This window comes from Bombina bombina, chromosome 12 (assembly GCF_027579735.1).
Source record: "Bombina bombina isolate aBomBom1 chromosome 12, aBomBom1.pri, whole genome shotgun sequence".
Taxonomy (NCBI): Eukaryota; Metazoa; Chordata; class Amphibia; order Anura; family Bombinatoridae; genus Bombina; species Bombina bombina.
The window spans coordinates 124459752-124531840 of NC_069510.1; the positions used below are offsets into that span (position 1 = coordinate 124459752).

The 72089-nt window shown below is 37.7% G+C and overlaps 1 protein-coding gene across 1 annotated transcript; it reads right to left on the bottom strand.

Annotated features, from left to right (window-relative positions):
- Nucleotides 1–5755: 5755 nt before the first annotated feature.
- MIGA2 (mitoguardin 2) lies at nucleotides 5756–42845 on the bottom strand. Its single transcript, XM_053695979.1, has 16 exons — nucleotides 42710–42845; nucleotides 41696–41920; nucleotides 34326–34536; nucleotides 29060–29169; nucleotides 27988–28105; nucleotides 27040–27173; nucleotides 21177–21288; nucleotides 20737–20837; nucleotides 20249–20364; nucleotides 20076–20148; nucleotides 19031–19117; nucleotides 10709–10807; nucleotides 10316–10450; nucleotides 10162–10215; nucleotides 8683–8799; nucleotides 5756–8147 (listed from the first exon to the last, which is right to left on the bottom strand). Exons 2-16 carry the CDS (start codon nucleotides 41789–41791, stop codon nucleotides 7968–7970), a joined length of 1743 nt encoding a protein of 580 aa, XP_053551954.1. The 5' UTR covers nucleotides 41792–41920; nucleotides 42710–42845; the 3' UTR covers nucleotides 5756–7967.
- Nucleotides 42846–72089: the final 29244 nt, after the last annotated feature.

A 72089-nucleotide genomic window follows, 5' to 3' on the forward strand; every position in this document is an offset into this window, starting at 1 on the left:
ATTTATGCCATATCTTATGGTAAATCTTTCTAGTAACAGGATTACGTGCCTGAATCAAGGTATCAATGGCCGAATCAGAGAACCCTCGCTTAGATAAAATCAAGCATTTAATCTCCAAGCAGTCAGCTGCAGAGAAACTAGATTTGGATGATGGAAGGGTCCCTGAATGAGAAGGTCCTGCCTCAATGGAAGCTTCCACGGTGGTAGAGAGGACATGTCCACCAGATCGGCATACCAAGTCCTGCAAGGCCACGCAGGAGCAATGAGAATCACCGAAGCCCTCTCCTGTTTGATCCGAGCAATCAACCGGGGAAGAAGAGCAAACGGTGGAAACACATAAGCTAGGTTGAACTGCCAAGGCATCTATCAGTTCGGCCTGAGGATCCCTGGACCTGGATCCGTATCTCGGGAGCTTGGCATTCTGACGAGATGCCATAAGATCCAGCTCCGGTCTGCCCCATCTGAGAATCAGGGTTGCAAAGACCTCCGGATGGAGTTCCCATTCCCCCTGATGAAACGTCTGTCTGCTCAAAAAATCTGCTTCCCAGTTGTCCACTCCTGGGATGTAGATTGCTGACAGATAACAAGAGTGAGCCTCCGCCCACCGAATTATCTTGGATACTTCTGTCATTGCTAAGGAACTCCTTGTTCCTCCCTGATGATTGATGTAAGCCACAGTCGTGATGTCCGACTGAAACCGGATGAATTTGGCCGAAGCCAACTGAGGCCAAGCCTGAAGCGCATTAAATATTGCTCTCAATTCCAGAATATTGATTGGAAGTAGAGACTCCGACCGAGTCCACACACCCTGAGCCTTCAGGGAATCCCAGACTGCCCCCCAACCTAGTAGACTGGCGTCTGTTGTCACTATCACCCATGAGGGTTTCCGGAAGCAGGTCCCTTGGGACAGATGATCCGGCGACAACCACCAAAGAAGAGAGTCTCTTGTCTCCTGATCCAGATCTATCTGAGGAGACAAATTTGCATAATCTCCATTCCACTGCCTGAGCATGCTCAGTTGTAGAGGCCTGAGATGAAAACGAGCAAACGGAATGATGTCCATTGCCGCCACCATCAATCCAATTACCTCCATGCACTGAGCCACTGACGGCCTAGGATTGGACTGAAGGGTTCGGCTTGTATTCAGAATCTTTAACTTTCTGACGTCCGTCAAAAAGATTTTCATGGATACCGAGTCTATTAGAGTTCCCAGGAAAGGAACCCTTGTCTGTGGAATTAGTGAACTCTTTTCTAGATTCACCTTCCATCCGTGAGTCCTTAGAAAGGATAGAACAATGTCGGTATGAGACTTTGTCAGCTGATAAGACGACGCCTGGATCAGAATATCGTCCAGATAAGGCGCCACTGCAATACCCTGCGGCCTGAGAACTGCCCAGCAGAGACCCTAGAACCTTCGTGAAGATCCTGGGTGCCGTGGCCAACCCAAAGGGAAGGGCCACAAACTGAAAATGTTTGTCCAGAAAGGCAAACCTCAGGAACTGGTGATGATCTCTGTGGATAGGAATATGAAGATATGCATCCTTTAAGTCCACGGTAGTCATATATTGACCCTCCTGGATCAATGGAAGGATTGTCCAGATAGTCTCCATCTTGAAAGATGGAACTCTGAGAAACTTGTTTAGACTCTTGAGATCTAAAATGGGTCGGAAGGTTCCCTCTTTTTTGGGAACCAGGAAAAGATTTGAGTAAAACCCCTGCCCCTGTTCCTGTATGGGGACGGGACAAATTACTCCCATAGTGGAGAGGTCTTTTACACAACATAAGAACGCCTCTTTTTTTATCTGGTCTACAGACAATCGTGAAAGAAGAAACCTTCCCCTTGGGAAGGAATTTTTGAACTCCAGCTGATATCCCTGAGACACGATTTCCAGTGTCCAGGGATCCTGAACGTCTCTTATCCAAGCCTGGATGAAGAGAGAATGTCTGCCCCCTACTAGATCCGGTCCCGGTTTGGGGGCCGCCCCTTCATGCTGTCTTGGGAGCAGCAGCAGGCTTTTTGGGTTGTTTACCCTTGTTCCAAGCCTGGTTAGGTTTCCAGATGGCTTTGGCTTAAAAAAAGTTCCCTTCCTGTTTAGCGACAGCGGAAGGGGGGACTCCTTTGAAATTACGAAAGGAACGAAAATTACTTTGTCGTCCCCTTTGCTTAGATGTTTTGTCTTGAGGGAGTAGATGACCCTTACCTCCCGTAATGTCAGAAATTATTTTTTTCAAATCAGGACCGAAGAGGGTCTTTCCCTTAAAGGGAATAGTCAAAAGCTTGGATTTAGAGGACACATCCACAGACCAAGCCTTTAACCATAAGGCTCTACGCGCTAAAATGGAAAATCCGGCATTCTTAGCCGCCAATTTGGCGATTTGAAATGCGGCATCTATGACAAAAGAATTAGCCAGCTTAAGGGCCTTAATTCTGTCCATTATATCCTCTAAAGAAGTCTCAATCTTAAAAGAATCATCTAAGTGGTCAAACCAAAAGGCGGCCGCAGTTGTGACTGGTACAATGCAGGCCGTCGGTTGTAATAAATATCCCTGGTTAACAAAAAGCTTCTTTAGAAGACCCTCCAACTTTTTATCCATAGGGTCTTTGAATGCACAACTGGCCTCAATAGGGATAGTCGTACGTTTAGCCAGGGTAGAATTAGCTCCCTCCACCTTAGGGATTGTTTGCCAAGAGTCCCGAACGGTGTCAGCTATAGGGTACATCTTCTTAAAAATAGGGGAAGGTGAGAACGGGATACCCGGTCTTTCCCATTTCCGTGTAACAATTTCCGTCATTCTCTTAAGAACCGGAAAAACATCAGAGTAAGAAGGAATTTCTAAGTATTTATCCATCTTACACAATTTCTCTGGAGGTACCACAATAGAATCACAGTCATCCAGAGTCATCAAAACCTCCCGCAGCAACAGGCGGAGATGTTCAAGCTTAAATCTGAAGGACATGACGTCCGAATCTGTCTGGGGTAATGCACTCGCTGAGTCAGACAGTTCCCCCCTCAGAAAGGGTCTCCCTACCCCCCAATTCAGATCCCTGGGAGGGTACATCGGAGATAGCCATCAAAGCATCAGAAGTCGCAGGAACCATATGGGTTTCTGTCCTGCTACGTTTGCCTTGTAACACTGGCAACTTAGATAACACTTCTGTGAGAGTAGATGACATAACTGCAGCGATATCCTGCAAAGTGAAAGAAGCAGACGCTGATAAATAACATGGCGTCGCTTGAGCGGGCGTTAAAGGCTGTGACGCTTGGGGAGAAAGTTGCGGCATACCCTGAATCTCATCAGTCTGAGCACCTTCTTTAGACATATCTTTATTAAAAAAAAAAAAATTTCTTTACATTGTAAGGCTCTCTCAACACAAGTGTCACAGGGGGTTCCACAATGGCATCTAAACACATGGGACATGTACTTGGCTCAATGTCCTCCATTGTAGCAGATGCAAACGTGGTCAATCTCTGATAAACAATCAGAACAGAAAGTGCAGCAAAAATAGTGTACTGTGTCTTTAAATTTGCCAACGCTTATTATGCTCAAAATTAAATCAAGTAATTGAAATATTTTAGCATTCAGGTGCGGTCAATGTATACCTCGCACCACTCACATGGGGCTCTTTTTAGAAGCACACCGTTACTCACAGTCACCCCGCCACAGCTCCGCTGCGGCTCCTACCTGCCTCCGTGTGACCACCGCTATTCTCCTACCAGCGTGCCTAAGACCGCTTGTAAATATCGTGACAAGCGGACTTAGGGGCTGTACGCATACACTTGCTTCCAAGCATTTGTTCACCGGGACTCGACAGCTGTGTAACTGCGCGGCAAACTCAAGTCCCGCCCTTCGTGGGCGGGAAGGATTGCACAGAGCCCGGGAAAAATAAAAGGCATTGTAACGCCAAGTACTGAAAAACGTAAGTATTAAAAAACCTGTCTATTCCCTAGCGTCAGCCTCACAAAAATAAACAAAGTTATGCCCGCTCCAGCAGTCTCACATCTGAGTACTATAGAAACCTCTCAGCGCTCCTGGCTAAATTATTGAAATGCCAGACTGTCTGGAGGAAATAATAATGTGTTTGTTGTCATCTTTATTAATGCAGCACATGACATCCACATATTTGCACAAGGATACCCTTACCAAGGCCCATAAACCGCAATAATAGAGTACAGTCAGTTCTGAGAATCTGCTTCCAAGAGCCAGAAATAAAAAGACTGCACTTACCTCCATGCTGAGAAACAGCATGAAAATACCCACAGTGTCAAAAGGTCCACTCTTCCTCCTGAGGTCCTGTGAATAATGAAGGGTCTTAGGCAAATTCACTAAGTCCACATCCAGGCAGCACCAATAAGGGAGGTGCAGTGAGACTAAAATCCCACAAGTTCCCAAGTATAATTGGATCTTCCAGAAGCTGCCCGGTAATAAAATAGCACACTTTGGCACTATTTGAAAAATAAAAAACTCTTGATTGAAGAATCTAAACTAACACCTCACTTTACCTCTTCCTATCACTAACACAGGCAAAGAGAATGACTGGGGTGGGAGGAGCTATATATACAGCTCTGCTGTGGAGCTCTTTGCCTCCTCCTGCTGACCAGGAGACGATATCCCATAAGTAAGGATGAAATCCGTGGACTCGTCATATCTTGTAAAAGAAATTATTGGACGAATGGTAACAGAGAAAGTAGCAATACTTAGGTACACAAGAAATTTAAATCAGAGTATAGTAGTGTCCACAACAATCTTTTTTTTAATATATATCCATTGCACTATTTATTATTGTCAAAGTTAAGAGGTTTAACAGAACTGTCTTACTATGTGTGAAGTCATTTTAGCTATATATTCCATAGTTGTGTATGGTAGGAAATACAGTGAAGTTATTTCAGCTATATATTCCATAGTTGTATATGGTAGAAAATACAGTGAAGTCATTTCAGCTATATATTCCATAGTTGCTAATTTGCTGTATGTTTAGATATTCTGTGTCCTTAGCTGACTCACACTGCTAGTTATATGTTTAACTATTCAGTTGCCAATGCCATATTCCCCTATTATATTTACCATAGAGGCCTAATAGTATGCCCTTTTGTTGTTGTTGTTTGGCTGATAGGTAGGGGTAGCTACTACGTATATTATTCATATAAGCCAGTTTTTAACTGATACATGATGTATTGCACTTATATATTTTATTGTAGCTCTGGAATGTATAGGAGCAACAAGGTTGTAGCTCAATTTCACATGATATCTGATCTGTCATGGTTTTTAGGGCCTACTGTACAAAAATACATTCCCTTTAAACTTCTCTGAAGCAAATATTCCATTCTATTTAAAACGTCTAATTGCATATTAATATTATATAATATTTAAGTTCTGTCAGGTTGTGTTATATATTTTTTGTTCAGAGCAGTAGCAGGTTTGCACAGCTGTAAAAAAAAGAAGAAGAAAAAAAGAGGGAACATTGGTGTGTGTATATTATATATATATATATATATATATATATATATATATATATATATATATATATATATATATGTGTGTATATTATATATATATATATATATATATATATATATATATATATATATATATATATATATATACATATATATATATACATATATATATATATATACACACACACACACACACACAAATATACTTTTTTATTTGATAGCACAAATCTAGCAGTTGCTGGGAGTTTGTAAGGAATGACAAGCTGGAAACCATTTAAATACAAAAAGAACAAAACACGTTTTCACAATTACTATAAATATTGATCAGTTTAATGAAGACAAACCATCAGCTTTAGATTTCAGTTCTAGATCTAGCAGTATTTCCTTGTATTGTACAAGTAGTCTGTATAAACCTCTTTATTAGCAAATTAGTGTCAATAATCAGATTTATTCAACCAAGGAACACAGGGTGAAAACTCAGTGATTGACAGGAATAAAACACAGCTTCTTGCAACTGAACGAGACTAAACATTAGCAGACGAAAAAGCAAATTATGTGTGTGATACATTAGCAATTCTGCCAACTAAATACATAGATTTGTATTCATCAAACACACCAGGAAAATGACTGTTAGGGCATAGCAGATGGTATTGACTACTGCAGTATTAGCAGGCTTTGTTTCATAAGAACCAGCTATACCCCACACACAGATAGAACCCTCCACTGTATCTGAGCAGGTAATAGTTCATTAGGGTAAAGACTTTTAAGATTGCAAATTGTGCACGTGCCATCAGTTTGGCATCTCAAATTTATACAGAAGTTACTTCATACATTTAATAATGAGTGCAGTGTCCCTTTAAGCTCTGTGTCTGCGTGATGCTGCTGTAGAAGTATAAACAAGACCTGCTTGTTTCATGGCGCACGGAGCATCGCACCACCCAGCACACTCCTATGTGTGCTCATTCATATAAAGTTACAGTAAAGACCCCCGACTTGTACTGGAGGGGGAAAAAACCTCTACACTGCTGTATGTTTTAAGTTTTTGTTAAAATGATTGTATTCTGCTTTTATTCTGCCATTGTACTGTTATATGAAGATGATCATTTGTATTTCTTCTTTCCGTTACATTCTCATAGCTGTAGCACCAGCAGGTGACCTGGAAGAATCTCACCCACCGTGGGTATACAGAAAGATTTGTAAATGTCAGAAACACATTCAGCTAAGTCTAAAAAAGTATCACACAGTATTTCTTCTAGATCAGGGTTCTTCAAACTATGGATTGGGACCTATTACTGGGTCGCAACTTGTGGGTGTTGTATGAGAGAGTGGGTGGTGTGGGTGTGTTGTATGAGAGTGTGTGTGGTGTGGGTGTTGTATGAGAGTGTGTGTGGTGTGGGAGTGTTGTATGAGAGAATGTGTGGTGTAGGTGTGTTGTATGAGAGAATGTGTGGTCTGGGTGTGTTATATGAGAGAGTGTGTGGGTGTGTATATTGAGAGTGCATGTGGGGTGTGTTGTATGAGAGAGTGTGTGGGTGTTTATATTGAGAGTGCATGTGGGGTGTGTTGTATGAGAGAGTGTGTGGTGTGGGTGTGTTGTATGAGAGAGTGTGTGGAGAGAGTGTGTGGTGTGGGTGTGTTGTATGAGAGAGTGTGTGGTGTGGGTGTGTATATTGAGAGTGCATGTGGGGTGTGTTGTATGGTTGTGTATGTTTAATATGAGTGTGTGTATTGAGAGTGTGTATGTGTGTTGCATGTACTGTATACGAGAGTGTGTGTTACCTTTTACAACACTAAGTTTGACTGCAATCAGGAATAAAGTATGCACACATTTTACTTACTTTGCCAGCATTTTTCAGCTATCTTGTTGTATATTACTTCAGAAATCTTCAGACCAAGCCTAAAAAAGGGTTGCAAAGGTATGTGGTATCATTGTACTGGGTCTTGGGGTAAAAAGTTTTAAGAACCCTGTTCTAGACAGCCCATGCTTAGGGTAGAGTATCCGATATGGTTTATTAGTAATATCTCAATATATGTTATAGACACAGATTTGATCTGCTATGTATTTGTTTTACCTTGATAAATTGAATTTCTTCATGTAACATATATAAAGTCTATTCACATTTTATGTAATCAGATAATAAAAACATCTATATATACATTTAGTTTGTGGAACTGTGATTGAATAGAAAAAAAAAATTCAAAGTTAAAACACATTCTGTTAGTAAAACGGTTTGGACTGAAATAAAGTTTAAAAAAAAAAAAAAAAGTGTTCAAAGCACAAAGTATTTGCAAAGGCGTGAACTCTTCTTGTTGGCATCCAGTAAAGAATGTGCACTTTTTGTATTGCGCTGTTCCCTTAACAATTAATAAGGCTTTTATGCTGTAATCTTATTTTAGCTTCCAAGAAACCTTTTTTTTTCTCTCTTCAAAGACATTAGTGGACTAAGGCGTGGCTAACGCTATCCCAGGTTTGTGCTGTGTGAGTTTTAGGTGGTCAGAAATTAACCTCCGTCAGAGTTCAGCCGACACATCGCCATTCATTTCTCTTACAGAATCCACACCCAAGTAACCGAGGAGAATCTCGCTCCGTCTACGGGAAAGGTGTAGAATGTCTTCTGCTAAAGACTGGGTTGAGGTGTATCTGACTTTATCCAAGTCAAACATGTCCTTCAAATATTGCACAATCTGGTGCTGTTGATAAGAGAAAAAAAAATCAATCACGAATAACAGATTATATTCATCTGTGATGGGTAAATACATTTGCTAGCTGTTAAAGAGACACAAACCTAAAAAATTTTTCTTTCATGATTCAGATAGAGCAGCAATTTTAAAAACTTTCTACTTTACTTCTATTATAAATTGTTCTTCGTTCTCTTGCTATCTTTATTTTAAATGTAGCCACCAATCAGTAAGTGCTACTCAGGTGCTGAACCAAAAATGGGCCGGCTCCTAGAAAGTTGCTTAATATTTCTGCTGTATCTGAATCATGAAAGGAAAAAAAATGGGTTTTGTGTCCGTTTAAAGTGTTACAGACAGACTGAAAAGATTAGTAACACCAACCTACAGCACACAAATCAAAACGTTTATAAATACATATTAACTAAATGTAACCTGTTAGTTTGTGTCTCTACAGATACTATATACGGTGCAGTGAAACTGATAGGTTGAATCAATGGTGTTAATTAAAAACACAAGTAACTTGTAGACCAATTAGCAGAAGTCTTACTTTAAAGAAAGTACAGATTTCAGTCAAATTTTCTTTAGGTCCCAAAAACCCAAATGCCAGTATAGGACTAACATGCTCCGATACGGAGTAGAAATGGGAGATAAAGCCATCTGGAACCTGTAATAAAAGATACATTCAATTAAAGGAAATTAACACCTAAATCATACAAAGGATTAGATTTATCAATTTGCGGATGGACAGGGTTCACATGTTGTAAACCTGTCTGCATTTCATCTCAAATTGTGGGGCACATTCCCCATATTTACCGTTGCAAAAGCAAATGCTTGTGCAACACCAACCCCCCCCCTACCCTAGTGCAACCAACTGCGTCGGAGCAGGGTTTGTTAATCACCCAAGTCAAATGAGTCTGGGGTAATTTTTATACGCCAACTCTTAAGTTAGCAGAGGGGGAACTAGGAAGCAGAGGTTTAAACCACTACTTTAAAAAATATCAGCTGCAGGCTCAAACGATCAGGAATTTGGCATCGTGATAAATCTAGCCCAGAATCTGACACGACTTTTGTACATACTGAGGAAGAGTGCACCTCTGGCTTCAGATGATTTGCAAGAGATGGTCACAAATCACACAACCCTTCCTTTGCTGTGCTAACCCAACTGCCTACTAATGAGAGGAACAACACACAGAATGTAAAGCAGCGGCCTCTGCGAGGCGCACACAAACATCCAAGGAGAGTGTCCGTAATGGTACCTCAATACGGGTTTAAAATAAACTCAGACCTGAGAGAGAAAAGATGAAAAGGAGAGACAACAGAAAGGAAAAGATAAAAAGAGAAGAAAAAAACGTCCGTAGGCTACTTTATCTGCCAGAGGCAGTACTGAGCGGTTCTTTTGCTCAGAGCTTAAAAGGACAGGAAACCCCAACATTTTCTTTTGTGATTCAGATAGAACATATAATTTCAAACACTCTAATTAGCCAATCACAAGAGAAAAATGTGTGCAGGCGCCAATCAGCAGCTAGATCCCGCTAGTGCAGAATATGTACGTATTATTTTTCAACAAACGATGCCAAGAAAACGAAGCGCATTTCAAAGAGTCTTAAAATCACCTGCTCTACCTGAATGAATGCTGACCACAGAGGCTCTTGATATGCTTTATTCTCTAGGAAGTGCATTGTATTCTGTTTGCAGGTTTCACGATTACTACATTTCTACCTTGAGCTGTAGACTGTCACAAGCATTATATAGTTGTATCACATCAGACTGCACTCCTGCTCGTTCCTCTAAAGCGATGCTATCATATAGTAAGAGGCTGAACTACAATTAGCGCACTAAAACCTACCATTGCTTTACAAATGATGTATATTTTCATGAGATTTTATACTGTTTCCCATTCTGGTTATTTTACTCATTTCTCGCACACCCATAAGCGCTATTTGTCTGTAAATGATGTATTTCCCACAGACTGAGAGAGGCTGGATAGGTACATAAAATAAGTCATGTTACTGCTACAGGTACTTACCATTAGAAGTCTCCTTTTGGCTTTTAAGACTGACCAGCAAGCTGTCACCAGTGCCTACAACAGTTACATAATACCAATTAGAATAAAGTACAAAAACGCTAACAAAACGATTACGGTGTGATATTCAGTAATTTATATCATGCTCTCTGCTCACAGTCTCTTTGAAGCTATCAGAAAGCCAGCGGTTCCGCAGCACAGCGATAACAGAAATCGGTGGGTTTTCTAGATCTTCAAAGGCGTCCATGAGTATAAAGTCCATGGCTATGTCAAAGAAATTCATACACACCACCTGAGAGGGGAACGACAGGTTTATTGTTTGCAGGATTTCATTCAAATAAAGGCAATCTGAGAATCCTTATAGTAATGGATTCTGCTTGCAGAAAGAACCTGCACAGTAAATAAAGTTACAAGTACAAAGTGTAGACTTGTGTATAGCACTGCAGGTATGTACATTACACACAATAAATGCAGTTACAAGTACAAAGTGTAGAGTTAAATACAAATAGTTTTAGTGCCAGTGAGACCACAGGTGAAGGGAGGCCCTTACCCCACGTCCTTCAAGCTCCTTCTGAGTGGTTGGCCATGTGTCCTCGCGTAAAGTGTATTGCATCATTGCCTCGTAGTTTTCCAGAAATCCCTTTGGGTTCTATAAATGACAGATAAGTCAGTAAGTAGATGTTGTGTAAATACTAATATATTATACAGTTATTGTGCTGTGTCAGTCTCTATATATGACAGACAAGTCAGTATGTACGTGTTGTGTAAATACTAATATATTATACAGTTATTGTGCTGTGTCGATCTCTATATATGACAGACAAATCAGTAAGTGCATGTTGTGTAAATACTAATATATTATACAGTTATTGTGCTGTGTCAGTCTCTATATATGACAGACAAGTCAGTATGTACGTGTTGTGTAAATACTAATATATTATACAGTTATTGTGCTGTGTCAGTCTCTATATATGACAGACAAGTCAGTATGTACGTGTTGTGTAAATACTAATATATTATACAGTTATTGTGCTGTGTCGATCTCTATATATGACAGACAAATCAGTAAGTGCATGTTGTGTAAATACTAATATATTATACAGTTATTGTGCTGTGTCAGTCTCTATATATGACAGACAAGTCAGTAAGTACATGTTGTGTAAATACTAATATATTATACAGTTATTGTGCTGTGTCTGTCTCTATATATGACAGACAAGTCAGTAAGTACATGTTGTGTAAATACTAATATATTATACAGTTATTGTGCTGTGTCAGTCTCTATATATGACAGACAAGTCAGTAAGTACATGTTGTGTAAATACTAATATATTATACAGTTATTGTGCTGTGTCTGTCTCTATATATGACAGACAAGTCAGTAAGTACATGTTGTGTAAATACTAATATATTATACAGTTATTGTGCTGTGTCAGTCTCTATATATGACAGACAAGTCAGTAAGTACATGTTGTGTAAATACTAATATATTATACAGTTATTGTGCTGTGTCGGTCTCTATATATGACAGACAAGTCAGTAAGTACATGTTGTGTAAATACTAATATATTATACAGTTATTGTGCTGTGTCAGTCTCTATATATGACAGACAAGTCAGTAAGTATGTGTTGTGTAAATACTAATATATTATACAGTTATTGTGCTGTGTCAGTCTCTATATATGACAGACAAGTCAGTAAGTACATGTTGTGTAAATACTAATATATTATACAGTTATTGTGCTGTGTCTGTCTCTCTCTATATATATATATATATATATATATATGACAGACAAGTCAGTAAGTGCATGTTGTGTAAATACTAATATATTATACAGTTATTGTGCTGTGTCAGTCTCTATATATGACAGACAAGTCAGTATGTACGTGTTGTGTAAATACTAATATTATACAGTTATTGTGCTGTGTCGATCTCTATATATGACAGACAAGTCAGTAAGTGCATGTTGTGTAAATACTAATATATTATACAGTTATTGTGCTGTGTCTGTCTCTATATATGACAGACAAGTCAGTAAGTATGTGTTGTGTAAATACTAATATATTATACAGTTATTGTGCTGTGTCAGTCTCTATATATGACAGACAAGTCAGTAAGTGCGTGTTGTGTAAATACTAATATATTATACAGTTATTGTGCTGTGTCAGTCTCTATATATGACAGACAAGTCAGTAAGTACGTGTTGTGTAAATACTAATATATTATACAGTTATTGTGCTGTGTCAGTCTCTATATATGACAGACAAGTCAGTAAGTGCATGTTGTGTAAATACTAATATATTATACAGTTATTGTGCTGTGTGAGTCTCTATATATAACAGACAAGTCAGTAAGTGCATGTTGTGTAAATACTAATATATTATAAAGTTATTGTGCTGTGTCTGTCTCTATATCTGACAGACAAGTCAGTAAGTACGTGTTGTGTAAATACTAATATATTATACAGTTATTGTGCTGTGTCAGTCTCTATATATGACAGACAAGTCAGTAAGTAGATGTTGTGTAAATACTAATATATTATACAGTTATTGTGCTGTGTCAGTCTCTATATATGACAGACAAGTCAGTAAGTGCATGTTGTGTAAATACTAATATATTATACAGTTATTGTGCTGTGTCAGTCTCTATATATGACAGACAAGTCAGTAAGTGCATGTTGTGTAAATACTAATATATTATACAGTTATTGTGCTGTGTCAGTCTCTATATATGACAGACAAGTCAGTAAGTGCATGTTGTGTAAATACTAATATATTATACAGTTATTGTGCTGTGTCAGTCTCTATATATGACAGACAAGTCAGTAAGTGCATGTTGTGTAAATACTAATATATTATACAGTTATTGTGCTGTGTCAGTCTCTATATATGACAGACAAGTCAGTAAGTACGTGTTGTGTAAATACTAATATATTATACAGTTATTGTGCTGTGTCAGTCTCTATATATGACAGACAAGTCAGTAAGTACGTGTTGTGTAAATACTAATATATTATACAGTTATTGTGCTGTGTCGGTCTCTATATATGACAGACAAGTCAGTATGTACGTGTTGTGTAAATACTAATGTATTATACAGTTTTTGTGCTGTGTCAGTCTCTATATATGACAGACAAGTCAGTAAGTGCATGTTGTGTAAATACTAATATATTATACAGTTATTGTGCTGTGTCTGTCTCTATATATGACAGACAAGTCAGTAAGTATGTGTTGTGTAAATACTAATATATTATACAGTTATTGTGCTGTGTCAGTCTCTATATATGACAGACAAGTCAGTAAGTGCATGTTGTGTAAATACTAATATATTATACAGTTATTGTGCTGTGTCAGTTTCTATATATGACAGACAAGTCAGTATGTACGTGTTGTGTAAATACTAATATATTATACAGTTATTGTGCTGTGTCTGTCTCTCTCTCTATATATATATATATATATATATATATGACAGACAAGTCAGTAAGTGCATCTTGTGTAAATACTAATATATTATACAGTTATTGTGCTGTGTCAGTCTCTATATATGACAGACAAGTCAGTAAGTACGTGTTGTGTAAATACTATTATACAGTTTTTGTGCTGTGTCAGTCTCTATATATGACAGACAAGTCAGTAAGTGCATGTTGTGTAAATACTAATATATTATACAGTTATTGTTCTGTGTCGATCTCTATATATGACAGACAAGTCAGTAAGTGCATGTTGTGTAAATACTAATATATTATACAGTTATTGTGCCGTGTCAGTCTCTATATATGACAGACAAGTCAGTAAGTGCATGTTGTGTAAATACTAATATATTATACAGTTATTGTGCTGTGTCAGTCTCTATATATGACAGACAAGTCAGTATGTACGTGTTGTGTAAATACTAATATATTATACAGTTATTGTGCTGTGTCAGTCTCTATATATGACAGACAAGTCAGTAAGTACGTGTTGTGTAAATACTAATATATTATACAGTTATTGTGCTGTGTCAGTCTCTATATATGACAGACAAGTCAGTATGTACGTGTTGTGTAAATACTAATATATTATACAGTTATTGTGCTGTGTCAGTCTCTATATATGACAGACAAGTCAGTAAGTACGTGTTGTGTAAATACTAATATATTATACAGTTATTGTGCTGTGTCAGTCTCTATATATGACAGACAAGTCAGTAAGTGCATGTTGTGTAAATACTAATATATTATACAGTTTTTGTGCTGTGTCAGTCTCTATATATGACAGACAAGTCAGTAAGTGCATGTTGTGTAAATACTAATATATTATACAGTTATTGTGCTGTGTCAGTCTCTATATATGAGACAAGTCAGTAAGTACGTGTTGTGTAAATACTAATATATTATACAGTTATTGTGCTGTGTCAGTCTCTATATATGACAGACAAGTCAGTAAGTACATGTTGTGTAAATACTAATATATTATACAGTTATTGTGCTGTGTCAGTCTCTATATATGACAGACAAGTCAGTATGTACGTGTTGTGTAAATACTAATATATTATACAGTTATTGTGCTGTGTCAGTCTCTATATATGACAGACAAGTCAGTATGTACGTGTTGTGTAAATACTAATATATTATACAGTTATTGTGCTGTGTCAGTCTCTATATATGAGACAAGTCAGTAAGTACATGTTGTGTAAATACTAATATATTATACAGTTATTGTGCTGTGTCAGTCTCTATATACGACAGACAAGTCAGTAAGTGCATGTTGTGTAAATACTAATATATTATACAGTTATTGTGCTGTGTCAGTCTCTATATATGACAGACAAGTCAGTAAGTACATGTTGTGTAAATACTAATATATTATACAGTTATTGTGCTGTGTCGGTCTCTATATATGACAGACAAATCAGTAAGTGCATGTTGTGTAAATACTAATATATTATACAGTTATTGTGCTGTGTCAGTCTCTATATATGACAGACAAGTCAGTAAGTAGATGTTGTGTAAATACTAATATATTATACAGTTATTGTGCTGTGTCAGTCTCTATATATGACAGACAAGTCAGTAAGTACGTGTTGTGTAAATACTAATATATTATACAGTTATTGTGCTGTGTCAGTCTCTATATATGACAGACAAGTCAGTAAGTACGTGTTGTGTAAATACTAATATATTATACAGTTATTGTGCTGTGTCGGTCTCTATATATGACAGACAAGTCAGTATGTACGTGTTGTGTAAATACTAATGTATTATACAGTTTTTGTGCTGTGTCAGTCTCTATATATGACAGACAAGTCAGTAAGTGCATGTTGTGTAAATACTAATATATTATACAGTTATTGTGCTGTGTCTGTCTCTATATATGACAGACAAGTCAGTAAGTATGTGTTGTGTAAATACTAATATATTATACAGTTATTGTGCTGTGTCAGTCTCTATATATGACAGACAAGTCAGTAAGTGCATGTTGTGTAAATACTAATATATTATACCGTTATTGTGCTGTGTCAGTCTCTATATATGACAGACAAGTCAGTATGTACGTGTTGTGTAAATACTAATATATTATACAGTTATTGTGCTGTGTCAGTCTCTATATATGACAGACAAGTCAGTAAGTACGTGTTGTGTAAATACTATTATACAGTTTTTGTGCTGTGTCAGTCTCTATATATGACAGACAAGTCAGTATGTACGTGTTGTGTAAATACTAATATATTATACCGTTATTGTGCTGTGTCAGTCTCTATATATGACAGACAAGTCAGTATGTACGTGTTGTGTAAATACTAATATATTATACAGTTATTGTTCTGTGTCGATCTCTATATATGACAGACAAGTCAGTAAGTATGTGTTGTGTAAATACTAATATATTATACAGTTATTGTGCTGTGTCAGTCTCTATATATGACAGACAAGTCAGTAAGTGCATGTTGTGTAAATACTAATATATTATACAGTTATTGTGCTGTGTCAGTCTCTATATATGACAGACAAGTCAGTAAATGCATGTTGTGTAAATACTAATATATTATACAGTTATTGTGCTGTGTCAGTCTCTATATATGACAGACAAGTCAGTAAGTGCATGTTGTGTAAATACTAATATATTATACAGTTATTGTGCTGTGTCAGTCTCTATATATGAGACAAGTCAGTAAGTACGTGTTGTGTAAATACTAATATATTATACAGTTATTGTGCTGTGTCAGTCTCTATATATGACAGACAAGTCAGTAAGTACGTGTTGTGTAAATACTAATATATTATACAGTTATTGTGCTGTGTCAGTCTCTATATATGACAGACAAGTCAGTATGTACGTGTTGTGTAAATTCTAATATATTATACAGTTATTGTGCTGTGTCAGTCTCTATATATGACAGACAAGTCAGTAAGTACGTGTTGTGTAAATACTAATATATTATACAGTTATTGTGCTGTGTCAGTCTCTATATATGACAGACAAGTCAGTATGTACGTGTTGTGTAAATACTAATATATTATACAGTTATTGTGCTGTGTCAGTCTCTATATATGACAGACAAGTCAGTAAGTACGTGTTGTGTAAATACTAATATATTATACAGTTATTGTGCTGTGTCAGTCTCTATATATGACAGACAAGTCAGTAAGTGCATGTTGTGTAAATACTAATATATTATACAGTTTTTGTGCTGTGTCAGTCTCTATATATGACAGACAAGTCAGTAAGTGCATGTTGTGTAAATACTAATATATTATACAGTTATTGTGCTGTGTCAGTCTCTATATATGACAGACAAGTCAGTAAGTGCATGTTGTGTAAATACTAATATATTATACAGTTATTGTGCTGTGTCAGTCTCTATATATGACAGACAAGTCAGTAAGTGCATGTTGTGTAAATACTAATATATTATACAGTTATTGTGCTGTGTCAGTCTCTATATATGAGACAAGTCAGTAAGTACGTGTTGTGTAGATACTAATATATTATACAGTTATTGTGCTGTGTCAGTCTCTATATATGACAGACAAGTTAGTAAGTACATGTTGTGTAAATACTAATATATTATACAGTTATTGTGCTGTGTCAGTCTCTATATATGACAGACAAGTCAGTATGTACGTGTTGTGTAAATACTAATATATTATACAGTTATTGTGCTGTGTCAGTCTCTATATATGACAGACAAGTCAGTATGTACGTGTTGTGTAAATACTAATATATAATACAGTTATTGTGCTGTGTCAGTCTCTATATATGAGACAAGTCAGTAAGTACATGTTGTGTAAATACTAATATATTATACAGTTATTGTGCTGTGTCAGTCTCTATATATGACAGACAAGTCAGTAAGTGCATGTTGTGTAAATACTAATATATTATACAGTTATTGTGCTGTGTCAGTCTCTATATATGACAGACAAGTCAGTAAGTACATGTTGTGTAAATACTAATATATTATACAGTTATTGTGCTGTGTCAGTCTCTATATATGACAGACAAGTCAGTAAGTACGTGTTGTGTAAATACTAATATATTATACAGTTATTGTGCTGTGTCAGTCTCTATATATGAGACAAGTCAGTAAGTACATGTTGTGTAAATACTAATATATTATACAGTTATTGTGCTGTGTCAGTCTCTATATATGACAGACAAGTCAGTAAGTACATGTTGTGTAAATACTAATATATTATACAGTTATTGTGCTGTGTCAGTCTCTATATATGACAGACAAGTCAGTAAGTATGTGTTGTGTAAATACTAATATATTATACAGTTATTGTGCTGTGTCTGTCTCTATATATGACAGACAAGTCAGTAAGTATGTGTTGTGTAAATACTAATATATTATACAGTTATTGTGCTGTGTCTGTCTCTATATATGACAGACAAGTCAGTAAGTACGTGTTGTGTAAATACTAATATATTATACAGTTATTGTGCTGTGTCAGTCTCTATATATGACAGACAAGTCAGTATGTCCGTGTTGTGTAAATACTAATATATTATACAGTTATTGTGCTGTGTCGGTCTCTATATATGACAGACAAGTCAGTAAGTACATGTTGTGTAAATACTAATATATTATACAGTTATTGTGCTGTGTCAGTCTCTATATATGACAGACAAGTCAGTAAGTACATGTTGTGTAAATACTAATATATTATACAGTTATTGTGCTGTGTCAGTCTCTATATATGACAGACAAGTCAGTAAGTACGTGTTGTGTAAATACTAATATATTATACAGTTATTGTGCTGTGTCAGTCTCTATATATGACAGACAAGTCAGTAAGTACATGTTGTGTAAATACTAATATATTATACAGTTATTGTGCTGTGTCAGTCTCTATATATGACAGACAAGTCAGTAAGTACATGTTGTGTAAATACTAATATATTATACAGTTATTGTGCTGTGTCGGTCTCTATATATGAGACAAGTCAGTAAGTACGTGTTGTGTAAATACTAATATATTATACAGTTATTGTGCTGTGTCAGTCTCTATATATGACAGACAAGTCAGTAAGTACATGTTGTGTAAATACTAATATATTATACAGTTATTGTGCTGTGTCAGTCTCTATATATGAGACAAATCAGTAAGTGCATGTTGTGTAAATACTAATATATTATACAGTTATTGTGCTGTGTCAGTCTCTATATATGACAGACAAGTCAGTAAGTGCATGTTGTGTAAATACTAATATATTATACAGTTATTGTGCTGTGTCGGTCTCTATATATGAGACAAGTCAGTAAGTACGTGTTGTGTAAATACTAATATATTATACCGTTATTGTTCTGTGTCGATCTCTATATAAACTAAAACGGTAAAGACCCTTACGCACAAGCTGCAATGCCCTATTGTCTGTGTTTTACCTTCTCAGCTTTTAGCATGAGCCCAGACACCATCTGTTTCCCAACTTCTCCAAAGAACATTTGGTTGCCTGAATCCTGAAGTAAAACCTTAAAAGGGATATTAAACAGTAAAGAAATTCTAGATATGATGTATTCAAAGCAAATATTATAGATATTTTCAATTATTTTAGTTGTTTAAATATTGAATATCTAAGTGTTAGATTTTTGGCTCTATAAGCTAATGGGTGACGCCATGTTGAAACCTAAGTTTTCCTCTTATCTATCCCTTCTACTGAGGACAATTAGAGCTGGATATAAATCAGGTAATAAAACGGTGCCTTGTTTATTGCCTGATTTATATATGTCCCTAATTGTCCTCAGCAGAAGAGCAAGATAAAGGGAAAACCTAAATTACAACATGATGATACCCATTAACTTAAAATCTCAAACTATTTAATGTCCCATTAACATACAATAAAAATAAAAACAGTGTGAATATAATTTAAAAAATATTATCATGACCCCAGACACCCTGTTTATATAGACCTATAGTTATTGTACAACCTCTCTCCTGCTCTTTTTAATCTACCGCCAGGGGTCGACAAATCTGTTTAAAATTTAGGAGCCAGAAAGAATATGTAGGAGCCAGACATACTTTTAGGAGTCAGACAGTGGTATTTTTATATAGATTTATGGTAAAATTCTAGGAGCCAGTGGCTCCCAGGCTCCTTGGTTTGTCGAGCCCTGATCTACCCAATGGGAGGATTCACTAACAACTACTTCCAATCTCTCCAGTTCCTAAATTATTTTGTGGTCTCCATTACTCTCAGCAACATAGCAGTTTATTTAGTGAACGGACTCATTGGACTAACAGAAGCGAGAGGATGTTAGTAAGTTTATCCCACTGTATACAGATGTGTTCATGGTTTGTATGAAAGCAGAGAACAGCTGTGTGTTTGGTGCAGTTGTTAAACTGATTTACTTGATATGGAGATGTCTCACACTCACTTAATAAGAATATCAATCATACCATTCCATAAATAATAAGAAGGTGCTCACTGATTACCTGGAAAGCCTGACGTACACAGTGCAGTTTTGCTAGGAAATCCTGATTGCTATAGCAGCCCAACAGTTCAGCCCTGCAAATAAAGGGGACATTGTGCCATCTGTAAAATTAACGGACCAGTAGAAAACAGATTTGTTAGAGTGCACTTTCTACACTGCCATGAACCGTCCTACCTAACTGTCCTGCAGGAAACCTGCCCTTCTTGCACCAGCTTCAGAGCTTCTTCATACGCAGCCGCTGACTTGCTTGGCAGAAACGGAATATCGCTCAGTTGCAGAGAGTCAAAAAGCTGAAACATATATGGAGAGCTCAAGCCTAGGGAGACTGATCACTAACTAATAAGGAATATATATATATATATATATATATACACACACACACACACATACACACACACTAATAAATTGTAAAATGACAGACAAATGAGCAGAAGTAAAAAATGAAGGATAGTCTAAGGACTGCCCATATCTGGCGTATAGGAAACGACTCGAACAATCTGTACCAGGTCTGTGTATCTGGAATGTTGAAGAGTTAGTAATATCTTTACATTTTTTACAAAACCAAATACATTTTATAAATGACGACCTTGTCTAATCTTCCCAACCACTCTACTTTAGGTTGTACTGTTCGTACCATAAAAGCCACACAAGTAATATTTCACCTCGGCTGCTGAGAAGAAGGAATCATCAGAAATTGTACTCATGTCATCATCCATTCGCAGTGTTCTTCCTCCTTCAGTCATGGGAAACATCAGCGCTCCTTCTGTGTGGAAGGAAAGAAAATAGGTCATTACAGAATTAAGCAGTGGTAGTTTTGTCAACATACTATAGTCCTCATGGCCATACGATCAACCAGGTTTGATGCAAGTCTTGAGTCAGTGTGGAGAAATCACAATGTTCAGCAGGTCCACAAAGCTTGAGGAAATCCCACAATTTAACGATACATTTTAAAAATAAGTATCATCTTTAACTTCAAACTAAAGGGCAGTGCATGGTATAAAATACATAACAAAACTGTTGGGGACATGACTGGAAAGATTTTAAACTCCATTTGAATAACAACGTTCATAAAAGACAATATTTAAGCTGTAAGGTAGCCTACCCAGGTCCAGGAGCGCATTTTCTGATGTAATGCTCGTCCCGAATTCTTCCTGAAGGTTGTAGGCGCGGTGCAGAAGAGCTTCCAATTTGCTAGAAAGCTCTCTCTGTGGGACCTGAGCAAGCAATAATGTCATATAAATAGCGTGTTGCAAGACCCAAAACAGAAGCATGTTTAATGACATGATATGGCAAAGAACATGCATACTTTACATATGCTCTTGTGGTATACGTATTTTATATATGCACTTGTGGTATACAGGTATGTGCTTTATAATTGCTCTTGTGGTATACATACTTTATATATGCTCTTGAGGTATACATACTTTATATATGCTCTTGAGGTATACATACTTTATATATGCTCTCAAGTTATACGTACTTTAAATATGATATGAAATCAAGTCCTTGCACGATATGGGCTTGAAGGATTGCAAGGCCCTGGCACAGACATTTGTCTGCAGGTGGCAAAACTACTGAACTAGATTGTTCTTATGGATGTAGTCAAGCTGAGAATATTGCAAGTTTCTCTTCTGTAAAAGCCACAAATGGGCCATGAAAGACTGAACTAGAAAACCACAACTCATTAATTACACAAAAAAAGAACCTAGGCAAAAGTGACCTAAGTAAATAATATAATTACATTTATGCATACGGATTTGGACAAATGCATTAAATCACTAAGTAGTAACAGTTTAATGTCCCTTTAAAGGGACAGTCTAGGCCAAAATAAACTTTCATGATTCAGATAGAGCATGTCATTTTAAACAATTTTCCAATTCACTTTTATCACCAATTTTTCTTTGTTCTCTTGGTATTCTTAGTTGAAAGCTTAACCTAGGAGGTTCATATGCTAATTTCTTAGACCTTGAAGCCCACCTCTTTCAAATTGCATTTTAACAGTTTTTCACCACTAGAGGGTGTTAGTTCACGTATTACATATAGATAACACTGTGCTCGTGCACGGGAAGTTATCTGGGATCAGGCACTGATTGGCTAGACTGCAAGTCTGTCAAAAGAACTGAAAAAAGGGGCAGTTTGCAGAAGCTTAGATACAAGATAATCACAGAGGTTAAAAGTATATTATTATAACTGTGTTGGTTATGCAAAACTGGGAAATGGGTAATAAAGGGATTATCTATCTTTTAAAACAATAAAAATTCTGGTGTAGACTGTCCCTTTAATATGTGCTCTAGTACTGTGTGCTATGTACTCCAGCCTTCCAGCCAGACATTTGTACTGTGTGTTATGCACTCCAGCCTTCCAGCCAGAGGTTTGTACTGTGTGGTATGTACTCCAGCCTTCCAGCCAGACATTTGTACTGTGTGTTATGCACTCCAGCCTACCAGCCAGAGGTTTGTACTGTGTGGTATGTACTCCAGCCTACCAGCCAGAGGTTTGTACTGTGTGCTATGTACGCCAGCCTACCAGCCAGAGGTTTGTACTGTTTGGTATGTACTCCAGCCTACCAGCCAGAGGTTTGTACTGTGTGTTATGTACTCCAGCCTACCAGCCAGACGTTTGTACTGTGTGTTATGTACTCCAGCCTACCAGCCAGAGGTTTGTACTGTGTGTTATGTACTCCAGCCTACCAGCCAGAGGCTTGTACTGTGTGCTATGTACTCCAGCCTACCATCCAAAGATTTGTACTGTGTGTTATGCACTCCAGCCTACCAGCCAGACGTTTGTACTGTGTGTTATGTACTCCAGCCTACCAGCCAGAGGTTTGTACTGTGTGTTATGTACTCCAGCCTACCAGCCAGAGGTTTGTACTGTATGTTATGTACTCCAGCCTACCAGCCAGAGGCTTGTACTGTGTGCTATGTACTCCAGCCTACCATCCAAAGATTTGTACTGTGTGTTATGCACTCCAGCCTACCAGCCAGAGGCTTGTACTGTGTGCTATGTACTCCAGCCTACCATCCAAAGATTTGTACTGTGTGTTATGCACTCCAGCCTACCAGCCAGACGTTTGTACTGTGTGTTATGTACTCCAGCCTACCAGCCAGAGGTTTGTACTGTGTGTTATGTACTCCAGCCTACCAGCCAGAGGTTTGTACTGTGTGTTATGTACTCCAGCCTACCAGCCAGAGGCTTGTACTGTGTGCTATGTACTCCAGCCTACCATCCAAAGATTTGTACTGTGTGTTATGCACTCCAGCCTACCAGCCAGACGTTTGTACTGTGTGTTATGTACTCCAGCCTACCAGCCAGAGGTTTGTACTGTATGTTATGTACTCCAGCCTACCAGCCAGAGGTTTGTACTCCAGCCTACCAGCCAGAGGTTTGTACTGTGTGTTATGTACTCCAGCCTACCGACCAGACATTTGTACTGTGTGTTATGTACTCCAGCCTAAGGTTTGTACTGTGTGTTATGTACTCCAGCCTACCGTACTGTGTGTTATGTACTCCAGCCTACCAGCCAGAGGTTTATACTGTGTGCTATGTACTCCAGTCTATCAGCCAGAGGTTTGTACTGTGTGTTATGTACTCCAGCCTATCAGCCAGAGGTTTGCACTGTGTGTTATGTACTCCAGCCTAAGGTTTGTACTGTGTGTTATGTACTCCAGCCTACCAGCCAGAGGTTTGTACTGTGTGTTATGTACTCCATCCAGAGGTTTGTACTGTGTGTTATGTACTCCAGCCTACCGACCAGAGGTTTGTACTGTGTGTTATGTACTCCAGCCTACCGACCAGAGGTTTGTACTGTGTGTTATGTACTCCAGCCTACCGGACCAGAGGTTTGTACTGTGTGTTATGTACTCCAGCCTACCGACCAGAGGTTTGTACTGTGTGTTATGTACTCCAGCCTACCAGCCAGAGGTTTGTACTGTGTGTTATGTACTCCAGCCTACCAGCCAGAGGTTTGTACTCCAGCCTACCAGCCAGAGGTTTGTACTGTGTTATGTACTCCAGCCTACCAGCCAGAGGTTTGTACTGTGTTATGTACTCCAGCCTACCAGCCAGAGGTTTGTACTGTGTGTTATGTACTCCAGCCTACCAGCCAGAGGTTTGTACTGTGTGTTATGTACTCCAGCCTACCAGCCAGACGTTTGTACTGTGTTATGTACTCCAGCCTACCAGCCAGACGTTTGTACTGTGTTATGTACTCCAGCCTACCAGCCAGACGTTTGTACTGTGTTATGTACTCCAGCCTACCAGCCAGAGGTTTGTACTGTGTGTTATGTACTCCAGCCTACCAGCCAGAGGTTTGTACTGTGTGTTATGTACTCCAGCCTACCAGCCAGAGGTTTGTACTCCAGCCTACCAGCCAGACGTTTGTACTGTGTGTTATGTACTCCAGCCTACCGACCAGAGATTTGTACTGTGTGTTATGTACTCCATCCAGAGGTTTGTACTGTGTGTTATGTACTCCATCCAGAGGTTTGTACTGTGTGTTATGTACTCCAGCCTACCAGCCAGAGGTTTGTACTGTGTGTTATGTACTCCATCCAGAGGTTTGTACTGTGTGTTATGTACTCCATCCAGAGGTTTGTACTGTGTGTTATGTACTCCAGCCTACCAGCCAGAGGTTTGTACTGTGTGTTATGTACTCCATCCAGAGGTTTGTACTGTGTGTTATGTACTCCAGCCTACCGACCAGAGGTTTGTACTGTGTGTTATGTACTCCAGCCTACCAACCAGAGGTTTGTACTGTGTGTTATGTACTCCAGCCTACCGGACCAGAGGTTTGTACTGTGTGTTATGTACTCCAGCCTACCGACCAGAGGTTTGTACTGTGTGTTATGTACTCCAGCCTACCGACCAGAGGTTTGTACTGTGTGTTATGTACTCCAGCCTACCAGCCAGAGGGTTGTACTGTATTATGTACTCCAGCCTACCAGCCAGAGGTTTGTACTGTGTGTTATGTACTCCAGCCTACCAGCCAGAGGTTTGTACTGTGTTATGTACTCCAGCCTACCAGCCAGAGGTTTGTACTGTGTTATGTACTCCAGCCTACCAGCCAGAGGTTTGTACTGTGTGTTATGTACTCCAGCCTACCAGCCAGACGTTTGTACTGTGTTATGTACTCCAGCCTACCAGCCAGACGTTTGTACTGTGTTATGTACTCCAGCCTACCAGCCAGAGGTTTGTACTGTGTGTTATGTACTCCAGCCTACCAGCCAGAGGTTTGTACTCCAGCCTACCAGCCAGACGTTTGTACTGTGTGTTATGTACTCCAGCCTACTGACCAGAGATTTGTACTGTGTGTTATGTACTCCATCCAGAGGTTTGTACTGTGTGTTATGTACTCCAGCCTACCAGCCAGAGGTTTGTACTGTGTGTTATGTACTCCAGCCTACCAGCCAGACGTTTGTACTGTGTGTTATGTACTCCAGCCTACCGACCAGAGGTTTGTACTGTGTGTTATGTACTCCAGCCTACCATCCAGAGGTTTGTACTGTGTGTTATGTACTCCAGCCTACCAGCCAGAGGTTTGTACTGTGTGTTATGTACTCCAGCCTACCAGCCAGACGTTTGTACTGTGTGTTATGTACTCCAGCCTACCAGCCAGAGGTTTGTACTGTGTGTTATGTACTCCAGCCTACCATCCAGAGGTTTGTACTGTGTGTTATGTACTCCAGCCTACCAGCCAGAGGTTTGTACTGTGTGTTATGTACTCCAGCCTACCGACCAGAGGTTTGTACTGTGTGTTATGTACTCCAGCCTACCAGCCAGGGGTTTGTACTGTGTTATGTACTCCAGCCTACCAGCCAGAGGTTTGTACTGTGTTATGTACTCCAGCCTACCGGCCAGAGGTTTTTTATGGGCAGTTCCGCATGTGCAATGGTTTTACTTCAACAATATTACACATCGCAAGCTGCTTCTCATTCTGACGATTGATTGTTATGTACTCTCACATATATTGGTTGAGCACCAAGGATGACACAATGCTGCAGAAAAGGCTGTTTCCCTCTGTCCATTCTTACTTCCCCACTTGTTCTGAGCTTTGTGTAGCGCAGCCGTGTCCCATGATGACCAGGCTACTAGATTACAGATAGTGCTAAAAAGGGGGTTAGTCACATTCGTAAGCCCCCGATTTTCCCTTAAAGGAACATGAAAAACTATAAAATAATTAATTATGCAGAGTAAATTGTATTTTTTCCAGTTGCTGCAAGAATTGGAAGTGCATTCACAAGTCCAAGTGCTACATTCTACTCAGTGCAGTCATTTATTTCTAACTGGCTTTTATCCTGGGACTACACAGCACTGCAACTTGTGCCAACAAATGTCTTTTATACATGTAGGTTTCTATGCAAACCTCATTCAGTTGCTGATGTATACTATAAATATGTTCCGTGGCCTCTATGATTGGTGGGAAGTTGCACAGCTGATATTATCCCAAATTACTGCACTAAAGCAGCACACACAAATAAACATGATTCACTATCATTCTGATAGGGTGAGATACACACGGGCATTTCAGTGGCAATAATGATATATGTTACAGTAGTAGGTGTAAGCACAGGTTAGCTTTCCTTTAATACAGTATAGGAGCCTATAATGCCTGGGAGGAGGTTGTAAAGGGGGATACTAGATGCACCCCTATTACAGTGATACCGCTCAGACGATCTGGCACCAATAAGGATAGAAGCTTAGTGCACAAGCGTTTGCCACATGCGCAAATTACACCAATCATGTGACTGGCACTCAGGCAGCGTCAGAATGAGCAAGCGCCTAAAACCATTATTAGCCGAGTGCCCGCACATGCATTAAAACGTTCTCACTTTCAATAAAAGCCACGTATACTGCATTACATTGCTATTCACTCCTATCCTTTTCACATACCTCTCTTTTCATTACAAATACAAGTTCTAATACTATGTATGGTACAGACGGAAATATTTTGCTAGAAGAGCACCCACCTCTGCCACATCTTCAGACAGGCTGTCATTTAGCAGCTCCGTGATCTGGGTGGTTGGGGTGCTGGAGCTACACCTCGGGCCAATGTTCAGCGCCTGCTGCCATTTATGTAAGGCTTCCTCAAACAGCTCCATGCCTACCCATGACAAAAGGGACAGTCACCTTCCTTCTAATAACAAATGGCAAACACAATGATCCATTCAAAAAATAGTGTAGCTTCCATAGATGCACATTCTGTGCTTCACAAATATGATGGAAAGTCTGGTGATCAGTTATTAGAAATAAAGAGCCAAATAAAGTATATTTTTTTGTGAATATATTTTGAATGGAATCAAAACTAGTATCAACCTAGTGCAACATTTATTTGTAGAACTGCATGGTGGTTTGCCAATAACATAAGTAATACATTATAACAGTTTTTCCTTACAAGCATAATAAAAATCATAAAAAGGAATTTCCTCTGTCAACCACTATCAGAAAACAGGTCTCTCTTGCACTTCCCTCCCAGTCCGTATTCTGTCCACTCCCCACCCACCTAATACACGGTTTCTACAATCAATAACTTTATCTTTTCTACTCTAAGCTTCTCTGAAAGAAGCAGGAATATATTTTGACATTTTCTGGACACATTAAATTTGATAATTTGCTCCGATTTTATTCATCCTTTTTTGATGAATGGCTGGTCTTAAAATAGACTATAACTTTCTATTACATGTGTTAATATATATTTTCTCTCCATTAAAGCACTAACCCTACACCCTCATATTTTACTCTACTAATCACAAAAGTAGTTGAATGCTGTGAACATAGATGAGAGCACTACTTTGGTATTATATACCGCCCTCTCTAGTAACCATGGGGTAAACAACTGGCCAATAAGAAAGGGTCACCTAACTTATCCTTTGAGTGACTACTGGTGGTTGACTTTAAGATGTTATCGCATAAAATACCTTGAATGTAAAGGTTTTCAGCATTGGCGTCTCCACCAGTTAACTCTTCATCAATTTCCCGGGAACTCCAGGGTCCTGAAGACAAGGCATTTGTGCTAGGGGAGTTCACAGCAACTACCTGCCCATTAGGGGAGATAAATGATAAAGTGTAACAATAAATTTTGCGCCCAAGTATAAGTCACATAACTCCGTGTTTCTCAACCTTTTTGTAGCGAGTACCCCTGTAGGCATACATTTGTTTCCTAAGTACCCCAACTGTAGCACAAATTTTATTGTTCTTCTACATGATCAAAAATAGAAATCATGTGAATCTCTTGATTTCACAAGCTTGTATCACATATGTTAATGAAGTAAATATATAGGAATCAGATATTTGCTTAATGTTTTACTGAATTTAATATTTGGCAACATTACATCTGAGATTAACACACAAAACGCAGAAATATGGTCCACTGATATGAATAAGTATATGCACTTAATGTGCTTCTTACAATAAACTCTTTTGTACATGATGAGGAAAGTCATTTTTATGTTACCATCTTTCTAGTTTTAATAACCATTTCACACACAGTTTATCTGTTCCGTTTTCCTGCGGCACACTAGTATGATGCACTTTACCTATTTCACAGTGGCACATTTATCTGCCACTTGTCTCTGTGACACTTGGTCACAGTAATACACTTTCTCTGTTCATATCAGTGAAGCTCATCTCCCGCCCTCATATGTCACTAAGAAGCCAGAATTTAAGGTTTTACCAATTTGAGGGGAATCAGTGATTGAGCAGTGGTCCAACCTAGGCAGGAAATACTCGCACTCTGCCCTGTTAGGAGCACTCAAGGGTAGAAACACAGTTTTCCTTGATATGTCATGTTTACAATAGCTACATCAGGAAAAATAAATAATGAAGGCCTATCCCTTGAGTTCCCCCCAGGGGTACACGTACCACAGGTTTAGAAACTAGAACACAACTCATACACTAATACCATCACAAATCCCACATGTGACTACACGAGCCAGATTGCATTAGTTCACAACAATGATAGTTCTCCCGGGAGTTTAAATGTTATCTTACCGATGCCAGGCTGTGTGTGGAGCTGGAGTGCTTGCTTGGCTCCAGAGAAGAAATGCCACTCAGGGTATCGTTGCTTTTACTGCTAGGACTTTGCACCCTCCGTGGGTATCCTGACAAATGGTTTAATACAAGTAAAAAATGATTTAGCAAACCAAAAATGGTTGTGGTCAGACGTCTTTCTGAGTCACTCTTCCTATATGTTCCAGGGCTCCAAATGGCACTTGGCTTAGAGTTTCAAATAAATAGTCACTTTAAATTACCACCCACATATTGTGGTAAGGGAAAGCATATCTCAGGAATTAAGCACAGCATTACAAAAGGTCTGCACACAAAAATACTAAAATATATACACAGTATCAGTAATTAAGCGCTGCATTACAAAAGGTCTGCACACACAAATGTTTTGTAATGCAGTGCATAATTGCTGTGCATAGATAAAACATTAATTGTGTGTGCTTACCTTTTGTAATGCAGCACTTAATTACTGATATATACTGTGCATATATAAACATTTATTGTGTGTGCAGACCGTTTGTAATGTAGCACTTAATTACTGATATATACTGTGCATATATAAATATTTATTGTGTGTGCAGACCTTATGCAATGTAGCACTTAATTACTGATATATACTGTGCATATATAAACATTTATTGTGTGCGCAGACCTTATGTAATGCAGCACTTAATTACTGATATATACTGTGCATATATAAACATTTATTGTGTGCGCAGACCTTATGTAATGCAGCACATAATTGCTGATATATAAATAAATATAAATAATATAAAAGGTAAGCAAACACAATTAATGTTTTAAATATGCACAGTAAGAACAGTATAAAGATCAGTAATTAAGTGCTGCATTACAAAAGATCTGCACGCACAATAAATGTTTATATTAGCACAGTATATATCAGTAATTAAGTGCAGCATTACATAAGGTCTGCACACACAATAAATGTTTATATATGTACAGTATATATCAGTAATTAAGTGCCACATTACATAAGATCTGCACACACAATTAAGGTTTTATATATGCACAGTATATATCAGCAATTAAGCGCAGCATTACAAAAAATCGGCACACAATAAATGTTTATATATGCACAGTATATATCAGTAATTAAGTGCCATATTACATAAGGTCTGCACACACACAAATGTTTATATATGCACAGTATATATCAGTAATTAAGTGCTGCATTAGATAAGGTCTGCACACACAATAAATGTTTATATATGCACAGTATATATATATATATATATATATATATCAGTAATTAAGTGCTGCATTACATAAAGGTCTGCACACACAATAAATGTTTATATATGCACAGTATATATATATATATATATATATATATCAGTAATTAAGTGCTGCATTACATAAAGGTCTGCACACACAATAAATATTTATATATGCACAGTGTATATCAGTAAATAAGTGCTAAATTACATAAGGTTTGCACACACAATAAATATTTATATATGCACAGTGTATATCAGTAATTAAGTGCTGCATTACATAAAGGTCTGCACACACAATAAATGTTTATATATGCACAGTGTATATCAGTAAATAAGTGCTAAATTACATAAGGTCTGCACACACAATAAATGTCTATACAGGTAGCCCTCAGTTTACGCAGGGGTTAGGTTCCAGAAGGAATGGTTGTAAATCGAAACCGTTGTAAATTGAAACCCAGTTTATAATGTAAGTCAATGGGAAGTGATGGAGTTAGGTTCCAGGCCCCTCTCAAAATTGTCATAAGTAACACCTAATACTTTATTTTTAAAGCTTTGAAATGAAGACTTTAAATGCTAAAGAGCATTATAAACCTAATAAAGTAATCACACAACACAGAATATATAATTAAACTAAGTTACATAAACAAAAACATTTGCTAAACAGCATTATAAACCTAATAAAATAATCACACAACACACACTTCACTTGCATTTTTCTGCAAACAATTCTTTCTATGCATTCCAATCTGGACTGATTTATAGACCGGAAGATCTTGTTCCTATGAAAGCTGCTCGATAGCTCAGGTCTAGTTATACTGATTCATTTTAGCTTCCTTGGATTGCATATCTTTGCTGCAACACAAGCGGACAGCTCCACCTACTGGGTATTTTAATCAATGCACTGCTTCTCAATGCTTTTCAATAGCAGTCACATGACTGAAAAAAAAAGGTTGTTATTCTGAAACGGTGCAAATTGAACCATTGTAAATCGAGGGCCACCTGTATATGCACAGTATATATCAGTAATTAAAGGGACACTGTACCCAAAAAATGTCTTTTGTGATTCAGATTGAGCATGAAATTTTAAGCAACTTTCTAATTTACTCCTATTATCAAATTTTCTTCATTCTCTTGGTATCTTTATTTGAAATGCAAGAATGTAAGTTTAGATGCCGAGCCATTTTTGGTGAACAACCTGGGTTGTCCTTGCTGATTGGTGGATAAATTCATCCACCAATAAAAAAGTGCTGTTGCTGTCCAGAGTACTGAAACCAAAAAAAAGCTTAGATGCCTTCTTTTTCAAATAATGATAGCAAGAGAACAAAATAAATTGATAATAGGAGTAAATTAGAAAGTTGCTTAAAATTGCATGCTCTTTCTGAATTACAAAAGAAAAAAATTGGGTTCAGTGTCCCTTTAAGTGCCACATTACATAAGGTCTGCACACACACAATAAATGTTTATATATGCACAGTATATATCAGTAATTAAATGCTGCATTACATAAGGTCTGCACACACAATAAATGTTTATATATGCACAGTATATATCAGTAATTAAGTGCTGCATTACATAAGGTCTGCACACACAATAAATGTTTATATATGCACAGTATATATCAGTAATTAAGTGCTGCATTACATAAGGTCTGCACACACAATAAGTGTTTATATAAGCACAATATATATCAGTAATTAAGTGCTGCATTACATAAGGTCTGCACACACAATAAATGTTTATGTATGCACAGTATATATCAGTAATTAAATAAATGTTTATATATGCACAGTATATCAGTAATTAAGTGCTGCATTACATAAGGTCTGCACACACAAATGTTTATATATGCACAGTATATATATCAGTAATTAAATGTTTATATATGCACAGTATATATCAGTAATTAAATGTTTATATATGCACAGTATATATCAGTAATTAAGTGCTGCATTACATAAGGACATAAGGTCTGCACACACAATAAATGTTTATATATGCACAGTATATATCAGTAATTAAATAAATGTTTATATATGCACAGTATATATCAGTAATTAAATGTTTATATATGCACAGTATATATATCAGTAATTAAGTACAGCATTACATAATGTCTGCACACACAATAAATGTTTATATATGCACAGTATATATCAGTAATTAAGGTCTGCACACACAATAAATGTTTATATATGCACAGTATATATCAGTAATTAAGTGCCGCATTACATAAGGTCTGCACACACAGTAAATACAGGTGGCCCTCGTTTTACAACGGTTCAATTTACACCTTTTCAGAATAACAACCTTTTTTCCAGTCATGTGACTGCTATTGAGAAGCATTGAGAAGCAATGCATTTATTAAAATAGCCAGTAGGTGGAGCTGTCCTCTTGTGTTGCAGCAAAGCCAAGCAAGCTGAAATTAATCAGTCTAACCAGACCTGAGCTATCGAGCAGATTTCAAAGGAACAAGATCTTCCTGTCTATAAATCAGTCCAGATTGGAATGCATAGAAAGCACTGTTTGCAGAAAAATGCAAGTGAAGTCTGTGTTGTGTGATTTTATTAGGTTTATAATGCTGTTTAGCAAATGTTTTTGTTAATTTAACTTAGTTTAATTATATATTCTGTGTTGTGTGATCATTTTATTAGGTTTATAATGCTGTTTAGCATTTAAAGTCTTCATTTCAAAGCTTTAAAAATAATGTATTAGGTGTTACTTATGACAAATTTGAGAGGGGCCTGGGACCTATCTCCCTCACTTCCCATTGACTTACATTATAAACTGGGTTTCAATTTACAACGGTTTCGATTTACAACCATTCTTTCTGGAACCTAACCCCGGCGTAAACTGAGGGCTACCTGTATTTATATATGCACAGTATATATCAGTAATTAAGTGCTGCATTACATAAGGTCTGCACACAATAAATGTTTATATATGCACAGTATATATCAGTAATTAAGTGCTGCATTACATAAGGTCTGCACACACAATAAATGTTTATATATGCACAGTATATATCAGTAATTAAGTGTTGGATTACATAAGGTCTGCACACACAATAAATGTTTATATATGCACAGTATATATCAGTAATTAAGTGCTGCATTACATAAGGTCTGCACACACAATAAATGTTTATATATGCACAGTATATATCAGTAATTAAGTGCAGCATTACATAAGATCTGCACACACAATAAATGTTTATATATGCACAGTATATATCAGTAATTAAGTGCTGCATTACATAAGGTCTGCACACACAATAAATGTTTATATATGCACAGTATATATCAGTAATTAAGTGCTGCATTACATAAGGTCTGCACACACAATAAATGTTTATATATGCACAGTATATATCAGTAATTAAGTGCTAAATTACATAAGGTCTGCACACACAATAAATGTTTATATATGCACAGTATATATCAGTAATTAAGTGCTGCATTACATAAGGTCTGCACACACAATAAATGTTTATATATGCACAGTATATAGCAGTAATTAAGTGCAGCATTACATAAGGTCTGCACACACAATAAATGTTTATATATGCACATTATATAGCAGTAATTAAGTACTACATTACTTAAGGTCTGCACACAATAAATGTTTATATATGCACAGTATATATATATCAGTAATTAAGCGATGCACCGTAAATGTACAAGGCGCAGATGCAGCACCGTAACCGCACTAGGCGCAGATATTGCTCTGTAACCGCACTAGGCGCAGATGATGCATTTATAAGCCTGGACTGCACGCTTTGTAAATGATATTTGTAAATAATAGCCAATTAAAAGGAACATAAAGATTCAAAGATACAGCTATTATTTATAACTGTGCAATAACACCATATTAGAACATTTTCTTCTTGTTAGTTTTATATAAGAGAGCTTATTACGATCAGTGCATTCCGCTAGGATTTGTGTAATCCAGACCTTGCTCCCTAATGAGCACTCACATTGTACTCATGCAGACACATATCAATAACGCAGTCTCACCTTTCTTTACTGAAGAGGTGCGTCTGACAGGTAAGACTGTGCTTGGAATGCCGCCCGGCTTCAGGCCTCCATTGTCAGCGGTTATCTGTTTCTTTTTATGCTTTCGCCGTTTCAGCTGGTGAGCAGCAAGGGCCAGTGCTACCGTACCAAGCGCCGTGGCAAATAGCACCTTACGCAGCCCGGGAGACAACCGCAGCTGAGAGAAAGTGGACTGGAAAAAACAAAAATACCCAAACTGAAGACTTACACAACAGATATGGTTGCAAATGATAGAAAATATATTCATGTATAACAATGCTGATGTTTTGCTTTTATAAAAGTTGTATAATAAAGCAGGGAAGAGAACCCAACACTCTGTCTGTAGCGGGTCCTTAGTCTCACTTGCAGACCCCGCAACAAGAACCTAACGCTCTGTCTGTAACAGGTCCTTAGTCTCACTAGCAGACCCCGCAACAAGAACCCAACGCTCTGTCTGTAGCGGGTCCTTGGTCTCACTAGCAGACCCCGCAACAAGAACCCAACGCTCTGTCTGTAACAGGTCCTTAGTCTCATTTGCAGACCCTGCAACAAGAACCCAACGCTCTGTCTGTAGCAGGTCCTTAGTCTCACTTGCAGCCCCAGCAACAAGAACCCAACGCTCTGTCTGTAACAGGTCCTTAGTCTCATTTGCAGACCCTGCAACAAGAACCCAACGCTCTGTCTGTAGCAGGTCCTTAGTCTCACTTGCAGCCCCAGCAACAAGAACCCAACGCTCTGTCTGTAGCGGGTCCTTAGTCTCACTTGCAGACCCCGCAACAAGAACCCAATGCTCTGTCTGTAGCAGGTCCTTAGTCTCACTAGCAGACCCCGCAACAAGAACCCAACGCTCTGTCTGTAGCGGGTCCTTAGTCTCGCTTGCAGCCCCAGCAACAAGAACCCAACGCTCTGTCTGTAGCGGGTCCTTAGTCTCACTTGCAGACCCCGCAACAAGAACCCAACACTCTGTCTGTAGCAGGTCCTTAGTCTCACTAGCAGACCCAGCAACAAGAACCCAACGCTCTATCTGTAGCGGGTCCTTAGTCTCACTAGCAGACCCCGCAACAAGAACCCAACGCTCTATCTGTAGCGGGTCCTTAGTCTCACTAGCAGACCCCGCAACAAGAACCCAACGCTCTGTCTGTAGCAGGTCCTTAGTCTCACTTGCAGACCCCGCAACAAGAACCCAACGCTCTGTCTGTAGCGGGTCCTTAGTCTCACTAGCAGACCCCGCAACAAGAACCCAACGCTCTGTCTGTAGCGGGTCCTTAGTCTCACTTGCAGACCCTGCAACAAGAACCCAACACTCTATCTGTAGCGGGTCCTTAGTCTCACTAGCAGACCCCGCAACAAGAACCCAACGCTCTGTCTGTAGCAGGTCCTTAGTCTCACTAGCAGATCCCGCAACAAGAACCCAACGCTCTGTCTGTAGCAGGTCCTTAGTCTCACTTGCAGACCCCGCAACAAGAACCCAACGCTCTGTCTGTAGCGGGTCCTTAGTCTAACTTGCAGACCCCGCAACAAGAACCCAACACTCTGTCTGTAGCAGGTCCTTAGTCTCACTTGCAGCCCCCGCAACAAGAACCCAACGCTCTGTCTGTAGCGGGTCCTTAGTCTTGCTAGCAGACCCCGCAACAAGAACCCAACGATCTGTCTGTAGCAGGTCCTTAGTCTCACTTGCAGCCCCCGCAACAAGAACCCAACGCTCTGTCTGTAACAGGTCCTTAGTCTCGCTAGCAGACCCCGGAACAAGAACCCAACGATCTGTCTGTAGCAGGTCCTTAGTCTCACTTGCAGCCCCCGCAACAAGAACCCAACGATCTGTCTGTAGCGGGTTCTTAGTCTCACTAGCAGACCCCGCAACAAGAACCCAATGCTCTGTCTGTAGCGGATCCTTAGTCTCACTAGCAGACCCCGCAACAAGAACCCAACGCTCTGTCTGTAGCGGGTCCTTAGTCTCACTTGCAGACACCACAACAAGAGCCTAACGCTCTGTCTGTAGCGGGTCCTTAGTCTCACTTGCAGACCCTGCAACAAGAACCTAACGCTCTGTCTGTAGCGGGTCCTTAGTCTCACTTGCAGACCCCGCAACAAGAACCCAACGCTCTGTCTGTAGCGGGTCCTTAGTCTCACTAGCAGACCCCGCAACAAGAACCCAACGCTCTGTCTGTAGCGGGTCCTTAGTCTCACTTGCAGACCCCGCAACAAGAACCTAACGCTCTGTCTGTAGCGGGTACTTAGTCTCACTAGCAGACCCCGCAACAAGAGCAAACTGTTAGGGTTATCTAGTGTGATGCTGACCCAGAGACAGAAGGTTCAGAACTGACAAAACAAATTACAAGTAAAAAGCAACGTCTTCAGCTCCATTTGTTTGTATTTAGCTGGGAATGGTAGTGCACACTTATAAACTATTAAAGGGACAGTAAACAATAGAAATGTCTGCAAATCATTAAAGGGACAGTAAACAATACAAATGTCTGCAAAGCATTAAGGGGACAGTAAACAATACAAATGTCTGCAAATCATTAAAGGGACAGTAAACAATAGAAATGTCTGCAAATCATTAAAGGGACAGTAAACAATAGAAATGTCTGCAAAGCATTAAGGGGACAGTAAACAATACAAATGTCTGCAAATCATTAAAGGGACAGTAAACAATACAAATGTCTGCAAATCATTAAAGGGACAGTAAACAATAGAAATGTCTGCAAATCATTAAAGGGACAGTAAACAATAGAAATGTCTGCAAATCATTAAAGGGACAGTAAACAATACAAATGTCTGCAAATCATTAAAGGGACAGTAAACAATAGAAATGTCTGCAAATCATTAAAGGGACAGTAAACAATAGAAATGTCTGCAAAGCATTAAGAGGACAGTAAACAATACAAATGTCGGCAAAATTAAACTTTCATGATTCAAATAGAACATACAATTTTAAACAACTTTTCCACTAACTTATATGGTCTAATTTACTTCATTCTCATGGTAAAAAAAAAAAAAAAAAAAAAAAGATACCTAGGTAGACTCAGGAGCAGCAGTGCACTACTGGGAACTAGTTGCTGATTGGTGGCTGCCCATATATGCCTCTTGTCATTGGCTCACAAGATGTGTTCAGCTAGCTAATAGTGTATTGCTGCTTCTTCGACAAAGGATACCAAGAAAACAAAGCACATTTGATAATAGAAGGAAACAGGTAAGCGGTTTGAAACTGTATGTTCTATCTGAAACATGAAAGAAAAATGTGCTTCCATGTCCCTTAAAGGGACACTGAACCCATTTTTTTTTCTGTTGTGATTCAGATAGAGCATGCAATTTTAAACAAACTTTCTAATTTACTCCTATTATAACATTTTTTTCATTCTCTTGGTATCTTTATTTAAAAAGCAAGAATGTAAGTTTCGATGCTGGCCCATTTTTGGTGAATAACCTGGGTTGTCCTTGCTGATTAGACAGCACCAATAAACAAGCAAGAGAACGAAGAAAAATTGATAATAGTAATAAGTTAGAAAGTTGCTTAAAATTGCCGCTCTATCTGAATCATGAAAGAAAAAAATTGGGTTTAGTGTCCCTTTAAATGCTGTGCAAACACCGTACTGCACCGTTTGTGGTCTCTGGCCAATGCTGTGAGCCCACAGTCCTGCAGTAAGCGTTATAAACCACAATGATCGCCCATAGACAAATGGTCAGGTCTACGGGGCAAGTGAAGACACCACACTGAGCGCCTATAGACTAGAACAAACCAACACCATCATGAAGAGTGAGCTGTAAATGGCTAAACGCTAATGACTGCAGGTGCACGCATCTGCCAGATGGTCAGGTCTACGGGGCAAGTGAAGACACCACACTGAGCGCCTATAGACTAGAACAAACCAGCACCATCATGAAGAGTGAGCTGTAAATGGCTAAACGCTAATGACTGCAGGTGCACGCATCTGCCAGATGGTCAGGTCTAGGGGGCAAGTGAAGACACCACACTGAGCGCCTACAGACTAGAACAAACCAGCACCATCATGAAGAGTGAGCTGTAAATGGCTAAACGCTAATGACTGCAGGTGCACGCATCTGCCAGATGGTCAGGTCTAGGGGGCAAGTGAAGACACCACACTGAGCGCCTACAGACTAGAACAAACCAGCACCATCATGAAGAGTGAGCTGTAAATGGCTAAACGCTAATGACTGCAGGTGCGCGCATCCGCCAGATGGTCAGGTCTAGGGGGCAAGTGAAGACACCACACTGAGCGCCTACAGACTAGAACAAACCAGCACCATCATGAAGAGTGAGCTGTAAGTGGCTAAACACTAATGACTGCAGGTGCACGCATCTGCCAGATGGTCAGGTCTACGGGGCAAGTGAAGACACCACACTGAGCGCCTATATACTAGAACAAACCAGCACCATCATGAAGAGTGAGCTGTAAAAGGCTAAACGCTAATGACTGCAGGTGCGCGCATCCGCCAGATGGTCAGGTCTAGGGGGCAAGTGAAGACACCACACTGAGCGCCTACAGACTAGAACAAACCAGCACCATCATGAAGAGTGAGCTGTAAATGGCTAAACGCTAATGACTGCAGGTGCGCGCATCTGCCAGATGGTCAGGTCTAGGGGGCAAGTGAAGACACCACACTGAGCGCCTACAGACTAGAACAAACCAGCACCATCATGAAGAGTGAGCTGTAAATGGCTAAACGCTAATGACAGCAGGTGCGCGCATCTGCCAGATGGTCAGGTCTAGGGGGCAAGTGAAGACACCACACTGAGCGCCTATAGACTAGAACAAACCAACACCATCATGAAGAGTGAGCGGTAAATGGCTAAACGGTAATGACTGCAGGTGCGCGCATCTGCCAGATGGTCAGGTCTAGGGGGCAAGTGAAGACACCACACTGAGCGCCTACAGACTAGAACAAACCAGCACCATCATGAAGAGTGAGCTGTAAATGGCTAAACGCTAATGACTGCAGGTGCACGCATCTGCCAGATGGTCAGGTCTAGGGGGCAAGTGAAGACACCACACTGAGCGCCTATAGACTAGAACAAACCAGCACCATCATGAAGAGTGAGCTGTAAGTGGCTAAACGCTAACGACTGCAGGTGCACGCATCCGCCAGATGGTCAGGTCTACGGGGCAAGTGAAGTGTCATAGAATTAGGAAGCGAGAGCGCAGTATTTTACAAATGCCAATTTCATAACATTTAAGGTAAACAATGATCATCTATTAAAAAGAGACATTAAAGCCCTCTTGTTTGTGAGTAAATATTGTGCTTTGTACCACACTCCCCAAAGAAGCCAAAAAGCAAAGCTGTAAGCTTCATTTTCAAAATGCTGCACATTTCCTAACACAGCTGTTTGCTTTGCAGCAGTTACAGGTTATAGAATTTGCTTTACGGCTTATTAAAATATATATAATTAAAGTTTATGACAGTGTAGGGTAAGGCTGGTTCTACACATCTGTATTGTATAGATTATTAAAGTTTATGACAGTGTAGGGTAAGGCTTGTTCTACACATCTGTATTGTATATATATAGAGAGATTATTAAAGCTTATGACAGTGTAGGGTAAGGCTTGTTCTACACACCTGTATTGTATAGATTATTAAAGCTTATGACAGTGTAGGGTAAGGCTTGTTCTACACATCTGTATTGTATAGATTATTAAAGCTTATGACAGCGTAGGGTAAGGCTTGTTCTACACACCTGTATTGTATAGATTATTAAAGCTTATGACAGTGTAGGGTAAGGCTTTCTCTACACATCTGTATTGTATAGATTATTAAAGCTTATGACAGTGTAGGGTAAGGCTGGTTCTACACATCTGTATTGTATAGATTATTAAAGCTTATGACAGTGTAGGGTAAGGCTTGTTCTACACATCTGTATTGTATAGATTATTAAAGCTTATGACAGTGTAGGGTAAGGCTTGTTCTACACATCTGTATTGTATAGATTATTAAAGCTTATGACAGTGTAGGGTAAGGCTTGTTCTACACATCTGTATTGTATATATATATAGATTATTAAAGCTTAAGACAGTGTAGGGTAAGGCTTGTTCTACACATCTGTATTGTATAGATTATTAAAGCTTATGACAGTGTAGGGTAAGGCTTGTTCTACACATCTGTATTGTATATATATATATAGATTATTAAAGCTTATGACAGTGTAGGGTAAGGCTTGTTCTACACACCTGTATTGTATAGATTATTAAAGTTTATGACAGTGTAGGGTAAGGCTTGTTCTACACACCTGTATTGTATAGATTATTAAAGCTTATGACAGTGTAGGGTAAGGCTTGTTCTACACACCTGTATTGTATAGATTATTAAATCTTATGACAGTGTAGGGTAAGGCTTGTTCTACACATCTGTATTGTATATATATATAGATTATTAAAGCTTATGACAGTGTAGGGTAAGGCTTGTTCTACACATCTGTATTGTATAGATTATTAAAGCTTATGACAGTGTAGGGTAAGGCTTGTTCTACACATCTGTATTGTATAGATTATTAAAGCTTATGACAGTGTAGGGTAAGGCTTGTTCTACACATCTGTATTGTATATATATATATATATAGATTATTAAAGCTTATGACAGTGTAGGGTAAGGCTTGTTCTACACACCTGTATTGTATAGATTATTAAAGCTTATGACAGTGTAGGGTAAGGCTTGTTCTACACACCTGTATTGTATAGATTATTAAAGCTTATGACAGTGTAGGGTAAGGCTTGTTCTACACACCTGTATTGTATAGATTATTAAAGCTTATGACAGTGTAGGGTAAGGCTTGTTCTACACATCTGTATTGTATAGATTATTAAAGCTTATGACAGTGTAGGGTAAGGCTTGTTCTACACATCTGTATTGTATATATATATAGATTATTAAAGCTTATGACAGTGTAGGGTAAGGCTTGTTCTACACATATGTATTGTATATATATATAGATTATTAAAGTTTATGACAGTGTAGGGTAAGGCTTGTTCTACACATCTGTATTGTATAGATTATTAAAGCTTATGACAGTGTAGGGTAAGGCTTTCTCTACACATCTGTATTGTATAGATTATTAAAAGCTTATGACAGTGTAGGGTAAGGCTTGTTCTACACATCTGTATTGTATAGATTATTAAAGCTTATGACAGTGTAGGGTAAGGCTTTCTCTACACATCTGTATTATATATATATATATTTTATTATTATTAAACCTTATGACAGTGTACAGTAAGGCTTGCTATACACTACACGTCTGTATTATATATATATATATATATATATATTTTATTAAACCTTATGACAGTGTCACATATTCACTGTGTGCAACTGCAGAGAATCCACTGATAACTCGTGTTTACCTGTCCAAAGGTTGTATAAAGAAACACAGGTATCTCTGCCACTGTCATCGCCAGAGCTTTGATAATAGACATCCCCTCAGCTCTCTGGAACGCCATAGCTGTTAGAAAGCGCAGTTGTATTACAATACGCAGCACTTTACGGTGTCGCAGCAAAAACACCTTTCTCCAGGTGAAAGTTGTTCAAGATAACTTGAATCTTTGCACGTCCCATTTTCCATTCAGGACCTTAAAAAATAAATATAAAAAATAGAATAACTATTTATATAGTTTGCAGCGTTTATTTAGCTTTATTTTTTCAAAGTTTAAAAACACAAACAGGAAATTATGTTTTAGCAACCTGATTCACAGAATCAAAGATAAATAAGAAATCAGTCTTAAGGGCTATTATAGTTATAAAAAGACGTGGTTCCTGAGAGGTACTTTAAGTATGTGTTTAACCTTCTACGTTGTCATTAGTGATAAAACTACATGCTCTAATTTGTGCGCTGTGGATCCCAAGCAGTACTTTAAGTATGTGTTTAACCCTTTTGTGGAGGTTAAACACACAGCAGCGTCACTAGTGATAAAATGCACCTGCTGACTTATCAAGGCTAACTCTGCTACATATATACCTACCTGGCTTTATCAGATAACAACACACTTTATACTAACATAATGACAGTGGCTAGCCTTGATGTCTGCAGACTAAAGCCCTGATTGACTCTAAAGCCCTGATAGTTTGGATATCGTAAAATAACAAGTAACAAATATGTTAATTAGCTTTAAAAAATGTTTAGGCTGGTATGTTGAAATGTAAAAAGGTGTTAACCGTGTCTTTAAAGGGGTGAAGACCCTTTTACATAATAGATATTTATCCTGACCTGTCATAGAAGGAGGCTATATTTATATGTATAAAGAAGTTCTGCTGCTGCCTTTTAAATGACACGAATTAGAGTGTTAGCTCTTGAGAACACAATGATACCCTTTACAATGCGCTAGAAGCCACTCACACACTTTGCCGCAGAACGTACTTACCGGGGACAGTCCCGGGAAACAGACCGCAAGTTGTCCCGGTTACCTTCCCAACATTATCACACTGGAGTCTGTGACCCTGAATCTTCTAGTGCGCATGCGTACAGCAGGAAAACAGCACACACAAATGCGCGTGCACGCATTAGGCAACGGAAGACTAATGCGCATGCGTATAGCAGGATGCTAGACCCCAGCCACACGCAAGCGTACAGTAGTAGGATTGAAGTACGCATGCGCAAAACATGAAATTAGGAGTAACATGTACGCATGCGTTTAGTCAGAGATCAGGAATGAAAAGTGGGCATGCGTACATTAGGAAGCACGAACACACATGTGCGCATGCGTACAGTAAAAAAAAAAAAAAAGCTGTCACATATGCGCATGTGTACAGTAGTATGGCAGAAGCACATAGACGCATGCGCAAAGTGGTGCCAGAACGCATCCAGTCAGTGGTTGTGCCAGACTAGTGAAAGCACTCGCACCGATGCGCATGCACAACACCTCGACGCTTTATCTTTTTAAAAACAGTGCAAGCAGCTGTAGAATATCGCAAAACTTATTTATGAGGTAATTTGTTACCTGTTATCTTAATTTGGAATTATTTATAACATTTCGCGTATTTTATCAGTTATTTTACAAAGAGAACTACATGTTTTATTGCAATAAAACACAGACACTGTTACTGCTTCTGTGTAAAGTTCAATGAGGCACTAATAATAACTTTCTGCTTTATGAGACATGGAATACATTGCAATATCAGCCACATCTGTGTATACTATAATACAGGGTGTAATATCAGCCACATCTGTGTATACTATAATACAGGTTGTAATATCAGCTACATCTGTGTATACTATAATACAGGGTGTAATATCAGCTACATCTGTGTATACTATAATACAGGGTGTAATATTAGCTACATCTGTGTATACTATAATACAGGGTGTAATATCAGCTACATCTGTGTATACTATAATACAGGGTGTAATATCAGCTACATCTGTGTATACTATAATACAGGGTGTAATATCAGCTACATCTGTGTATACTATAATACAGGGTGTAATATCAGCTACATCTGTGTATACTATAATACAGGGTGTAATATCAGCTACATCTGTGTATACTATAATACAGGGTGTAATATCAGCTACATCTGTGTATACTATAATACAGGGTGTAATATCAGCTACATCTGTGTATATCATGTAATAAATAAAAGGGTGTAATATCAGCTACATCTGTGTATACCATGTAATAAATAATACAGGGTGTAATATCAGCTACATCTGTGTATACTATAATACAGGGTGTAATATCAGCTACATCTGTGTATACCATGTAATAAATAACACAGGGTGTAATATCAGCTACATCTGTGTATACTATAATACAGGGTGTAATAGCTACATCTGTGTATATCATGTAATAAATAACAGGGTGTAATATCAGCTACATCTGTGTATACCATGTAATAAATAATACAGGGTGTAATATCAGCTACATCTGTGTATACTATAATACAGGGTGTAATATCAGCTACATCTGTGTATACCATGTAATAAATAATACAGGGTGTAATATCAGCCACATCTGTGTATACTATAATACAGGGTGTAATATCAGCTACATCTGTGTATACTATAATACAGGGTGCAATATCAGCCACATCTGTGTATACTATAATACAGGGCGTAATATCAGCTACATCTGTGTATACTATAATACAGGGTGTAATATCAGCTACATCTGTGTATACTATAATACAGGGTGTAATATCAGCTACATCTGTGTATACTATAATACAGGGTGTAATATCAGCTACATCTGTGTATACTATAATACAGGGTGTAATATCAGCTACATCTGTGTATACTATAATACAGGGTGTAATATCAGCTACATCTGTGTATACTATAATACAGGGTGTAATATCAGCTACATCTGTGTATACTATAATACAGGGTGTAATATCAGCTACATCTGTGTATACTATAATACAGGGTGTAATATCAGCTACATCTGTGTATATCATGTAATAAATAACACAGGGTGTAATATCAGCTACATCTGTGTATACTATAATACAGGGTGTAATATCAGCTACATCTGTGTATACTATAATACAGGGTGTAATATCAGCTACATCTGTGTATACCATGTAATAAATAATACAGGGTGTAATATCAGCCACATCTGTGTATACTATAATACAGGGTGTAATATCAGCTACATCTGTGTATACTATAATACAGGGTGTAATATCAGCTACATCTGTGTATACTATAATACAGGGTGTAATATCAGCTACATCTGTGTATACTATAATACAGGTTGTAATATCAGCTACGTCTGTGTATACTATAATACAGGGTGTAATATCAGCTACATCTGTGTATACTATAATACAGGGTGTAATATCAGCTACATCTGTGTATACTATAATACAGGGTGTAATATCAGCTACATCTGTGTATACCATGTAATAAATAATACAGGGTGTAATATCAGCTACATCTGTGTATACCATGTAATAAATAATACAGGGTGTAATATCAGCTACATCTGTGTATACTATAATACAGGGTGTAATATCAGCTACATCTGTGTATACTATAATACAGGGTGTAATATCAGCTACATCTGTGTATACTATAATACAGGGTGTAATATCAGCTACATCTGTGTATACCATGTAATAAATAATACAGGGTGTAATATCAGCTACATCTGTGTATACTATAATACAGGGTGTAATATTAGCTACATCTGTGTATACTATAATACAGGGTGTAATATTAGCTACATCTGTGTATACTATAATACAGGGTGTAATATCAGCTACATCTGTGTATACTATAATACAGGGTGTAATATCAGCTACATCTGTGTATACTATAATACAGGGTGTAATATCAGCTACATCTGTGTATATCATGTAATAAATAACACAGGGTGTAATATCAGCTACATCTGTGTATACTATAATACAGGGTGTAATATCAGCTACATCTGTGTATACTATAATACAGGGTGTAATATCAGCTACATCTGTGTATACTATAATACAGGGTGTAATATCAGCTACATCTGTGTATACTATAATACAGGGTGTAATATCAGCTACATCTGTGTATACTATAATACAGGGTGTAATATCAGCTACATCTGTGTATACTATAATACAGGGTGTAATATCAGCTACATCTGTGTATACTATAATACAGGGTGTAATATCAGCTACATCTGTGTATACTATAATACAGGGTGTAATATCAGCTACATCTGTGTATACTATAATACAGGGTGTAATATCAGCTACATCTGTGTATACTATAATACAGGGTGTAATATTAGCTACATCTGTGTATACTATAATACAGGGTGTAATATTAGCTACATCTGTGTATACTATAATACAGGGTGTAATATCAGCTACATCTGTGTATACTATAATACAGGGTGTAATATCAGCTACATCTGTGTATACTATAATACAGGTTGTAATATCAGCTACATCTGTGTATACTATAATACAGGGTGTAATATCAGCTACATCTGTGTATACTATAATACAGGGTGTAATATCAGCTACATCTGTGTATACTATAATACAGGGTGTAATATCAGCTACATCTGTGTATACTATAATACAGGGTGTAATATCAGCTACATCTGTGTATACTATAATACAGGGTGTAATATCAGCTACATCTGTGTATACTATAATACAGGGTGTAATATCAGCTACATCTGTGTATACTATAATACAGGGTGTAATATTAGCTACATCTGTGTATACTATAATACAGGGTGTAATATCAGCTACATCTGTGTATACTATAATACAGGGTGTAATATCAGCTACATCTGTGTATACTATAATACAGGGTGTAATATCAGCTACATCTGTGTATACTATAATACAGGGTGTAATATCAGCTACATCTGTGTATACTATAATACAGGGTGTAATATCAGCTACATCTGTGTATACTATAATACAGGGTGTAATATCAGCTACATCTGTGTATACAATAATACAGGGTGTAATATCAGCTACATCTGTGTATACTATAATACAGGTTGTAATATCAGCTACATCTGTGTATACTATAATACAGGGTGTAATATTAGCTACATCTGTGTATACTATAATACAGGGTGAATATCAGCTACATCTGTGTATACCCATGTAATAAATAATACAGGGGTGTAATATCAGCTACATCTGTGTATACTATAATACAGGGGTGTAATATTAGCTACATCTGTGTATACTATAATACAGGGTGTAATATTAGCTACATCTGTGTATACTCTATAATACAGGGTGTAATATCAGCTACATCTGTGTATACTATAATACAGGGTGTAATATCAGCTACATCTGAGTATACTATAATACAGGGTGTAATATCAGCTACATCTGTGTATATCATGTAATAAATAACACAGGGTGTAATATCAGCTACATCTGTGTATACTATTAATACAGGTTGTAATATCAGTACGTCTGTGTATACTATTAATACAGGGTGTAATATCAGCTACATCTGTGTATACTATAATCAGGGTGTAATTCAGGTACATCTAGTGTATAACTATAATACAGGGTGTAACTATCAGCTACATCTGTGTATACTATATTTACAGGGTTGTAATATTCTGATAACATCTGTGTATACTATAATAATGGGGTGTAATATCAGGCTACATCTGTGTATACTATATACAGGTTGTAATATCAGGCTACGTCTGTGTATACTATTATACAGGGTGTATTATCAGCCACATTCTGGTATATATATTCCAGGCTGTAATATTCGCTACATCTGTGTATACTTTATTACAGGGAGTAATATCAGTACTTCTGTGTATACTATAATACAGGGTTTTGTAATATTAGCTACATCAGTGTATACTATAATACAAGGGTGTAATAATCAGCCTACATCTGGTGCTAATACTATAATACAGGCTGTATAATCAGCTACCATATGTGTATACTATAATACTGAGGGTGTAATATCAGCTACATCATGTGTATACTATACTACAGGGAGTAATATCAGCTACATCTGTGTATACTATAATACAGGGTGTAATACTCAGCTACATCTGTGTATACTATAATACAGGGTGTAATATCAGCTACATCTGTGTATACTATAATACAGGGCTGTAATATCAGCTACATCTGTGTATACTATAATACAGGGAGTAATATTAGCCTACATCTGTGTATACTATAATACAGGGTGTAATATCAGCTACATCTGTGTATACTATAATACAGGGTGTAATATCAGCTACATCTGTGTATACTATAATACAGGGTGTAATATCAGCTACATCTGTGTATACTATAATACAGGGTGTAATATCAGCTACATCTGTGTATACCTATAATACAGGGTGTAATATCAAGCTACAACTGTGTATACTATAATACAGGGTGTAATATCAGCTACATCTGTGTATACTATAATACAGGGTGTAATATCAGCTACATCTGTGTATACTATAATACAGGGTGTATATCAGCTACATCTGTGTATACTATAATACAGGGTGTAATATCAGCTACATCTGTGTATACTATAATACAGGGTGTAATATCAGCTACATCTGTGTATACTATAATACAGGGTGTAATATCAGCTACATCTGTGTATACTATAATACAGGGTGTAATATCAGCCACATCTGTGTATACTATAATACAGGTTGTAATATCAGCTACATCTGTGTATACTATAATACAGGGTGTAATATCAGCTACATCTGTGTATACTATAATACAGGGTGTAATATCAGCTACATCTGTGTATACTATAATACAGGGTGTAATATCAGCTACATCTGTGTATACTATAATACAGGGTGTAATATCAGCTACATCTGTGTATACTATAATACAGGGTGTAATATCAGCTACATCTGTGTATACTATAATACAGGGTGTAATATCAGCTACATCTGTGTATACTATAATACAGGGTGTAATATTAGCTACATCTGTGTATACTATAATACAGGGTGTAATATTAGCTACATCTGTGTATACTATAATACAGGGTGTAATATCAGCTACATCTGTGTATACTATAAATACAGGGTGTAAATATCAGCTACATCTGTGTATACTATAATACAGGGTGTAATATCAGCTACATCTGTGTATACTATAATACAGGGTGTAATATCAGCTACATCTGTGTATACTATAATACAGGGTGTAATATCAGCTACATCTGTGTAACTATAATACAGGGTGTAATATCAGCTACATCTGTGTATACTATAATACAGGGTGTAATATCAGCTACATCTGTGTATACTATAATACAGGGTGTAATATCAGCTACATCTGTGTATACTATAATACAGGGTGTAATATTCAGCTACATCTGTGTATACTATAATACAGGGTGTAATATCAGCTACATCTGTGTATACTATAATACAGGGTGTAATATCAGCTACATCTGTGTATACTATAATAAAGGGTGTAATATCAGCTACATCTGTGTATACCTATAATACAGGGTGTAATATCAGCTACATCTGTGTATACTATAATACAGGGTGTAATATCAGCTACATCTGTGTATACTATAATACAGGGTGTAATATCAGCTACATCTGTGTATACTATAATACAGGGTGTAATATCAGCTACATCTGTGTATACTATAATACAGGGTGGTAATATCAGCTACATCTGTGTATACTATAATACAGGGTGTAATATCAGCTACATCTGTGTATACTATAATACAGGGTGTAATATCAGCTACATCTGTGTATACTATAATACAGGGTGTAATATCAGCTACATCTGTGTATACTATAATACAGGGTGCAATATCAGCTACATCTGTGTATACTATAATACGGGTGTAATATCAGCTACATCTGTGTATACTATAATACAGGGTGTAATATCAGCTACATCTGTGTATACTATAATACAGGGTGTAATATCAGCTACATCTGTGTATACTATAATACAGGGTGTAATATCAGCTACATCTGTGTATACTATAATACAGGGTGTAATATCAGCTACATCTGTGTATACTATAATACAGGGCGTAATATCAGCTACATCTGTGTATACTATAATACAGGGTGTAATATTAGCTACATCTGTGTATACTATAATACAGGGTGTAATATCAGCTACATCTGTGTATACTATAATACAGGCTGTAATATCAGCTACATCTGTGTATACTATAATACAGGGTGTAATATCAGCTACATCTGTGTATACTATAATACAGGGCGTAATATCAGCTACATCTGTGTATACTATAATACAGGGTGTAATATTAGCTACATCTGTGTATACTATAATACAGGGTGTAATATCAGCTACATCTGTGTATACTATAATACAGGCTGTAATATCAGCTACATCTGTGTATACTATAATACAGGGTGTAATATCAGCCACATCTGTGTATACTATAATACAGGCTGTAATATCAGCTACATCTGTGTATACTATAATACAGGGTGTAATATCAGCTACATCTGTGTATACTATAATACAGGCTGTAATATCAGCTACATCTGTGTATACTATAATACAGGGTGTAATATCAGCTACATCTGTGTATACCATGTAATAAATAATACAGGGTGTAATATCAGCTACATCTGTGTATACTATAATACAGGGTGCAATATCAGCTACATCTGTGTATACTATAATACAGGGTGTAATATCAGCTACATCTGTGTATACTATAATACAGGGTGCAATATCAGCCACATCTGTGTATACTATAATACAGGGTGTAATATCAGCTACATCTGTGTATACTATAATACAGGGTGCAATATCAGCTACATCTGTGTATACTATAATACAGGGTGTAATATCAGCTACATCTGTGTATACTATAATACAGGGTGCAATATCAGCTACATCTGTGTATACTATAATACAGGGTGTAATATCAGCTACATCTGTGTATACTATAATACAGGGTGTAATATCAGCTACATCTGTGTATACTATAATACAGGCTGTAATATCAGCTACATCTGTGTATACTATAATACAGGGTGTAATATCAGCCTACCATCTGTGTCTATACTAATAAAACAGGCTGTAATATCAGCTACATCTGTGTATACTATAATACAGGGTGTTAAAATCAGCAACATCTGTGTATACTCTAATACAAGGGCTGTAATATCAGCTACATCTGTGTATACTATAATACAGGGTGTAATATCAGCTACATCTGTGTATACTATAATTACAGGGTGTAATATCAGCTACATCTGTGTATACTATAATACAGGGTGTAATTGTAATATCAGCTACATCTGTGTATACTATAATACAGGGTGTAATATCAGCTACATCTGTGTATACCTATAATACAGGGTGTAATATCAGCTACATCTGTGTATACTATAATACAGGGTGTAATATCAGCTACATCTGTGTATACTATTATACAGGGTGTAATATCAGCTACATCTGTGTATACTATAATACAGGGTGTCAATATAGCTACATCTGTGTATACTATAATACAGGGGTGTAATATCAGCTACATCTGTGTATACTATAATACAGGGGTGTAATATCAGCTACATCTGTGTATACTATAATACAGGGTTGTAATATCAGCTACATCCTGTGTATACTATAATACAGGGCTGTAATATCAGCTACATCTGTGTATACTATAATACAGGGTGTATATCAGCCTACATCTGTGTATACTATAATACAGGCTGTATATCAGCTACATCTGTGTATACTATAATACAGGGTTGTAATATCAGCTACATCCTGTGTATACTATAATACAGGCTAGTATATCTAGCTACATCTGTGTATACTATAATACAGGGGTGTAATATCAGCTACATCTGTGTATACTATAATACAGGCTGTAATATCAGCTACATCTGTGATATACTATAATACAGGGTGTAATATCAGCTACATCTGTGTATACTATAATACAGGGTGAATATCAGCTACTTCCTGTGTATACTATAATACAGGGTGTAATATCAGCTACATCTGTGTAAACTATAATACAGGGTGTAATATCAGCTACATCTGTGTATACTATAATACAGGGTGTAATATCAGCTACATCTGTGTATACTATAATACAGGGTGCAATATCAGCTACATCTGTGTATACCATTTAATAAATAACACGGTGTAATATCAGCTACATCTGTGTATACCATGTAATAAATAATACAGGGTGTAATATCAGCTACATCTGTGTATACTATAATACAGGGTGTAATATCAGCTACATCTGTGTATACTATAATACAGGGTGTAATATCAGCTACATCTGTGTATACTATAATACAGGTTGTAATATCAGCTACGTCTGTGTATACTATAATACAGGGTGTAATATCAGCTACATCTGTGTATACTATAATACAGGGTGTAATATCAGCTACATCTGTGTATACTATAATACAGGGTGCAATATCAGCCACATCTGTGTATACTATAATACAGGGTGTAATATCAGCTACATCTGTGTATACTATAATACAGGGTGTAATATCAGCTACATCTGTGTATACTATAATACAGGGTGTAATATCAGCTACATCTGTGTATACTATAATACAGGGTGCAATATCAGCTACATCTGTGTATACCATTTAATAAATAACACGGTGTAATATCAGCTACATCTGTGTATACCATGTAATAAATAATACAGGGTGTAATATCAGCTACATCTGTGTATACTATAATACAGGGTGTAATATCAGCTACATCTGTGTATACTATAATACAGGGTGTAATATCAGCTACATCTGTGTATACTATAATACAGGTTGTAATATCAGCTACGTCTGTGTATACTATAATACAGGGTGTAATATCAGCTACATCTGTGTATACTATAATACAGGGTGTAATATCAGCTACATCTGTGTATACTATAATACAGGGTGCAATATCAGCCACATCTGTGTATACTATAATACAGGGTGTAATATCAGCTACATCTGTGTATACTATAATACAGGGTGTAATATCAGCTACATCTGTGTATACTATAATACAGGCTGTAATATCAGCTACATCTGTGTATACTATAATACAGGGTGTAAATATCAGCTTACATCTGTGTATACTATAATACAGGGTGGTAATATCAGGCTACGTCTGTGTATACTATAAGACAGGGTGTTAATATCAGCTACATCTGTGTATACTATAATACAGGTGTAATATCAGCTACATCTGTGTATAACTATAATACAGGGTGTAATATCAGCTACATCTGTGTATACTATAATACAGGGAGCAATATCAGCTACATCTGTGGTATACCATTTAATAAATAACACGGTGTAATATCAGCTACATCTGTGTATACCATGTAATAAATAATACAGGTGTAATATCAGCTACATCTGTGATACTATTAATACAGGGTGTAATATCAGCTACATCTGGGTATACTATAATACAAGGTGTGTACTTATCAGACTACATCTGTTGTATACTATAATACAGGTTGTAATATCAGCTACGTCTGTGTATACTATAATACAGGGTGTAAGTCTCAGCTACATCTGTGTATACTATAATACAGGGTGTAATATCAGCTACATCTGTGTATACTATAATACAGGGTGTAATATCAGCTACATCTGTGTATACTATAATACAGGGTGCAATATCAGCTACATCTGTGTATACCATTTAATAAATAACACGGTGTAATATCAGCTACATCTGTGTATACCATGTAATAAATAATACAGGGTGTAATATCAGCTACATCTGTGTATACTATAATACAGGGTGTAATATCAGCTACATCTGTGTATACTATAATACAGGGTGTAATATCAGCTACATCTGTGTATACTATAATACAGGGTGTAATATCAGCTACATCTGTGTATACTATAATACAGGGTGTAATATCAGCTACATCTGTGTATACTATAATACAGGGTGTAATATCAGCTACATCTGTGTATACTATAATACAGGGTGTAATATCAGCTACATCTGTGTATACCATGTAATAAATAATACAGGGTGTAATATCAGCTACATCTGTGTATACTATAATACAGGGTGTAATATTAGCTACATCTGTGTATACTATAATACAGGGTGTAATATCAGCTACATCTGTGTATACTATAATACAGGGTGTAATATCAGCTACATCTGTGTATTATATAATACAGGGTGTAATATCAGCTACATCTGTGTATACTATAATACAGGGTGTAATATCAGCTACATCTGTGTATACTATAATACAGGGTGTAATATCAGCTACATCTGTGTATACCATGTAATAAATAATACAGGGTGTAATATCAGCTACATCTGTGTATACCATGTAATAAATAATACAGGGTGTAATATCAGCTACATCTGTGTATACCATGTAATAAAAAATACAGGGTTGTAATATCAGCTACATCTGTGTATACTATAATACAGGGTGTAATATCAGCTACATCTGTGTATACTATAATACAGGGTGTAATATCAGCTACATCGTGATATACTATAATACAGGGTGTAATATCAGCTACATCTGTGTATACTATAATACAGGGTGTAATATCAGCTACATCTGTGTATACCATGTAATAAATAATACAGGGTGTAATATCAGCTACATCTGTGTCATACTATAATACAGGGTGTAATATCAGCTACATCTGTGTATACTATAATACAGGGGTGTAATATCAGCTTCATCTGTGTATATCATGTAATAAATAACACAGGGTGTAATATCAGCTACATCTGTGTATATCATGTAATAAATAACAGGGTGTAAGATCAGCTACATCTGTGTATACTATAATACAGGTGTAAGATCAGCTACATCTGTGTATACTATAATACAGGGTGTAATATCAGCTACATCTGTGTATACTATAATACAGGGTGTAATATCAGCTACATCTGTGTATATCATGTAATAAATAACACAGGGTGTAATATCAGCTACATCTGTGTATATCATGTAATAAATAACAGGGTGTAATATCAGCTACATCTGTGTATACTATAATACAGGGTGTAATATCAGCTACATCTGTGTATACTATAATACAGGGTGTAATATCAGCTACATCTGTGTATACATATAATACAGGGTGTAAAATCAGCTACATCTGTGTAATACTATAATACAGGGTGTAATATTCAGCTACATCTGTGTATACCATGTAATAAATAATACAGGGTGTAATATCAGCTACATCTGTGTATACTATAATACAGGGTGTAATATCAGCTACAATCTGTGTATACTATAATACAGGGTGTAATATCAGCTACATCTGTGTATACTATAATACAGGGTGTAATATCAGCTACATCTGTGTATACCATGTAATAAATAATACAGGGGTGTAATATCAGCTACATCTGTGTATACTATAATACAGGGTGTAATATCAGCTACATCTGTGTATACCATGTAATAAATAATACAGGGTGTAATATCAGCTACATCTGTGTATACTATAATACAGGGTGTAATATCAGCTACATCTGTGTATACCATGTAATAAATAATACAGGGTGTAATATCAGCTACATCTGTGTATACTATTTAATAAATACAGGGTGTAATATCAGCTACATCTGTGTATACTATAATACAGGGTGTAATATCAGCTACATCTGTGTATACCATGTAATAAATAATACAGGGTGTAATATCAGCTACATCTGTGTATACCATGTAATAAATAATACAGGGTGTAATATCAGCTACATCTGTGTATACCATGTAATAAATAATACAGGGTGTAATATCAGCTACATCTGTGTATACTATAATACAGGGTGTAATATCAGCTACATCTGTGTATACTATAATACAGGGTGTAATATCAGCTACATCTGTGTATACTATAATACAGGGTGTAATATCAGCTACATCTGTGTATACTATAATACAGGGTGTAATATCAGCTACATCTGTGTATACTATAATACAGGGTGTAATATCAGCTACATCTGTGTATACTATAATACAGGTTGTAATATCAGCTACATCTGTGTATACTATAATACAGGGTGTAATAATAGCTACATCTGTGTATACCAGAGCTTTCCAAACTTTTCATGTTGGTGACACACTTTGTAGACCTACATCATTTCGCGACACAGTAATTCAGTTGTACTAGCAAAAAGGAGGTTAAACTAACTTGTTTTAAAATATACGACACATACATTAATTATATAATAACAAAATGCATTTACAAGTAACAGTATGTATGTGCAAGAATTTAAAAAAGATTAATAACACCAATAGCTATTTACTATTTTAATGGGATGTATGAGGTTGATGGGATGAACACAGTTTTGGAATGTTTGGTGTAATATTAGATAAAGACACTCACATTTCATCATCAAGCATTTTTAAGCTTCCTATCCATATATCAAGAGCAGGAGCAGCAATGCACTACTGGGAGCTAGTTGCAAAAAAATCCCTCTGACTTCAGCTCAGCGTTTAAGCTGCAACCCTCAGAGCTCTGCGAGTCCGACTGACTACTGCCCGTGCTGCAAACACACTGCTGTCCCACTCACTGACTACACTTGCAGTCACGAGCCAATTAAGGAGACTACAAGTGCAGTCAGGAGCCAATGTGCCGCCAAATCCACCAATGGTAATAGTTGCAGTTCCCACTGAGCTGTGCCAATTGGTTAAGATGATCTGTGACCCACTAGGTATCAAACACGTGTCAACCATGTGATATGTGTAGCAGGCAGGTGGAAAGTCAGAAACTAAAAAACAATTTAAAAAAAAATGTAATTTTAAAAAAAAGTGATGAAGCAGGGACACACCTACACACTGATGCCGACACACTAGTGTGTCCCGACACACAGTTTGGAAAGCACTGGTGTATACTATAATACAGGGTGTAATATCAGCTACATCTGTGTATACTATAATACAGGGTGTAATATCAGCTACATCTGTGTATACTATAATACAGGGTGTAATATCAGCTTCATCTGTGTATATCATGTAATAAATAACACAGGGTGTAATATCAGCTACATCTGTGTACATCATGTAATAAATAACAGGGTGTAAGATCAGCTACATCTGTGTATACTATAATACAGGGTGTAATATCAGCTACATCTGTGTATACTATAATACAGGGTGTAATATCAGCTACATCTGTGTATACTATAATACAGGGTGTAATATCAGCTACATCTGTGTATACCATGTAATAAATAATACAGGGTGTAATATCAGCTACATCTGTGTATACCATGTAATAAATAATACAGGGTGTAATATCAGCTACATCTGTGTATACCATGTAATAAATAATACAGGGTGTAATATCAGCTACATCTGTGTATACTATAATACAGGGTGTAATATCAGCTACATCTGTGTATACTATAATACAGGGTGTAATATCAGCTACATCTGTGTATACTATAATACAGGGTGGTAATATCAGCTACATCTGTGTATACTATAATACAGGGTGTAATATCAGCTACATCTGTGTATACCATGTAATAAATAATACAGGGTGTAATATCAGCTACATCTGTGTATACTATAATACAGGGTGTAATATCAGCTACATCTGTGTATACTATAATACAGGGTGTAATATCAGCTTCATCTGTGTATATCATGTAATAAATAACACAGGGTGTAATATCAGCTACATCTGTGTATATCATGTAATAAATAACAGGGTGTAAGATCAGCTACATCTGTGTATACTATAATACAGGGTGTAATATCAGCTACATCTGTGTATACTATAATACAGGGTGTAATATCAGCTACATCTGTGTATACTATAATACAGGGTGTAATATTAGCTACATCTGTGTATACTATAATACAGGGTGTAATATCAGCTACATCTGTGTATACTATAATACAGGGTGTAATATCAGCTACATCTGTGTATACTATAATACAGGGTGTAATATCAGCTACATCTGTGTATACTATAATACAGGGTGTAATATCAGCTACATCTGTGTATACTATAATACAGGGTGTAATATCAGCTACATCTGTGTATACCATGTAATAAATAATACAGGGTGTAATATCAGCTACATCTGTGTATACCATGTAATAAATAATACAGGGTGTAATATCAGCTACATCTGTGTATACCATGTAATAAATAATACAGGGTGTAATATCAGCTACATCTGTGTATACTATAATACAGGGTGTAATATCAGCTACATCTGTGTATACTATAATACAGGGTGTAATATCAGCTACATCTGTGTATACTATAATACAGGGTGTAATATCAGCTACATCTGTGTATACTATAATACAGGGTGTAATATCAGCTACATCTGTGTATACCATGTAATAAATAATACAGGGTGTAATATCAGCTACATCTGTGTATACTATAATACAGGGTGTAATATCAGCTACATCTGTGTATACTATAATACAGGGTGTAATATCAGCTTCATCTGTGTATATCATGTAATAAATAACACAGGGTGTAATATCAGCTACATCTGTGTATATCATGTAATAAATAACAGGGTGTAAGATCAGCTACATCTGTGTATACTATAATACAGGGTGTAATATCAGCTACATCTGTGTATACTATAATACAGGGTGTAATATCAGCTACATCTGTGTATACTATAATACAGGGTGTAATATCAGCTTCATCTGTGTATATCATGTAATAAATAACACAGGGTGTAATATCAGCTACATCTGTGTATATCATGTAATAAATAACAGGGTGTAATATCAGCTACATCTGTGTATACTATAATACAGGGTGTAATATCAGCTACATCTGTGTATACTATAATACAGGGTGTAATATCAGCTACATCTGTGTATACTATAATACAGGGTGTAATATCAGCTACATCTGTGTATACTATAATACAGGGTGTAATATCAGCTACATCTGTGTATACCATGTAATAAATAATACAGGGTGTAATATCAGCTACATCTGTGTATACTATAATACAGGGTGTAATATCAGCTACATCTGTGTATACTATAATACAGGGTGTAATATCAGCTACATCTGTGTATACTATAATACAGGGTGTAATATCAGCTACATCTGTGTATACCATGTAATAAATAATACAGGGTGTAATATCAGCTACATCTGTGTATACTATAATACAGGGTGTAATATCAGCTACATCTGTGTATACCATGTAATAAATAATACAGGGTGTAATATCAGCTACATCTGTGTATACTATAATACAGGGTGTAATATCAGCTACATCTGTGTATACCATGTAATAAATAATACAGGGTGTAATATCAGCTACATCTGTGTATACTATTTAATAAATACAGGGTGTAATATCAGCTACATCTGTGTATACTATAATACAAGGTGTAATATCAGCTACATCTGTGTATACCATGTAATAAATAATACAGGGTGTAATATCAGCTACATCTGTGTATACCATGTAATAAATAATACAGGGTGTAATATCAGCTACATCTGTGTATACCATGTAATAAATAATACAGGGTGTAATATCAGCTACATCTGTGTATACTATAATACAGGGTGTAATATCAGCTACATCTGTGTATACTATAATACAGGGTGTAATATCAGCTACATCTGTGTATACTATAATACAGGGTGTAATATCAGCTACATCTGTGTATACTATAATACAGGGTGTAATATCAGCTACATCTGTGTATACTATAATACAGGGTGTAATATCAGCTACATCTGTGTATACTATAATACAGGTTGTAATATCAGCTACATCTGTGTATACTATAATACAGGGTGTAATAATAGCTACATCTGTGTATACTATAATACAGGGTGTAATATCAGCTACATCTGTGTATACTATAATACAGGGTGTAATATCAGCTACATCTGTGTATACTATAATACAGGGTGTAATATCAGCTACATCTGTGTATACTATAATACAGGGTGTAATATCAGCTACATCTGTGTATACTATTATACAGGGTGTAATATCAGCTACATCTGTGTATACTATAATACAGGGTGTAATATCAGCTACATCTGTGTATATCATGTAATAAATAACACAGGGTGTAATATCAGCTACATCTGTGTATTTATATCATGTAATAAATAACAGGGTGTAATATCAGCTACATCTGTGTATACTATAATACAGGGTGTAATATCAGCTACATCTGTGTATACTATAATACAGGGTGTAATATCAGCTACATCTGTGTATATCATGTAATAAATAACACAGGGTGTAATATCAGCTACATCTGTGTATATCATGTAATAAATAACAGGGTGTAATATCAGCTGCATCTGTGTATACTATAATACAGGGTGTAATATCAGCTACATCTGTGTATACTATAATACAGGGTGTAATATCAGCTACATCTGTGTATATCATGTAATAAATAACACAGTGTAATATCAGCTACATCTGTGTATATCATGTAATAAATAACACGGTGTAATATCAGCTACATCTGTGTATACTATTTAATAAATAATACAGGGTGTAATATCAGCTGCATCTGTGTATACTATTTAATAAATAATACAGGGTGTAATATCAGCTACATCTGTGTATACTATTTAATAAATAATACAGGGTGTAATATCAGCTACATATGTGTATATCGTGTAATAAATAATACAGGGTGTAATAACATCTACATCTGTGTATACCATGTAATAAATAATACAGGGTGTAATATCAGCTACATCTGTGCATACCATGTAATAAATAACACAGGGTGTAATATCAGCTACATCTGTGTATATCATGTAATAAATAATACAGGGTGTAATATCAGCTACATCTGTGTATATCATGTAATAAATAACACAGGGTGTAATATTAGCTACATCTGTGTATACTATTTAATAAATAATAAAGGGTGTAATTACAGCTACATCTGTGTATACCATGTAATAAATAATACAGGGTGTAATATCAGCTACATCTGTGTACACCATGTAATAAATAATACAGGGTGTAATATCAGCTACATCTGTGTATATCATGTGATAAATAATACAGGGTGTAATATCAGCTACATCTGTGTATATCGTGATAAATAATACAGGGTGTAATATCAGCTACATCTGTGTATATCATGTGATAAATAATACAGGGTGTAATATCAGCTACATCTGTGTATATCATGTAATAAATAATACAGGGTGTAATATCAGCTACATCTGTGTATATCATGTAATAAATAATACAGATGTAATATCAGCTACATCTGTATATACCATGTAATAAATAATACAGGGTGTAATATCAGCTACATCTGTGTATACTATTTAATAAATAACACAGTGTAATATCAGCTACATCTGTGTATACTATTTAATAAATAATACAGGGTGTAATAGCTACATCTGTGTATACCATGTAATAAATAATACAGGGTTTAATATCAGCTACATCTGTGTATACTATTTAATAAATACAGGGTTTAATATCAGCTACATCTGTATATCATGTAATATATAATACAGGGTGAAATATCAGCTACATCTGTGTATACTATTTAATAAATACAGGGTGTAATAGCTACATCTGTGTATACCATGTAATAAATAATACAGGGTGTAATATTAGCTACATCTGTGTATACTATTTAATAAATACAGGGTGTAATAGCTACATCTGTGTATACCATGTAATAAATAATACAGGGCGTAATATCAGCTACATCTGTGTATACTATTTAATAACACAGGGTGTAATATCAGCTACATCTGTGCATACTATTTAATAAATAATACAGGGTGTAATATCAGCTACATCTGTGTACCATGTAATAAATAATACAGGGTGTAATAGCTACATCTGTGTATACCATGTAATAAATAACAGGGTGTAATATCAGCTACATCTGTGTATACTATTTAATAAATAACAGGGTGTAATATCAGCTACATCTGTGTATACCATGTAATAAATAACACAGGGTGTAATATCAGCTACATCTGTGCAGTGGCGGCTGGTGACTTTTGAGGATGGGGGAGCACTAGCCCCGCCCCTCAGATGGCTCCGCCCATTTTAATGTGTGTGTGTGTATGTATATATATCTATATATAACTTATATTATCAAATTTGCTTCATTCTCGTTGTATCCTTTATTGAAAGAGCATCAATATCCCACTGAGCGCTAGTTGAACATATTGGGTGAGCCAATGACATGAGGCATATATGTGCAGGCACTAAACATCAGTTAATTCCCAGTAGTGCATTGCTGCTTTTGAGCCTATCTAGGTATCCTTTTTTACAACAGATATCAAGAGAACAAAGCATATTAGATAACAGAAGTAAATTGGAAAGTTGTTTAAAATTGTTCTATCTGGCTCTGATGCCCTGGTTTCTGGTGGAGGAGGAGCACGTAATTGATGCTGTGCTCCTTGCTCCAGTCCCAACAGCTGCTGGCGGTAATCCTTTCGCGCCCTATCCCAAGAATAGGGGCTGCTACAGGGACAGACAGAAATAACGCTCTGGGAACCCAACAGTGCCTCTCCATCGCACTGTTTTGCTCACAAACCTTATTGGTTCTGGCACCGTTACCTGAATCAGCCTACTTGTGTCCCTCAGAGAAGCGGTACTTAAAAACATTTTAAATTTCCTTCTCGGGCTGTTCCACTTTATACCGCCCTGTGGACCTTCTCATCCTCCCCTACAAACTTAAGCCACTAGACGCAATACCTTGGCAATAGATAGCACTCAGCTAAAATCTTTTTTTTCTCCTGTCCTCCCGCCCTCCCCTCTCAAGGATTTACCCTCCTGGCCTTAGGGTTCATCTTCGCTCAGCCGAACTTACACCTACTGTTTGCACCTGGTGAGGACTGTGCTGTATAGCAGTGATCTGCCGCCTGCTGACTACCCGGTGTCTTACCCTGCTGCTGCTGCCGACCCGGATTCTTCCTTCTGCTGCAGGCTCCCCCCTCCCCCACCGGTGCTGCGAGGGAGGGGGTGAGCGCTGAACTGGTGCTTCGTCGAGGGACCCTTTGCGGCCTGGTCTGTAGTGCCTCCCTGACTCCCGTAGCTGGTACATCCCCCTCCTCTCCCACCGGTGCTGCGAGAGAGGAGGAGGGGCTGTGGGTGCCGTGCTGGGCCCTATTCGCGGAGGATAAAGACCGGTGTAAGCTAGCTGCACCGCACAGATTCCTGCTCCTGGAAATTTCAAGCCAATACTTCCCGGTGGAGAGGGGAAAGCAAGGCAGCCGGTAAAAGGTGAGCCCTGCAGGACCTTGTCCAACTTATGTTTCAGCTGGAAGAGAGGGGTTAATTTTGGTTCAAAAAGCCTTTTATTACTTTGGTATTTGGTGTCAAAAAGAACATAAACTGTCAATATCAAATTAGGGGCTATATCCCAGGAGCTGCACTCTGAGCTATCGGGTGCTTGTAACTTTGATGTAAAGCCAGAGAGGTACAGGAGGAGAAAGGGGAACAAATAAGAAGACACCAATTGGCCATACAAGAGAGTAAAGAAGGGGAATAAGAGCGAGGAGGGTGAAAGCAGGGGCAAGAAAGAAGAGAAGATCACAGAATTATAAATAACGATTCAGCAATAAAGTATCAGGAGGCGAAAGTCTTACATTGTTAACCTAAGCTTGTCTTCTTAATCCTCCTACAGTTTGACTGAAATACTCCATTGGTTAATGCTTTGAAAACCACATTCTGGAAAAAAGGACTTAAGTGAACTAAAAAAAAAATTTCTTCTGTTAAGTGTGATCAGTCCACGGGTCATCATTACTTGTGGGATATTAACTGCTCCCCTACAGGAAGTGCAAGAGGATTCACCCAGCAGAGTTGCTATATAGCTCCTCCCCTCTACGTCACCCCCAGTCATTCTCTTGCACCCAACGACTAGATAGGATGTGTGAGAGGACTATGGTGATATATTTAGTTTTTATATCTTCAATCAAAAGTTTGTTGTTTTATAATAGCACCGGAGTGTGTTATTCCTTCTCTGGTAGAATTTGAAGAAGAATCTACCTGAGTTTTTTTCTATGATTTTAGCCGGAGTAGTTAAGATCATATTGCTGTTTCTCGGCCATCTGAGGAGAGGCAAACTTCAGATCAGGGGACAGCAGGCAGATTAATCTGCAAAGAGGTATGTAGCAGCTTATTATTTTCTGACATGGAATTGATGAGAAAATCCTGCCATACCGTTATAATGTAAACCCAGCCTTGAATGCAGTAGATGTAGCTGATATCAGGCTGTCATGTATGTATATTTTATACTTCTCTGGTTTTTAGACTGTATACATAGACTTAACCTAATTTGCAGGGACTTGCAATAGGTTTTAAATGACAATTAATTATTGAGGTAAAACGTTTTTTTGCTGGCATGTAAAAACGTTTTTTTCTCTGAGGTACTGGGTGAAAAAATGTTTTGGGCACTATTTTTCCACTTGGCAATAGTTTTGATTTAAATTAGAGCAGTTCACTGATCCCTCTCACTGTTATGTGTGTGGGGGAGGGGCCATTTTGGTGCTTTCACTATGCATCAGAAAAAACTCAGTCAGAGATTCATTTTCTTCCTGCATGATCCGGTTCATCTCTACAGAGTTCAGGGATCTCCAAAGCCTTTTTTGAGGGAAGTAATCATTACAGCAGAGCTGTGCTGATTGTATTGACTGTGATAAAAAAAAAACAACAAAAAAACGTTTATTTGTGTATTTTTTTTCTGCTGCCTGGGTTAGTTATCATTTGCTGAGGGGAACAATCCTTTGCTAAAACTGTATATTCTGACAAAGATTGATGCTATAACTTAATTATTTTAACTGTTATAATATTTTTCTGTGCTTCTTAAAGGCACAGTTCGTTTTCATATTATTTGTAAATTACTTTGTAAAGTATTTCCAAGTTGCTGTTTATTTGCTAGTGTGTTAAACATGTCTGATTCAGAGGAATATCTCTGTGCTATATGTGTTAATGCCAAAGTGGAGCCCAATAGAAATTTATGTACTAAATGTATTGATGCTATTTTAAAAAACAGTCAATCTGTACAAATTGAACATATTTCACCAAACAACGAGGGGAGAGTTATGCCGACTAACTCGCCTCACGTGTCAGTACCTGCATCTCCCGCTCAGGAGGTGCGTGATATTGTAGCGCCGAGTACATCTGGGCGGCCATTACAAATCACATTACAAGATATGGCTACTGTTATGACTGAAGTTTTGGCTAAACTACCAGAACTAAGAGGTAAACGTGATCACTCTGGGGTGAGAACAGAGTGCGCTGATAATGCAAGGGCCATGTCTGATACTGCGTCACAGTTTGCAGAACGTGAAGACGGAGAGCTTCATTCTGTGGGTGACGGTTCTGATCCAAATAAACTGGACTCAGACATTTAAAATTTTAAATTTAAGCTTGAGAACCTCTGTGTGTTACTAGGGGAGGTATTAGCGGCTCTGAATGATTGTAACACAGTTGCAATCCCAGAAAAAATGTGTAGGTTGGATAAATATTTTGCGGTACCGACGAGTACTGACGTTTTTCCTATACCTAAGAGACTTACTGACATTGTTACTAAGGAGTGGGATAGACCCGGTGTGCCTTTCTCACCCCCTCCTATATTTAGAAAAATGTTTCCAATAGACGCCGCCACACGGGATTTATGGCAAATGGTCCCTAAGGTGGAGGGAGCAGTTTCTACTTTAGCTAAGCGTACCACTATCCCAGTGGAGGATAGCTGTGCTTTTTCAGATCCAATGGATAAAAAATTAGAGGGTTACCTTAAGAAAATGTTTGTTCAACAAGGATTTATATTGCAACCTCTTGCATGTATTGCGCCTGTCACGGCTGCAGCAGCATTTTGGTTTGAGTCTCTGGAAGAGACACTTCAATCATCCACACTAGATGACATCACACACAAACTTAAATTCCTTAAGTTAGCTAATTCATTTATTTCAGATGCCGTAGTACATTTAACTAAACTTGCGGCTAAAAATTCAGGATTCGCCATTCAGGCACGCAGAGCTCTGTGGCTGAAATCCTGGTCAGCTGATGTTACGTCTAAATCTAAATTGCTTAATATTCCTTTCAAAGGGCAGACCTTATTCGGGCCCGGCTTGAAAGAGATTATTGCTGACATTACAGGAGGTAAAGGTCATGCCCTGCCTCAGGACAAGGCCAAAGCCAAGGCTAGACAGTCCAATTTTCGTTCCTTTCGTAATTTCAAAGCAGGAGCAGCATCAACTTCCTCTGCACCAAAACAGGAAGGAGCTGTTGCTCGCTACAGACAAGGCTGGAAACCTAACCAGTCCTGGAACAGGGGCAAACAGGCCAGAAAACCTGCTGCTGCCCCTAAGACAGCATGAATTGAGGGCCCCCGATCCGGGACCGGATCTAGTGGGGGGCAGACTTTCCCTCTTCGCCCAGGCTTGGGCAAGAGATGTTCAGGATCCCTGGGCGTTAGAGATCATATCTCAGGGATACCTTCTGGACTTCAAATCCTCTCCCCCAAGAGGGAGATTTCATCTGTCAAGGTTGTCAACAAACCTAACAAAGAAGGAAGCGTTTCTACGCTGCGTACAAGATCTTTTATTAATGGGAGTGATCCATCCAGTTCCGCGGTTGGAACAAGGACAAGGGTTTTACTCAAATCTGTTTGTAGTTCCCAAAAAAGAGGGAACCTTCAGGCCAATCTTGGATTTAAAGATCCTAAACAAATTCCTAAGAGTTCAATCGTTCAAGATGGAAACTATTCGAACAATTTTGCCCATGATCCAAGAGGGTCAGTACATGACCACAGTGGATTTAAAGGATGCTTACCTTCACATACCGATTCATAGAAGTCATTACCGGTATCTAAGGTTTGCCTTTTTAGACAGGCATTACCAGTTTGTAGCTCTTCCATTCGGACTGGCTACGGCTCCAAGAATCTTCACAAAGGTTCTGGGCACTCTTCTGGCGGTACTAAGACCGCGAGGAATTTCAGTAGCTCCGTACTTAGACGACATACTGATACAAGCTTCAAGCTTTCAAACTGCCAAATCTCATACAGAGATAGTACTGGCATTTCTAAGGTCGCATGGATGGAAAGTGAACGAAGAGAAAAGTTCTCTCTTTCCACTCACAAGAGTTCCCTTCCTGGGGACTCTGATAGATTCTGTAGAAATGAAGATTTACCTGACAGAGGACAGGTTAACAAAACTTCAAAATGCATGCCGTGTCCTTCATTCCATTCAACACTCTAAATCTGAATCAAGAGACCAGAAATTCTCTTCTATGGTGGCTTTATCGGCCACATCTGTCCAGGGGAATGCCATTCAGCAGGCCAGACTGGTCAATTGTAACAACAGACGCCAGCCTGCTAGGTTGGGGCGCTGTCTGGAATTCTCTGAAGGCTCAGGGACTATGGAATCAGGAGGAGAGTCTTCTTCCAATAAACATTCTGGAATTGAGAGCAGTCCTCAATGCTCTTCTGGCTGGGCCCCAGTTAACAACTCGGGGGTTCATCAGGTTCCAGTCGGACAACATCACGACTGTAGCTTATATCAACCATCAGGGAGGGACAAGAAGCTCCCTAGCAATGATGGAAGTATCGAAGATAATTCGCTGGGCAGAGTCTCACTCTTGCCACCTGTCTGCAATCCACATCCCGGGAGTGGAGAACTGGGAGGCGGATTTCTTAAGTCGTCAGACTTTTCATCCGGGGGAGTGGGAACTTCATCCAGAGGTCTTTGCCCAAATACTTCGACGTTGGGGCAAACCAGAGATAGATCTCATGGCGTCTCGACAGAACGCCAAGCTTCCGCGCTACGGGTCCAGATCCAGGGATCCGGGAGCGGTCCTGATAGATGCCTTGACAGCACCATGGACCTTCAGGATGGCTTATGTGTTTCCACCTTTCCCGATGCTTCCTCGATTGATTGCCAGAATCAAACAGGAGAAAGCATCAGTGATTCTAATAGCGCCTGCAAGGCCACGCAGGACTTGGTATGCAGATCTGGTGGACATGTCATTCTGTCCACCTTGGTCGTTACCTCTGAAACAGGACCTTCTGATTCAGGGTCCTTTCAAACATCAAAATCTAACTTCTCTGAAGCTGACTGCTTGGAAATTGAACGCTTGATCTTATCAAAGCGTGGTTTTTCTGAGTCAGTTATTGATACCTTAATACAGGCTAGGAAGCCTGTTACCAGAAAGATTTACCATAAAATATGGCGTAAATACCTATATTGGTGCAAATCCAAAGGTTACTCTTGGAGTAAGGTTAGGATTCCTAGGATATTGTATTTTCTACAAGAAGGTTTAGAAAAGGGGTTATCCGCTAGTTCCTTAAAGGGACAGATCTCAGCTCTGTCCATTCTGTTACACAAGCGTCTGTCAGAAGTTCCAGACGTTCAGGCTTTTTGTCAGGCTTTGGCCAGGATTAAACCTGTGTTTAAAGCTGTGGCTCCACCATGGAGTTTAAACCTTGTTCTTAACGTTTTACAGGGTGTTCCGTTTGAACCCCTTCATTCCATTGATATAAAGTTGTTATCTTGGAAAGTTCTATTTTTAATGGCTATTTCCTCGGCTCGAAGAGTCTCTGAGTTATCAGCCTTACATTGTGATTCTCCTTATTTGATTTTTCACTCGGATAAGGTAGTTCTGCGTACTAAACCTGGGTTCTTACCTAAGGTAGTCACTAACAGGAATATCAATCAGGTGATTGTTGTTCCATCCTTGTGCCCAAATCCTTCTTCGAGGAAGGAACGTCTTTTGCACAATCTGGATGTAGTTCGTGCCCTTAAATTTTATTTACAGGCAACTAAAGATTTTCGACAAACGTCTTCCCTGTTTGTCGTTTACTCTGGTCAGAGGAGAGGTCAAAAAGCTTCTGCTACCTCTCTCTCTTTTTGGCTTCGTAGCATAATTCGTTTAGCTTATGAGACTGCTGGACAGCAGCCTCCTGAAAGAATTACAGCTCATTCCACTAGAGCTGTGGCTTCCACTTGGGCCTTTAAGAATGAGGCCTCTGTTGAACAGATTTGCAAGGTCTTCGCTTCATACTTTTTCCAAATTTTACAAATTTGACACTTTTGCTTCCTCGGAGGCTATTTTTGGGAGAAAGGTTCTTCAGGCAGTGGTTCCTTCTGTATAAAGAGCCTGCCTATCCCTCCCGTCATCCGTGTACTTTTGCTTTGGTATTGGTATCCCACAAGTAATGATGACCCGTGGACTGATCACACTTAACAGAAGAAAACATAATTTATGCTTACCTGATAAATTCCTTTCTTCTGTAGTGTGATCAGTCCACGGCCCGCCCTGTTTTTTAAGGCAGGTAAATATTTTTTAAATTATACTCCAGTCACCACTACACCCTTGGCTTCTCCTTTCTCGTTGGTCCTTGGTCGAATGACTGGAGGTGACGTAGAGGGGAGGAGCTATATAGCAACTCTGCTGGGTGAATCCTCTTGCACTTCCTGTAGGGGAGCAGTTAATATCCCACAAGTAATGATGACCCGTGGACTGATCACACTACAGAAGAAAGGAATTTATCAGGTAAGCATAAATTATGTTTTTTTTGTATTTTGCCAAGTCTTATTTCCTTTAGGAGGTTAAATTGTTAACTTCTTTAGAAAAGAGAAGGGGGAGGGGAGAGGAAGGGAAAAGAAAGAGGGGGAAGAGAGAAGGAAAACAATGTAGGAGGTTAACTGCTGTAACTGTTCGGTAATCCAAAATTATTGTACTGTTTAAGAATATAACCCCTTTTTCTTAGACAATTGCATTTGATATTACTCCTCCTACCTTAGGCTTAACAAAATTGTCTCTCGCTCCCTAGATAGCATGGGAGGGAGTGAATGAGACCTGGTGCAGTATTGTTAAATAACTTGAGTTTCCCCTCTTGATTTAGTGCTTTACACACATCTTGAATTGACTGCAACAACTCAGAAATAACCCCCATTGGGCTCTGTAATTATATCTCTTGAACCTAGGGCCCTCGCATTGGTACATAAAAGGTTTTAAGAGCATTTCATCTTTGTACTGAGGAATCTATATATCTATAGAACAGATACCTTGGTCTATATAAACTTCCTCGGTGTTCTTGCCTTATAGGCATTAAGTTTCTTAGAAACTTAATGGTCTATTGCTCTTAAGGCCATAAATTCTCAAAGACATTTTTAGAAATTGCTATAACCCTTTTAGTAATACTATATTACTGTACTGTTAAATATCATAAACCTTTCTTATCTCTTAGACACCTCCTACTTACTATTGAGTTTGCTCCCTCAGGCTTAACTAATTGGCCCCTCTTTCTTTGGGTAGCATCAGAGGGAGCAGGGAACATAACTTTGTGTGGAAGTTTCAATTGAACCAAATTTGGGCTTTCTCGCCCCTGTATATGTTACTGGTCACCCCTGGAAATTAGTGTAACGGAACATAATTCTTCTTAATTGTCTTTCTTAGTGTATCTATCTAATTGAACTGGGTAGTTCTTTAGCAGAAAAGAACAGGGCTTGAGAGTTCATATCCTGGTATTTTATATTCTACAAAATATAGAAGCGCTCAGCCCTTGGTCAGACTAATTCATCCTAGTGCCTTTTTTTTTTTTTTTTTTTTCTTCTTTTATAGGCATTAGGGCTCTCTGAAATCAATTGTTTCCTCCTGTCAAGGTCCAAAGGATAATTTCCATTATTCTCGCTTTCTTCCTTGCACGTTTTTGCACCTCCCTTCACATTCACTTCCGCATGTTATAAAGGGTGATAATTCTCACTCTCAACTCTTTTCACGAACGCACTTTCTCCTCCATTTAGACATAAGCACTTCATACAACGGACCTTTCACATATTTTAATAATCCACTCTCACGGCAGCCTTTTAATCACGCCACACCTCACAATCTGGATAATTCTTTCACAGGATCCATTAACGCACGTCACTATATATGGACAAATATTTACACGGGCACCCAAAAACTTCTCCTTTGGCCATGACAGGGAGACAAAAAGAAAAAAAGGAACAAAGCTGTTCTCGAATCCTCATCCGATTCACATCCATCTACCATGCCCCATTTAGCCACCTCAGAGCAGTTAGACATCCATTCTTTACTATCTAAAATCTCAGAAGCACTATCTCCCAAATTTGATCTACTGCAAAAGGAAATTAGACAAGACATTGCCTCTTTATCCAACAAGGTGAAACAGTTTGCCAGCAGAATCTCTGAGGCTGAACAGAGAATTTCAGATCTGGAGGATCTGACTGTTAACTATAAAAATAAACTTGAATCAACAAACACTTCCCTCGTAAGAATGCAAAGTAAAATTGATGACTTAGAGGATAGAACAAGAAGGAATAATCTTAGGATTATAGGGGTCCCTGAGGAAAGGCAATTCGAGGATTTAGATACATTTATTACTGTCACATTGCTTAACTTATTGCAGATCCCAGAACCCCACCCTCCTATCATCATAGAAAGAGCTCATAGGGTAGGCCAACCTGATAGACATAGAAATAGCACTCGGCCAAGACCGATTATTGCAAAATTTTTAAATTTCCAACATAAGGCCATGTTACTTCAGGCCTTTCGTAAACAGCAACCCATCTTTATAAACGAGGCAAAAATCTTTCTGTTTCAAGACTATTCCATAGGTACAGCTACTAGAAGGAGAGAGCTAGCCCCACTGTGTACAAACTTTATAAAGAAAGGTGTCCAAGCAACCCTGCTGTACCCGGCTAGGTTGAAACTCTCTATTGACGGACACGTAAATTTTTTTGAAAAAGCTTGAGATGCAGCGAAGTTTTATGCCGAATCCTTTCCTCAGGATAAAAACTGAAAGGACTTGAGCATTTAAAACTAGAGGGACGAACACCCATGGTGTTCTCAATGAGTAAATTGATACCTTATGGATGTGGGAGGGGCCGTAAGGTCAAGCCTTCCCAATATGTTTGTGTTAATAGGGACCATAGGGTTAAAACCCCTTTCCTTTTTTTTTTTTTTTATTTATTTATTTATTTATTTTTTCTCTCTCTTCTCCTTTTTTTTCCTCTCTTTCTCTATCCTTCCCTCTGCCTTTTCCCTTCCTCCTCTTGTTTACTTAAGAATTGGCGGCGGGGGGGTAACGTTAAAATAACTTCCTGGAACATTGGAGGTCTTACCTCCCCTATTAAACGGAAGGCAATACTTGTGCATCTAAGAAAGATTAATACTGATGTAGCTTTCCTACAAGAAACACACTTAAAACCTGAGGAAGTTCTAAAACTAAAATCTTCCTGGGTTAGGGAAGTCTTATTCTCATCTACCACGAAAAGAAAAAGCGGGGTAGCAATTCTGCTGGGGAAGAAACTCTCTTATGAGGTCATTCAAGTAGCCACGGATCAGGAGGGAAGATACCTA

Excerpts from the sequence above, each read along its gene's own strand:
- MIGA2 (XM_053695979.1), bottom strand. The coding sequence starts at position 41,791 with ATGGCGTTCCAGAGAGCTGAGGGGATGTCTATTATCAAAGCTCTGGCG. Across the intron at positions 27,174-27,987 it reads TGAAAACCTTTACATTCAAG|GCATGGAGCTGTTTGAGGAA; the intron begins GTATTTTATGCG and ends TGTCATGGGTAG. Across the intron at positions 8,148-8,682 it reads AAATCTGTACTTTCTTTAAA|CACCAGATTGTGCAATATTT; the intron begins GTAAGACTTCTG and ends TCTTATCAACAG.